This window comes from Ovis canadensis, chromosome 2 (assembly GCF_042477335.2).
Source record: "Ovis canadensis isolate MfBH-ARS-UI-01 breed Bighorn chromosome 2, ARS-UI_OviCan_v2, whole genome shotgun sequence".
NCBI classification, from domain to species: Eukaryota; Metazoa; Chordata; class Mammalia; order Artiodactyla; family Bovidae; genus Ovis; species Ovis canadensis.
The window spans coordinates 167479187-167551275 of NC_091246.1; the positions used below are offsets into that span (position 1 = coordinate 167479187).

General features: G+C 39.4%; 1 protein-coding gene across 1 annotated transcript; it reads left to right on the forward strand.

Annotated features, from left to right (window-relative positions):
* The first annotated feature begins 7304 nt into the window (after window positions 1–7304).
* Window positions 7305–35220, forward strand: LOC138433137 (uncharacterized). Its single transcript, XM_069575183.1, has 3 exons — window positions 7305–7859; window positions 27176–27377; window positions 35092–35220. The coding sequence occupies exons 1-3, from the start codon at window positions 7516–7518 to the stop codon at window positions 35218–35220; spliced, it is 675 nt and encodes a 224-aa protein (XP_069431284.1). The 5' UTR covers window positions 7305–7515.
* The last annotated feature ends 36869 nt before the right edge of the window (window positions 35221–72089 follow it).

A 72089-nucleotide genomic window follows, 5' to 3' on the forward strand; every position in this document is an offset into this window, starting at 1 on the left:
GTTCTGATGTCAATTAGGATTAGAAGGCATTCATTTCCGATGTAGAGAAATGTTTCTCCAAGCTTATTAAGAGAGAGGATTGGGAAGACCCCCAGTAGTCCCTCAGATCTTCATCATAGGGAACTGAGAGGATGTTGGGAAGACTTTTTAGAGGGATGAAGGTACCTGAAGCCAGGGGAGAGGAGCATGAGGCTTTGGAAGCCATTTTATCTTTCTTTGTTTGTTTGCCTTAGTTGTTCTTAAAATTTTATTTTGCAGAGAGGCAATTTTAGGCACTTGATAACATTTAGACACCCCAAAATCCTAATTGATATAGGTATTCCACTTAGTTTAAAACATTTAAAGCTATGATTGTCCAATTTGATTTTAAGAAAATTAAGTTTGGGGGTTTAAATATCCCCATAATTGCCATTGATGTTCTTAAGTTGCCTTTAGGTAGGTTGGTTCCTTTAGGTACAAATGCACATGGAAAATGAATCTTTATTTTAAAATATAGAATTGGCCAAGGTACCTGAAAAGAGGGGTGCCTTCAAAATATGTAGATGACTGGGATTCCATTTCTCAGATGTTTTTCTCTAGATAAGAGTAATTTTCAAACAACCTAACAGCTTGCTTTCTCTAGTCTAATAGCTGAAATAGCTTAAACAGCCTGCAGGCCTATGACTAACCAGTCCTAAAGGAACAGTCTAGACCCAAAGGGACCAGGCCAAAGGCTGGTCAGCACAGCTTTAACTGAATAGCCAGTCCTGAGGAGTCAGGTGAAAGGCTTAACAGCTCAGTTCCAATAGAACAACTCCCATTCTAAAAATAGTCAGACTGAAGGCTAGACTGAAGGCACTGTTCCAATGAAACAGCCATGTTTTTTCAGGAAGAGCCTGATTACTCTGATACCAAACAAGCCCTTAACCAGAAAGGACAAAGCCTTAAAAAAGATCCCAAATAAAATCTAGAGAGCTTCAAAGTGCAAAGAGGTCAGAGACTCAGATCTAGGAGAAAGACTTACCCTCAAACCCCCAGGGTCAATAAGAAAATCAGTGAGCAACTATGAACTCAATATGGGTATTGAACCTGTTTGCCCACCAGCTCTGGGGTCATTAGTGGTCTTCTCTGGATCCCCATATGGGCCAACAAAATGTTGACTAAAACATAGACTGCCAGTTATTTATCCAGCAAAAGTGGGTTTATTTGGTATTAGCGAATGATTACAATTTGGGACCTACAACCATGGCAAGCCACATGTGAGTCTTTACAGAGCATAGAGAGGAGAACTCTTTTAAAGAGAGAAAAAGGAAGTTGGAAGGGCACAGTGAACAAAGAGTCCATTGAAGGAATTGAGATTTTTGAAGTACAGTGGCTTTTTATTAACTGAATTGTAATAGTCTCTTACTGGTTGAGTTCTTGCTAGGCAAGAGGAGAAAATTTTTCTTTTACATGTTGGGCTCTGCTGTCAGTATAGAGCATAAGAGATCCTCCTTCTGGTCTCCTAACTATTTTAATTGAGGTTTCTGTTTTTATACTTGTATATCTATATTTATATTTTTATAATATCAGAGTATTTGAAGGATGAAAGTCTTTTAAAGTATAAATAAATGCTTGGTAGATTGTCAACATTTACCTTAAAATATATGGCTTAAAGCGGCACTTTTACATCTCATGAATTATTGGACTACAGTGTGGAGTGCTAAGGCAATGCTTGCTTTCTCTAGACATTGGTCTTTATTTCTAGTAGTTTGTGTACCATATTCATGTTGTCAGGTCCACAGTTTATTAAACTTTTGATTTAGGAGATATGTCTCCAGGCTCAGGGCCACTGGGCTCTTGTCCTAGATTTTCCATTAATGACCACATGACAGTGTATGGGTGTCTTAACATCCCTGAGCTTTGATTTGCTCATTTGCATTAAGAAGGTTTGGATTTCAATCTTTCTTGTGGGACAGACCCTAAAAATAATTTGATAAAGCTGTGAATTCCTCTCCCATAATTGTGTGTGTAAACAGGCATGGAATGATTCACTGGTCTCTGAAGCCCAGTAGGACTCTGATGTTAAGATCCTCTGGACTGGGTCATTCTTCTCCCTTCCAAAAGTACTGTGGCATCAAATACAAATCGCATATTTGAACCCAAAACAATTTTATTAATTGTTGATTTGTGTCCTGCTGCTTACAATTTCATTTCCAACTAGATTTTCCATTTATTAGTAAAACTGATTGTTTCTTAAATCAAGCAGAAAGCAACAATTCCCAATTACCCGAGGGTCCCAGGGGGCTGATATCTAGGGAGGTTCATTACATATACAATAGATGTATTGCTAATATAATTATGTGGAGGGTGGTGTGCTGATCCCTAATGTTTTATCTCCATACCTCACTATTGGCTGATATTTACAGTAATTGGAATTGCCTTGTTTACACATTTTCTAACAAGTTAATTGTTTAGCAGAGAGTTTAATCCATTGATTATAGATTGATTAATGACCATTGACAAACATACTGCTCTTGAATTTCATTTAATCAGTATTCTTATATGCTTTTTCTACTGTGATGAAAGGTAATGATTTACTTAAAAAATAATCACTAATCTCTAGAATTAGGAGTAAACAAGATAATTGGAAAGCTGACCAATTAACATCACAATGTAATAGGTAAGATCTGGCCTTAGAAGGCATATGAATCTGGGTCCAAATCCCTCCTGTATCTGTAGAATGAGATAACAATAGTCACAACTCAGCATTGTGATGATAATTAAATAAGATAATACACCAAAGAACTTATCACAGTGTTTACTATATAATCTAGTTATTATTATTTTTGTTATTATATTTGCAATAATGAAAGAAAAACCACACTGACAGACTGAAATCTGTCCCCCAAAAGATATACTGAAGTTCTAACTCCCAGTACCTCAGAATTTGACCTCATTGAGAAAAAGGGTCTTCACAGAGGTAATCAACTTAAAATGAGGTCTTTAGGGTGGGCCTTAATCTTCCCTGGTGGCTCAGAGGCTAAAGCATCTGCCTCCAATGCGGGAGACCTGTGTTTGATCCCTGGGTCAGGAAGATTCCCTGGAGAAGGAAATGGCAACCCACTCCAGTATGCTTGCCTGGAGAATCCCATGGACGGAGAAGCCTGGTAGGCTACAGTCCACAGGGTCGCAAAGAGTCGGACACGACTGAGCGACCTAACTTACTTACTTAATCCAGTACAATGGTGTGCTTCTCAAAGAGGAAGTTTGGACGGAGACACAGACACTCACTGAGGTTGGATGGCATCACTGACTTGATGGACATGAGTTTGGGCAAGTTTTGAGAGTTGATGAATAGGGGAGCCTGGTGTGCTGCAGTCCATGGGGTCACAAAGAGTCAGACACGACTGAGCGACTGGACTGAACAGACACTCACATGGGGAAGACAGTGTGAAGAGTCAAGAAGACAGAGAGTGAAGACAGAATTAGAGTGTAACATCTTTAAGCCAGATACCTAGGGCTGCCGGAGCTGAAAGGACTCTCCCCTACAGGTTTCAGAAGCAGCATGGCCCTGCTGACATCTTGATTTCAGACTTCAGGTTATAGCCTCAAGACTGGCAAGGCAATGAATTTCTGTCATTTTAAGCTATTAATATTTATTCTGTGATGTTTGTAATACTTCATTATGGCAACCCTAGAAAACTATTATATACCATATTTTAGAGTCAGGTAGAAATGCAGAATCATAAAATTTTAAGATAATAATATACTTTTATACCTTCCTTCTTTTATGTGTGAATTAAGGGTGATGACACACACATTTTTGGTTTCTGTCAAGAGGCTGAGCAATCAGCAGAGCACTCAATATAAACATATTGATGGGTGGAGTAGAAGCAACACTGGTTGTGAAACAAGTTCTGATTAGAAGCTACTAACTAGCTAAGTGATGAATCTTCTAGTTTTCAGTTTTTTAATTGTCAAAGAAAGGTTAGGTCCCAGATCCCTTTTGAATCACACATTCTGTAATGCCATGTTCTGGGTCAAGCACTTTGAAATTGTAAAGTTTATTTTGAAAGAATTGTATATTCATGTGCAGGTGTCAGAAATAATATAGAGAAATCCTGTGATGCTTTACCCAGTTTTTTCCAAATAATAACATCTTTCAAAGCAGTTTTTAATACAAGCTATATTTATTGGAATGAAATGTTGAAGACATTTTCACAGGCAGCTCTTTTACCTACCTGTGTTAAGATATTGAAACCTGATCTCAGATCATCTCTGTGATAAAATCCTTGGATTCTTGGCTTCATTGACTGTTTCTCCCTTTGTCCTACTTAATTATCTTCGATCAAGGTGGCTCTAGGAATGGAGACATTAGTCACTTTTTTACTGCTTCCTAGAAAAATGCACATGGCAGCCAAAGTATGTATTCTCATCATGGTCTGCTGCTTTTATAGAAATTTGTATAATATTAATAGTAATCATCAGGACTTTTTGAACACTTAGTATATGTCAGATCAGCCTGAAGCTAAGTACTTGAGAATTATTATCTTATTTAAGTTTCAATCCTATGAGGTAGATACCCTTATTACATCCATTTTACAGGTGTAAAAAACAGGCCCAAGGTTTCTAATGAATGGCTATGACTTGGGTTTGACTGACTCCAGAATGTGACTTAACTGCCATGCCATAGTGCCAGTGAGTGAAAATGAACACATTTACAATTGTTAAAATTTAGTTAAGCTTTCAAACTGAGCCTAAGACTTCTCACTAAGTGTTGCTCACTACACACAGAATTTTACATTGTGATTGCACGGGCACAATGGTACTTCTTCCCTGCCAGTGCTCCAGGTGAGGAGAAGAGAAAAACCCCTTTTATGTGGTCAGAGTTTGGGCTCTGCAGTTAAGCCTAGGACTGAGGAAACAGAAAAGGAAGTGAACGTGTTGAGCTGGTAGCCTCCTCCCTCTCCTTTCCTTGGATCCAGGTCTAACCTACTGTGTTACTTTCCTTTTTAGAATGGGAGGAGAATTTCTACCTGACTTCATTCTTGTTGGTAATAAATTATGCCAAGGGGCTACTACTTTCAGAGGTCATGCAAAAAACTCCAAACCATGTGCAGTAGGTTCCTGTCTAAATTATTTATTTGGCATGTGTTGTCTTGTATTAATGACCTTGCTTGTTAAAAACACCATAAAATGACTCATAGGGTGGTGTGCTGTTAAGGATCGACTCATGCTAATTAGCCATTTTTGTTTTATTTATCAACATGGTTCAGAATTGGGGCAAGAGTCAACCCACTTTAAAATGTTTGTTTGTATTTTTAAACCTTTATTCATTTGCTCCCGGGTAATTTGCATGCACTTTCCTCTCTTCTTTCATTTTCTTGATGAATTTTCTCTTGTCTTTCTTGATAACATTTATCCTGGTCATATTTGTGTACATTTAGTACATAGCTTTTCTGTATATTTTATCTTCTTGAGTCTAAGAAGAAACTATAATGACCAGGCTACATTATATTCTGCAGCCCATGTCCAACTCCACCTTAATTTAAAATGCAAATAATGTGACATCAGAGTATGTAGTCCTTGATGATGTGACATTATTGGTCCCCTACTTGGGATCTTTGGGAAGATATCCCCCCCCCCACTAGAATTCCTTTTCTTCTGCCAGTGAAGTGAACCCTAAGAAGCTAGAGGATTATTTCCAAGGTCTAATACATGAAGAATCAATAGCCATTAACTGCACTATGAACTGGTTAATGAATAGCTAGCATTGGTTTAACTGTGTTGGAGAAGATAGGATGAGTGAGAAGTATGTTCTGATGAAAGTGCTGAGGTGTGGGGCCTGGGCATTGTTGCCAGCTGTGTGTTTGCCTCATAATGTGGACACACAGGGAGGAACTGGAAAGACAGGGAAGGGACGCAAAGGCCTCCCACCCGTTTCTCTATTCTGCCAAAAGTGGGTGCTACCACCATAGCTCCAACATGTGTTGCTCAGGTCCCTCTTTTTGTCTTTCCTTCATCCTATGTAACTATAGTATCCTTGGAATTTGACACTCCACTTCACAATGCTGCTGTGGGAAAAAGGAAGCCTGCCTTAACAGAGGCTCCAAAGCTCTCCAGTGCTTTGGAGAGCTAAAGTAAGGCCTGGAATTGTTTGGAGCCTATTGCTTTCTTATTCAGAAGCCTTCTCTTGGTTTTGTACCTGCACCAGGTAAATAGGATTGTTAGTTTGAGATACATTTCTAAGGTAAGAGAGGGCTTTGTTTGAAAGCTCAGGTATCTCCTTAGGGCTTTGATTCAAGCATTTATTACAATTAATGTTCCTGTCAAATATATAAAATATTTATAGGGCCTATGGAATAAAAATTCTTTTTATTTGTTAAGGTGTTAAATAAGACATATGCTCCATTTGTAAATATTAAAGAAAAAGCCCAGATCAGATTTGGAGTGGAATCTAATTCTGTTTGATAACCTGCAGCTTTTGTCAGGATAAGAGATTCAGCATAGAGATAATTAGAACGGACCTCCCCCTGCCCCCAAATATCAGTGCTACTCCCTAGATTATGACAGATCCAAGGTAATTTACAAGTGCAATGCATAAAGCTTTACTAATAGTTATTCACTTAGATGTGCAAAATACAAAAAGGTTCTAGGTTGAAGCAATGACAATGAATCATTTATGAGATATAATCTACTGAGATGGATTGGATCCATCTGTTATAGCTGGAGAGGGGTTTTTTGTTATTGTTTATAGAATTTTATTTAGTTTTGTTTACAGTATTCAAAATGAAGGAAGGATTAAGGCAGATAAGCAAGTAATTTTTCAACTCACAGATAACTGGAGTTTGCTGTTTTCTGTATAAAAGTCAAGTGCTGTCCGTATGTCTTGGGAAAGCACAAAATAATAAAGCCTCAAAGAGCAAGAGCGTGAAGCACAAGTTTGAAGTTGTCCACTGGTATTCTAAGGGTGCAAGTCTTTCTGCTTTTGGTTTTGCATTGAGCTCATCTGGGCTCATACTCCTCCCCCTGATGAGAAAGGACTGTTTTCTGAGATGCGGCTGTGGAAAATGCAAAGTCTGAAAAGGAAGCAGATAAATCTGTGTCCAACACTAAATCCATTACATGAGACACCTGAGGTTTGAACTGACTTTCTGACTGAAGTTCAAGATGTCTGTTTAGAGAGCAATCTGGGAGCTGTTGGATTTTCCCCCCAAGAGTCAATGAGGAGGACAGAATGCCTGAGAGAATAGAAACTGCTGGCACACATGCACAGTCTACAGGTTAGTATCAAAAGTAGAAGGTACAAAAGGTTGAAACAGAATATATTTGCCCTGAGCTGAACTTTGGGGGCAAATAAGTGGGGTAGGCTCGGCTATATCCCTCAGACGAGGCATGGGTGTGACTCCGAGGCTCTACCAGCTAACGATTTCTGTGATTTCCAGCAACAGGGAGGACAGGATGGAGGAGATATGGGACTGATGGTGCTGGTTCCCTGACCTCCGAGAATAGGTGCTCCGGCCTGCTGGGAACGGGACTTCTAAAACGACAAATATGTCTGGAAGGCTGTGGTCCAAGGCAATTTTTGCTGGCTATAAACGGGGTCTATGGAACCAAAGGGAACACACTGCTCTCCTGAAAATTGAAGGTGAATATGCTCGAGATGAAACCGAATTCTATTTAGGCAAGAGATGTGCTTATGTGTACAAAGCAAAGAACAACACAGTAACTCCTGGTGGAAAACCTAACAAAACCAGAGTAATCTGGGGAAAGATCACTCAAGCTCATGGAAACAGTGGCATGGTTCGTGCCAAATTCCGAAGCAACCTTCCTGCTAAGGCCATTGGACACAGAATTCGTGTGATGCTGTACCCTTCGAGAATTGATATACTAGACCAGTTAGACCTAATAGATATCTATAGGACATTTCACCCCAAAACAATGAATTTCACCTTTTTCTCAAGTGCTCATGGAACATTCTCCAGGATAGATCACATCCTGGGCCATAAATCTAAACTTGATAAATTCAAAAAAATTGAAATCATTCCAAGCATCTTTTCTGACCATAATGCATTAAGATTAGATCTCAATTACAGGAGAAAAACTATTAAAAATTCCAACATATGGAGGTTGAACAACACACTTCTGAATAACCAACAAATCACAGAAGAAATAAAAAAAGAAATCAAAATATGCATAGAAACTAATGAAAATGAAAACACAACAACCCAAAACCTGTGGGACACTATAAAAGCAGTGCTAAGAGGAAAGTTCATAGCAATACAGGCATACCTCAAGAAACAAGAAAAAAGTCGAATAAATAACCTAACTCTACACCTAAAGCAACTAGAAAAGGAAGAATTGGAGAACCCCAGAGTTAATAGAAGGAAAGAAATCTTAAAAATTAGGGCAGAAATCAATGCAAAAGAAACAAAAGAGACCATAGCAAAAATCAACAAAGCCAAAAGCTGGTTCTTTGAAAGGATAAATAAAATTGACACACCATTAGCCAGACTCATCAAGAAGCAAAGAGAGAAAAATCAAATCAATAAAATTAGAAATGAAAATGGAGAGATCACAACAGACAACACAGAAATACAAAGGATCATAAGAGACTACTATTAGCAGTTATATGCCAATAAAATGGACAACGTGGAAGAAATGGACAAATTCTTAGAAAAGTACAATTTTCCAAAACTGAACCAGGAAGAAATAGAAAATCTTAACAGACCCATCACAAGCACGGAAATTGAAACTGTAATCAGAAATCTTCTAGCAAACAAAAGCCCAGGTCCAGACGGCTTCACAGCTGAATTCTACCAAAAATTTTGAGAAGAGCTAACACCTATCCTCCTCAAACTCCTCCAGAAAATTGCAGAGGAAGGTAAACTTCCAAAATCATTCTATGAGGCCACCATCACCCTAATACCAAAACCTGACAAAGATACTACTAAAAAAGAAAACTACAGGCCAATATCACTGATGAACATAGATGCAAAAATCCTCAACAAAATTCTAGCAATCAGAATCCAACAACACATTAAAAAGATCATACACCATGACCAAGTGGGCTTTATCCCAGGGATGCAAGGATTCTTCAATATCTGCAAATCAATCAATGTAATTCACCACATTAACAAATTGAAAAATAAAAACCATATGATTATCTCAATAGATGCAGAGAAGGCCTTTGACAAAATTCAACACCCATTTATGATAAAAACTCTCCAGAAAGCAGGAATAGAAGGAACATACCTCAACATAATAAAAGCTATATATGACAGACCCACAGCAAACATTATCCTCAATGGTGAAAAATTGAAAGCATTTCCCCTAAAGTCAGGAACAAGACAAGGGTGCCCACTTTCACCACTACTATTCAACATAGTTTTGGAAGTTTTGGCCACAGAATCAGAGCAGAAAAAGAAATAAAAGGAATCCAAATTGGAAAAGAAGAAGTAAAACTCTCACTGTTTGCAGATGACATGATCCTCTACATAGAAAACCCTAAAGACTCCACCAGAAAATTACTAGAGCTAATCAATGAATATAGTAAAGTTGCAGGATATAAAATCAACACACAGAAATCCCTTGCATTCCTATACACTAATAATGAGAAAGTAGAAAAAGAAATTAAGGAAACAATTCCATTCACCATTGCAACGAAAAGAATAAAATACTTAGGAATATATCTACCTAAAGAAACTAAAGACCTATACATAGAAAACTATAAAACGCTGGTGAAAGAAATCAAAGAGGACACTAATAGATGGAGAAATATACCATGTTCATGGATCAGAAGAATCAATACAGTGAAAATGAGTATACTACCCAAAGCAATTTACAAATTCAATGCAATCCCTATCAAGCTACCAGCCATATTTTTCACAGAACTAGAACAAATAATTTCAAGATTTGTATGGAAATACAAAAAACCTAGAATAGCCAAAGCAATCTTGAGAAAGAAGAATGGAACTGGAGGAATCAACTTGCCTGACTTCAGGCTCTACTACAAAGCCACAGTCATCAAGACAGTATGGTACTGGCACAAAGACAGAAATATAGATCAATGGAACAAAATAGAAAGCCCAGAGATAAATCTGCATACATATGGGCACCTTATCTTTGACAAAGGAGGCAAGAATATATAATGGAGTAAAGACAATCTCTTTAACAAGTGGTGCTGGGAAAACTGGTCAACCACTTGTAAAAGAAGGAAACTAGATCACTTTCTAACACCATACACAAAAATAAACTCAAAATGGATTAAACATCTAAATGTAAGACCAGAAACTATAAAACTCCTAGAGGAGAATATAGGCAAAACACTCTCTGACATAAATCACAGCAGGATCCTCTATGATCCACCTCCCAGAATACTGGAAATAAAAGCAAAAATAAACAAATGGGATCTAATTAAAATTAAAAGCTTCTGCACAACAAAGGAAAATATAAGCAAAGTGAAAAGACAGCCTTCTGAATGGGAGAAAATAATAGCAAATGAAGCAACTGACAACAACTAATCTCAAAAATATACAAGCAACTTATGCAGCTCAATTCCAGAAAAATAAACGACCCAATCAAAAAATGGACCAAAGAACTAAATAGACATTTCTCCAAAGAAGACATACGGATGGCTAACAAACACATGAAAAGATGCTCAACATCACTCATTATTAGAGAAATGCAAATCAAAACCACAATGAGGTACCACTTCACACCAGTCAGAATAGCTGCGATCCAAAAATCTGCAAGCAATAAATGCTGGAGAGGGTGTGGAGAAAAGGGAACCCTCCTACATTGTTGGTGGGAATGCAAACTAGTACAGCCACTTTGGAGAACAGTGTGGAGATTCCTTAAAAAATTGCAAATAGAACTACCTTATGACCCAGGAATCCCACTGCTGGGCATACACACTGAGGAAACCAGAATTGAAAGAGACACGTGTACCCCAATGTTCATCACAGCACTGTTTATAATAGCCAGGACATGGAAACAGCCTAGATGTCCATCAGCAGATGAATGGATAAGAAAGCTGTGGTACATATACACAATGGAGTATTACTCAGCTGTTAAAAAGAATACATTTGAATCAGTTCTGATGAGATGGATGAAACTGGAGCTGATTATACAGAGTGAAGTAGGCCAGAAAGAAAAACACCAATACAGTATACTAACACATATATATGGAATTTAGAAAGATGGCAATGACAACCCTGATGCAAGAGAGCAAAAAAGACACAGATGTGTATAATGGACTTTTGGACTCAGAGGGAGAGGGAGAGGGTGGGATGATTTGGGAGAATGGCATTGTAACGTGTATACTATCATGTAAGAATCGAATTGCCAGTCTATGTCTGACGCAGGATACAGCATGCTTGGGGCTGGTGCACGGTGATGTTATGGGGAGGGAGGTGGGAGGGGGGTTCATGTTTGGGAACGTATGTACACCCGTGGTGGATTCATGTCAATGTATGGCAAAACCAATACAGTATTGTAAAGTAAAATAAAGTAAAAAAAAAAAACAAAAATGAATATATTTGTCCTCATTTGCATTCTTCTTAAACATTCACCATCTCTTCAAATAATTTATAATTACTTAAGTTCAGAAGTCTTATATTTTTCTTTATACTTTGTAGGGTTGACTGGTTATATAATAGATTGTATATAATATTAGCTAGTTCTGTTTTTTAAAGGTGGCAACTTAAATAACCTGTTTCATTAATGTAATTGTGGGATGTCTGGAAGAAGTTGTTTATTGAGTACTTTCTTAGATACGTTCTATTGATCAGCATACCTTGAGATCCAGACATTTCTAGTCTCCCATCTGCATCTTTTCCATGGCCATTCGTTACATGAAGGTGAAAGAGAGAGTATCACTAGATTACAGCAAATGTATCCCAGAACTGGAAAAATAGCCTACAATCCATGTTCAACTGTTTCTCTTTTACATTTAGATTAAACAGTTAATACCTCCTAGGTTGACAGCCTATAGGGGTAATATATGGAGTGACAAAGATCCCAGAAGATATGAACACCACGAAGGAAAAGAACAGACAGCTGTACACTTGAGATAAAGAAAAAGGCACATGTAATTTATCTCTAAGCAACTGAGGAGAAATAGACATGCGTCTCAAGGAACTGGGATTTAATAAGAGCTCAAACCAGGGACTTGAGTGAATGTATGAATGAATGAGCAAATGAATATACCACAGGGAACTGAGTACTAGACAGGCCAAAGGATGCTCACAGTCAGAAGGTGGGGACTCCTGGTATCCAGGTGAGAGGAAAGGCATATGATAAAGGTATCTGAGAGGAGAGGCATATGATAAAGGTATCAAGGAAGTAGGGAGGGTATATGGCAGAGAATAAAAAGTTTGAGTCTGTAGAAATAGAAAACAACAAAGAAAGTAAGAGTGATGGAGTCATGGGATGAATTTAATGAGGAAACGGCAGAGAAACAGCTGGTTTAATGTGCAGAGGGCACATGGCTCTATTAAAACTCACAAATTACATATCAGTAAAGGCATCTAAATCTGAAACCAACTCATGACTGATCTCTTTTTTTTTTGGTTTGTTTTTGAAGTGGGATTATAAAACTTTAGTCCTTGAACAATTGTATCTGTGTTTTGAATTTTTTCAATAAGAGAGAACTATGACCTCAAATAGGAAAAGGAGTATGTCAAGGCTGTATATTGTCACCCTGCTTATTTAACTTATATGCAGAGCACATCATGAGAAATGCTGGACTGGAAGAAACACAAGCTGGAATCAAGATTGCTGGGAGAAATATCAATAACCTCAGATATGAAGATGACACCACCCTTATGGCAAAAAGTGAAGAAGAACTAAATAACCTCTTGATGAAAGTGAAAGAGGAGAGTGAAAAAGTTGGCTTAAAGTTCAACATTCAGAAAACGAAGATCATGGCATCCAGTCCCATCACTTCATGGGAAATAGATGGGAAACAGTGGAAACAGTGTCAGACTTTATTTTGGGGGTCTCCAAAATCACTGCAGATGGTGACTCTAGCCATGAGATTAAAAGACGCTTACTCCTTGGAAGAAAAGTTATGACCAACCTAGATAGTATAATTCAAAAGCAGAGACATTACTTTGCCGACTAAGGTCCGTCTAGTCAAGGCTATGGTTTTTCCTGTGGTCATGTATGGATGTGAGAGTTGGGCTGTGATGAAGGCTGAGCACCGAAAATTGATGCTTTTGAACTGTGGTGTTGGAGAAGACTCTTGAGAGTCCCTTGGACTGCAAGGAGATCCAACCAGTCCATTCTGAAGGAGACCAACCCTGGGATTTCTTTGGAAGGAATGATGCTGAAGCTGAAACTCCAGTACTTTGGCCACCTCATGCGAAGAGTTGACTCATTGGAAAAGACTCTGATGCTGGGAGGGATTGGGGGCAGGAGGAGAAGGGGATGACCGAGGATGAGATGGCTGGATGGCATCAAAGACTCGATGGACGTGAATCTGAGTGAACTCCGGGAGTTGGTGATGGACAGGGAGGCCTGGCGTGCTGCAGTTCATGGGGTCGCAAAGATTCGGACATGACTGAGCGACTGAACTGAACTGAACTGAAATGCATTTAAGATAATGACCTGTTTCTTGAAGTATACCTGTATTGCTATGACTTTTCCCCTTAGCACTGCTTTTACAGTGTCCCACAGGTTTCGGGTTGTTGTGTTGTCATTTTCATTCATTTCAATGCATATTTTGATTTCTTTTTTGATTTCTTCTCTGATTTGTTAGTTATTCAGCAGCGTGTTGGTATACCTGTGGTGGATTCATGTTGATGTATGGCAAAACGAATACAATATTGTAAAGTAATTAGCCTTCAATTAAAATGAATGAATTTGTATATATATATAAAAGGTAATGACCTGGAATACTCAGTCCTAAAACCAAGGTTCATGCTCTACTAGGGTAACTAGAAATCACTGTTCTGGGTGACCATTGGAAGAAATTTTAAACAGATGGTTTCCGCCCATTCAGAAACTGTCTCTTCTCACTAGGCTCACCCCATGATAAACACACAGTTTTTACATTCAGTTCAGTTCAATTGCCAAGTACTGTCTGACTCTTTGTGACCCCATGGACTGCAGCACGCCTGGCTTCCCTGTTCATTACCAACTCCCAGAGTTTGCTCAAACTCGTGTCCATTGAATCAGTGATACCATCCAACCGTCTCATCCTCTGTCATCCCCTTCTCCTCCTGCCTTCAATCTTTCCCAGCATCAGGGTCTTTTTCAATGAGTCAGTTAGTTCCATCAGGTGGCCAAAGTATTGAAACTTCAGCTTCAGCATCAGTGCTTTCAATGGAATCAGTCCATTGTTCCATGTTCGGTTCTAACTGTTGCTTCTTGACTGGCATACAGATTTCTCAGAAGGCAGGTAAGGTGGTCTGGTATTCTGATCTCTTGAAGAATTCCCCACAGTTTGTTGTGATCCACACAGTCAAAGGCTTTGGTGTAGTCAATAAAGCAGAAGTAGATGTTTTTCTGGAACTCTCTTGCTTTTGCTAAGATCCAATGGATGTTGGCATGTTGATCTCTGGTTCTTCTGTCTTTTCTAAATCCAGCTTGAACATCTGGAAGTTCTTGGTTCACATACTGTTGAAGCCTCACTTAGAGAATTTTGAGCATTACTTTGCTAGTGTGTGAGAGGAATGCAATTGTGTGGTAGTTTGAACATTCTTTGGCATTGCCTTTCTTTGGGATTGGAATGAAAACTGACCTTTTCTAGTCCTGTGGCCACTGCTGAGTTTTCCAAATTTCCTGGCATATTGAGTTTTCGCATTAGCCTTTCAAAAATTGAGGTATCTATTAGTTTAAGGGAGATTTTCAGTCTATACCACTTAAAACTCAACAAGGAGCCAGCAGTCTAGATGTCAAAAATACCAAGGTAAATTTGTAAAAGATAATGAGGCATTTTGGTCTCTCTGGAACTGTTTACTTTTGATGAATAAGGTATTTGTCTTTTGATGGTGGGATTGGTGTTGCTGCTGGAATATGTTCCATTCAGTTTTATATCAGATTTGTTTTGGGAATAGGCAGAGCTTTATTGGGGGGAAATTAGCATATATTTCTCCCCAGTAGCTCAGGTAGTAAAGAATCTGCCTGCAATGCAGGAGACCTGTGTTTGATCCCAGGGTTGGTAAGATCCCCTGGAGAATGGAACAGTGATCCACTCCAGTATTTTTGTCTAGAGTGAGAATTCCTTGGGCAGAGGAACCTGGTGGGCTACAGTCCATGGGGTTGCAAAGAGTTGGACATAACTGAGTGAATAATACTTTCAGTTTTCACTTCAGCATATATGTCCCTTGAAGGCTCTGCTGAAGATGTGTTTCCTCTTCTAGCTTTAAAACAAACAAATCTTAGGCAGAGCTTAGGGAAAGGAGTACAGGGACACTTGTACTAAGCACTTTAGATGATGTCTTTACTCAAAAAAATTTTTGTAAGGCCTCCCCAGACAGCCATTTTGCTTTTGTGCATTTCTTTTCCATGGGGATGGTCTTGATCCCTGTCTCCTGTACAATGTCACGAACCTCATTCCATAGTTCATCAGGTACTCTATCTATCAGATCTAGGCCCTTAAATCTACTTCTCATTTCCACTGTATGATCATAAGGGATTTGATTTAGGTCATACCTGAATGGTCTAGCAGTTTTCCCTACTTTCTTCAATTTCAGTCTGAATTTGGTAATAAGAAGTTCATGATCTGAGCCACAGTCAGGTCCTGGTCTTGTTTTTGTGACAAGGAGATCCAACCAGTCCATTCTGAAGGAGATCAGCCCTGGGATTTCTTTGGAAGGAATGATGCTGAAGCTGAAACTCTAGTACTTTGACCACCTCATGCAAAGAGTTGACTCATTGGAAAAGACTCTGATGCTGGGAGGGATTGGGGGCAGGAGGAGAAGGGGACAACAGAGGATGAGATGGCTGGATGGCATCACTGACTCAATGGACGTGAGTCTGAGTGAACTCTGGGGGATGGTGATGGACAGGGAGGCCTGGTGTGCTGCGATTCATGGGGTCACAAAGAGTTGGACACAACTGAGCAACTGAACTGAACTGAACTTACTCAAAAAATACCTCTTAGGCTCCAGAATCCTATAATGAATGTCCTTAGTCAGTCTTTTGGGTTGACGCATTGAAACCTATGTTAAAATGCTTGTGTTACCTGAAAGGATGTATCAGTTAGGGTGCATTAGTCTGTAAGATGAATCAAAAAGCCCTCCAACCAAAGAATATCTATGGTATACAAGGATTTGGAATTCAGGTCACCTTTCTGGGTTATCAGTCTTGTGGTATTGGCTTTTTAATCTTGATAACAGTCATCTTATTGTTGCAAAATAGTAAGCGTGACTTCAAGCATTTAGTTCTCATACCGTGTCAAAGCCAAGAAACCAAACAGTGAGAGCCAAAGGAATTTCCTTTTAACAAAAGGGCCCTATCCCTCCTGGGGGTAAGATCAGTCACATACAAGGGAGTCTGGGAAGTTGAGCCTATAAAATAAGAAAATGATCTGATACAATTACAATTCATCTAACAAACAGGAAGAAGGGAGAAGGGCTGTTGGATAAATCTCCCCAGAGGGGTAATGTGTTATCCTCCTTTATTCATTGGCAGGATCTTTCTTGTTGATGGTGACGTTAGTCTAGAAAATGAACATAAGAGAAGTGAGAATGATGGAATGCTGCCAATGTCTCTGAGGGACCATGGGCCTCAGGATATGAGAATGAGGGAACCTATGGACAGGCAAGATAGGGAATGTGGAAAACAAGACTAGAGGTTGAATTCTAGAGACAGTAGAAACTAGAGTATTTTTTAGATCCCTTCTAGTTTTAACACTGTGGTTCAACAAAGTGGAGGGACATCAAATATTCTTATTCTACTTTCTCATTTTGCCAGTGCCTTGCTGTTGATATGAATTTGTAACTTATATAGTTATTTAGAAGTAATTATAGAGGGGCCTTTTAATTTCATGGCTACAGTCACCAGGTATGGTTTTTCCAGTAGTTATGTATGGATGTGAGAGTTGGACCATAGAGAAAGCTGAGCACCAAAAAATTGATGCTTTTGAACCACAGTGTTAGAGAAGATCCAACCAGTCCATCCAAAAGAAAATCAGTCCTGAATATTCATTGGAAGGACTGATGCTTAAGCTGAAACTCCAATACTTTGGCCACCTGATGGGAAGAACTGACTCCTAGGAAAATATCGTGATGCTGGGAAAGATTGAAGGTGGGAGAAGAGGGGATGACAGAGGATGAGATGGTTGGATGGCATCACCAACTCAATGGACATGAGTTTGAGTGAACTCTGGGGGTTGGTGATGGACAGGGAGGCCTGGCATGCTGCAGTCCATGGGGTCGCAAAGAGTTGTACACGACTGAGTGACTGAGCTGAACTGATAGAGAGGCCTGCTTCACAGCTTATTTTTGGACCCTGTTTTCAGGAGCTGGGAGAATATATTCTTAGAAGAGTGCATTCTGTGTATTTTATTTATGAATCTTAAGAGCCAAGAAAACTAGAAAGTATAGTTTCAGACTTTCTTTACTTAAAACATCCAGGGCTTCAAGTTTCATGTGGCTATGGACTCCGCATTCCAGCCAGATGTTGTGCTCTGAAGACCCTCCCTTGAGACAGGAAGATGATCTGACTTTAGGGTGCTCATCCTGTTTGACTAATTTCTGTTTAGGGCAACCAACTTATACAGAGAAGTGTATACCAAGGTTGGGTCATCTCACGTCTTTGTTTCTTTATCTGTCCAGTGGGAAATCTTGCTGTGATTACCTCAAGGGGTTACTGTGAGAAGAAAATGAGATAATGTATGAGACAGTTCCTTTGAATGGCTGTATGGATGGCCTAATGATCAGATTGCTGCTGATGATTCCGAGTGTCTGCAGAACTGTACAGTGATGGGTTTGAAGTACCACTGTCTATTAGTGTAACTTCAGTGTCAGCTCTATTTTGGTTCACTCTTAGCTCTCATTTTTTGTTTTCAATTTTATCTCCAATGCTTCCCCTCTGTTTTCAGGTGTTTTGGCCACTGGAAAAAGCTATGTGGACAAACTTACTTATTGCTAATTTTTTCCATAAGGACATTTAAATCTATTTATAGTAGCAATTTTGCATACAGTCATGGGAAGGAATCAGTGATACCGTCTAATGCAAAAGCATTGTGAGGAAGCTTAAATAATTGCAAAATAAAAGAAAACCATGATATTAACATGAAAGAGTTATATCCTAGGAATGAGTGAGGCAGGTCTGCAGATATTTAAATGCTCTCCTCAGGTGATTCATTGGAGCACTGAACACAGCACTAGCCCAGGAATCACCAGGTAGAGGAAGAGTGCTGGCTTCAGAAGTAATGTTCTGTTTGTGACTTAGCAAGTCACAGGGTCTCCATGAGCCTCAGCTTCCTCATATGAATGGTGAGGAAGAACAGAATGCGTTATAAACCAGATGATCTCTAAGACCTCGTTCTTCCAAACTAAAGATTCATAATCTCCCCACTGTCTTCATCTTTACAATTGTGACCCTAGTCTGAATCATTTGTGGAGCGTATCAAACTTTTAGGGGACTTAAAATCAACTGTTTAACCTCTTCTAGGAAAGATTCATAGTTATGGAGACTACAACAAAATCTGGGCCTTGATCCATAGACTTCTGATATTAAATTTATTGTACCTTCCATTGCACAAGACTTGGAACCTTTTTCAAAGGAAAGATTGCTGTAAACCTAATGCTTTTGTCTTATAGAACATATGTAAAGTCTAAAAATTGCCCTCTAACAAAGCTAGTAGAGAAATGGAAAGGAAGTCACCATATGTATAATGGTATGTGTGAATATGTGCATTGGAAAGGTCATTTGAAAGGGCATGCCAAATGTTCAATAATATGAGAAAAATAAAGCAAATTGCAGCACATCTCCTTAATATAATATTATGCAACTTTTAAAGATGATGTTTATAAAGTTTATTTAGCAAAATGGAAAATGCTTATTCTATAATATTAATTGAAAAAAATTACATGAAATTTTCTAAATATTTTAGTTACAGCGATGTTAAATTGCAGCGATGTTAAATACAGCTACAAGAAATATATCAACATTACAATGGTATGATGGGATTATGGATAATTTTTTCTTCATTTTTTCAGCATAGTTTTGTTATATTTATCATAAATGTGGTTTTTTTTTTGGAAATTTTTACAGATTTATTTTTTAAAAGGAAAGGCAGTACTAGTAAGCAGGTGGATATTTCAGTCAGGGTTCTAGCAGAAGACAGATGGCGTACTGAGGTTAGAAGGAAGTCTTAATGAAGGAACTGTATTCAGAGTTACATGAAAGTTAGTGATATGCCCTGGAGCTGGTGACATGGGGACCAAGAGTACCACAGACTAGAGTCTTCTGAAGGTGTTGCCATGAAAGAAGCTGTGATATTTAGTCGAAGAATGAAAGCAATATAGAGAGATGACATCACAGAGAGGAACTAAGGGAATGCCAACCTCTCTCTCTTTCCTTTCTCCAATATCCTGCCAGCGGTCCTCAATAGGCAAGCCCAACTAAATGCTGGAGGGCATGGGAAACCCTTGATGTCAACCATGCAGATCTCAAAGAGAGTTGCTTGGAGACTGTCCCAAGACAGGTAAATCCAGTGTAGCAGGACACAGAGGGCTGCCTCACTGGCTTTATTGTCACAGAGTTGACCTCAAAGCCTGGATCTTAACCTTGTTCTCCTAAAAGAGATGACCGTAAGGGTCTTCTGGCTCTTTGGACTGATAACCCATAGTCTGACCTATTTACAGACCATTTCTAGGACTTCTGATATATATTCTCAGGAATTGGACACACATGGTGTCATGGCTTGGTTTCTTTAGTAGGATGTGACGGTAATCAGATAGAAATAAAGATGTGAAGAAAGATCAGGACTGAAGAGTCACTGACATATTGAGAGATGACCGATGCTATGGAAGGGGTTGTGATAATTCAGATGGAGTAAAAATGAGCTAAGAACAGAGCAGATCCCTTTGGATTACCAACTTTTCAGGGACTAGTAGTGGAGAAAGATGACAACAAAAGACACTAAGCACCACTAAGAAGCATTAAAATAATAGTTAACATTGACCAAGTACTTATTCTGCACCTAGTCATTTATATGCATTATTTCATCAGATTATCACTGTATTCCTTGTATATTATGTGTCATCATTATTGCTGTTTTACAGATGTAGAAACTGAAACGAGATGACTCAGCTTGTGAAAGTCATACCAGCTAGTTGAGGGGCTGACTGAGGGTACGAATCTAGTTGGTCTAGATTCTAGAAACTATTTCAAAAAAAAAAACAACAAAAAACAAAAAACTGCTTCACAAGAAGCAAGAAAAGAAGCAGGGATGGCATATTGTAAGAATCCAAGGGAAAAAGAAGTTTTGGGGCAGGGGCAGGAGCATGTTAGATGTTAGATGGTCACCAGTTTTAAATATGTCAGAGGTTAGGTAGGATGATGGCTAAATGGAAGTCATCTTAATATGATAACCCCTCAATCTGTTTTTAAACAGTTAATGCACTATAACTAGGTCTAACACAGATATTTGGTATATTTGCTTTTTGTTTGTTTTTATCCTGAAATTAAAAGACACTTACTCCTTGGAAGGAAAGTTATGGCCAACCTAGATAGCATATTCAAAAGCAGAGACATTACTTTGCCGACTAAGGTCCGTCTAGTCAAGGCTATGGTTTTTCCTGTGGTCATATATGGATTTGAGAGTTGGACTGTGAAGAAGGCTGAGCACCGAAGAATTGATGCTTTTGAACTGTGGTGTTGGAGAAGACTCTTGAGAGTCCCTTGGACTGCAACGAGATCCAACCAGTCCATTCTTAAGGAGACCAACCCTGGGATTTCTTTGGAAGGAATGATGCTAAAGCTGAAGCTCCAGTACTTTGGCCACCTCATGCGAAGAGTTGACTCATTGGAAAAGACTCTGATGCTGGGAGGGATTGGGGGCAGGAAGAGAAGGGGACGACAGAGGATGAGATGGCTGGATGGCATCAAAGACTCGATGGACGTGAGTTTGAGTGAACTCCGGGAGTTGGTGACAGACAGGGAGGCCTGGCGTGCTGCGATTCATGGGGTTGCAAAGAGTCGGACACGACTGAGCAACTGAATTGAACTGAACTGAACTGATCCTGAGCCTAGAATTTAAGCTCCACAGATGCTGTATTAACATTTTATTATTTTTATTTTGAGTACAGTCTCAATTTTCTGTCATAAGCTTGTTTTTTTGTTCAGCTTCCTTTGGAGATTTTTGCCTTGAAAAGTTTGTCTCTGATAAAGCTTGATAAGTTAAATGTTGGCTTTGTGAATGTGTCTATTACTTAAGGTTATAGATATGATTTTGGTGTTTTTGAGGGAATGAGACCCAAGCTTCTGAGAATCATTCCATTCACATATGTAGACAGGAAACAGCATGTGTATTAACAAACGGGTTGGAATAGGAGTTATATCTCATAGTCTGAAACATTTGACTCGGGAGCCATCAGGCATTAAGCTGTTGCCACATTAGAGTGCAATAAAAAGGCAAATTTGGGAAATTCCTGAAAAGATGATTTCTCCTATGATCTGATGATGGTACAGTAAATTCTTAGTTTCAGAGTATAGATGCCATTTCAAGTTAAGTATATGCAATTTAAATTAAAGATGCTCAGATGTTAGCTGGCTGCCACAGCATATTGGCAACAGCATGTGTTTGAACTAGAGCAGATAATTCAAATGGCTCGTTATCCACTTACATTCTAATCATCTTTGAGGTGGCTTCTCTCTGGGCAGACTCAGCATGCTCTCAGGGGAGGTTTTATAGCTTCTGAATTTGTAGAAAGGGAAAAGGAGTTGTTCTGGCTGCTGTGACCCAGTCAGTCCCACCTAGTTTCTGGATTACTTCAGTTTTCCCTCTTTACTAAGAAAACCTAACTCTTCTTTGGGCTTTAACCCTCCTGTTAACATAAAGTGGCTCCTAAGCCTGTTTCAGGCTGGGCATTTCAATTGCTAGAGAGTGTGTGCGTGTGTGCGTGTGTGTGTGCTCAGCTGCTCAGTCATGTCCGACTCTTTCAGATCCTGTGGACTGTAGCCCACCAGACTCCTCTGTCCATGCGATTTCCCAGGCAAGATTATTGGAGAGGGCTGCCATTTCCTCCTCCAGTGGATCTTCCTGACCCGGGGATCAAACTTGTATCTCTTGTGTCTCCTGAATTAGCAGGCAGATTCTTTACTACTACACCACCTAGGAAGCCCCTTCAATTACTAGTGCTGCATAACAAATCACCCCAGAATTTAATGACCTAAGGATAGCAATCGGTTTATTATTATTTTTCGTGGTTCTGAGGGTTCACTGGGCTCAGGGAGCTGTTTCTCTCTTGGGTGTCTTCTGGATTGGAGTCGGATGGTGGCTGGAGCTGGAACCATCTCTAAGACTTCCTCATGCACATGTTTGGTGTTGATGCTGGCTGTCTGCTGGGACCTCATCTGGACTGTTGGCTGAAACACCTGTCCATGCTATCTCCATGTGACTCCTTGGCTCACAGCCTAGTTCCAAGTGTGAATGTCCCAGGGAGATCAGACAGAAGTTGTATGACCTTAACTGACCTAGCCTTGGAAGTCATATAGTAGTCTCATACCTGCCCAGATTAAAGGGGAGGGAACACGGGCTCGCCTTTTGATGAGGAGTGTCAGTGTCACACTGTAAGAAGAGCGTGTGGAACGAGAGATTGTGTTGTGCTATCTTGGGAAATACAATCTGCCTCACTGGGGACTTTTCTATAGACATATCCTTAGGCACATCTGTGAAGTTGCAAAGTCATTTTCCCATTTCCCATTTTAGATCCCTCTTTGCTTTCAAAAAGCTTTCCTTTCTTAACTTGCAGGTTCCCCTGAGGAGCCAGGATTCCATGTTGCCCTAAACTTACAGCTTGGTTCACCAAAGCTGCCCCATGATAAAACCTTCCTCTAGGCTTCCTCTCACCAAAACGTGCCTTTTCTTGACACTCAGGGCCCAGGTTCCTTCTCTGTTCCTTATGAATGGCTGGAATGTGGCTGTTATATAGGAATCTTCCTATATAACATGTGTGGCCTACTTTTATTAAAAGAAAAAGGAGATTCTTAGCTAACATGTCCCATTTTAGAGGTATTTTAGTAGTTTGTGCCCAAAGGAGCTATGAGAGATCATATTAGGTAGGCCAGCTAGCCTTTTATGGAAGAAGTTGGCCTGTGTGAGATGGTTACAGGAGCATCCTGGCCTGCATTTACAGTCCAACAAACTTACATTAGGATTCAGTTCTGTCCCAGACATTGTGCTGTTGGTGCTGAGAATACATATATAAATGAGATATGCATTCTGCCCCAATAGTGCTTAGCATGGACATCAGTGGTCAGAATCCTACAGTGATTATTACTTTGAGTTAAGCATTAATAGTGTGTGATTAAGTGAAAACCATTATCTTTAAGAGATAACATGCTATATTTTCTGTGATTATTATTAAAGACTTGCTTTTTGGGGGCTTATCACAAATGATTATTTTTAAAATAATTTTATTTTTTGTTTCTTCTTGGCTGTGCTAGGTCTTCATTGCTGCGCAGGCTTCTCTCTAGTTGCAGCAAGCAGGGGCTGCTCTCTAGTCACAGTGCACAAGCTTCTGATTGTGGTGGCTTCTCTTGTTGTGGAGCCTGGGCTCTAGGGGGTACAGACTTCAGTAGTTGTGGCACGTGGCCTCTGTAGTTGCAGCTCCCAGGCTCTGGAACATAGGCTCAATAGTTGTGGTGTAGTTGCTCCACAGCATTTGGAATCTTCCTGGATCAGCGATAGAACCTGTGTCTCCTGCATTGGCAGGCGGATATTTTACCACTAAGCTTGCAGCGAAGCCAGATAACATGCTATTTTTATTAGCTGACCCTTAGTATGGATTCTATGAAGCAATAAAAATCAAGATCCTGAGGAATTAAATGTCAGATGCATGAGCTTTGATAGGAGAAAGGGGAGGTATGAAAATGTCCTACCTTGGTGAAAGGAAGGAATGAAATGAGATATTGGGAGAAGTCATAGAAAAACTTTTTCTGCCATACAGCTTTTTGGTAACAGATGAGAGACTATAGATGGTGGGGGTTAACCTCATGAACCCTAGGGCCAGAGTGCTGCTTTGCATTCTTGCTTTCTTGCTTACTAATTATATGGTCTTTGGTATGTAACTTTTCTATGCCTCATTTTTATCACTTGCAAAGCAGGGATGGTGATGGTGGTGGTATTGTTTAGTCGCGAAGTTGTGTCTGACTCTTTTGTGACTGTAGCCCATCAGGCTTCTCTGTCTGTGGGATTTCCCAGGCAAGAATAGTGGAGTGGGTTGCCATTTCTTTCTCCAGGGGATCGTCCTGACTCACAGATCAAACCCAGGTTTCCTGCATTGGCAGGCAGGTTCTTTACCTCTGAGCCACCAGGGAAGCCCAAAGGTAGGGATACAATTAGCAAATCTACCATAGAGTTGCTATGAACATTAATTAAATGAACTAATACTGGCTATTTACTTTGCCCAAGGCCCAGTACATGGGAGAGACTCTTCTTAATTTGTTAAATAAGCAAGATTGTTTTGTCTCAAATATTTTGTACTCTTTTGTCAAATTCACTGAAGAATTGACTTATTCTCACATTGATGTTAGAGAGTGTAGAATCTCTTCCCTTTTCTTGTCTATTTACAACATAGCTCAGTATAACTCTTTATCACCCTGTGGACATATATTTGGGAAATTTGATTCTTTTATTTGAAGATTTTTCTTCTTCAAACTTTCTTTAATATGATTGGGAAATTGTGAGGGGTGCAGTAGGCTTTCTGTTCTGCGAACTCATCAATTTAATGTGATTCCATTTGACAGTTTTATATTCTTCTGTTCTTCTATTCTCTGCCAGTTAACCTATCTGCAAGGTGAAAATATTGAACAAATTGTCTACCCAAAGCACTGCTCTGTAAAATAGATGATGTGCCTGGAGTGGATGTATTCTATTGTCATTTGGATGGCCAAGGTTAGAGAGAACACTGGGAGTTCCTATTTAAAAGAATAATAAAATATAGGAAACTGGGGAAAATATTTAGATAATCTTTGTGGATATATCTCAAAATTATTTAGATCACCTGTGTAGTGCCTTCTTTTGGGGTGTAGATAATATTTTTGCCATGAAAACTTAACCTTGGCCTCATCTTTCTGTTTGAACCTTGGAAAAATGGAAAACCCATTTGCTTCTCATATTACAGAAGACTTACTTCCTGAAAGCCAGACTAGACATGATTCTAAGCCTTGTTTGGGCATCAGAATCACTTATGTGGCTTTAAAAATTTCCCAAGTACTCATGACATTCTGAAGTTCTGTTTTATTAGAACTTGAGTGAAACCAGAGCTCTTTTTATAAAATTTTTATTTTTAAAGTACCTCCCTAGATATTCAAAGAACAATTAATTATTTTTTTATTAATTGTAAAGAACAATTAATCCATATGACATCAACTTAATATCACATGAATACAATAATATAAATACAGGTATCTTTGGTCACATAATTATCATACTTTAGAATCTGCATGCTCTTTGAAAACCTGTCTATTAATTTGGATTTGTTGCCATTTTCTGACTGGAGTTGATGCATCTGGAGATCTTGGTCCACAGTAATGGAGGGTTATTTCTTTCATCTCTAAGTTATGACTTAGATTCAAAATGGTGAAAGTGCCTCTTCAGTATCATTACGACTTGCAAGTGGACCAAAGAAATTTAGGGTTCACAGGAAGACATCTTTACTCCTTAATTAAAAAGAAGCCCTTTGGGATCCAAGGAAATAAGAAAACAAAACTCACATCCTGGAAAGTATAATGTGAGAATGTTAAATGATATCTGCCAAAACCTCTTCTTGCATTATTCCAGTTGTGGTGCCAAAGGCCAATTGCAACTTGTTTTGTGGTAGGAGATGTGTCTGATTTAGACAATAGCAAGATTATAGTTGAATACTGAGAATTTTCGCAGTCAAGAAAAACAGATCAATCTTTCAAGATATTTGTAATGCAACAGAATCTTTCTTCCAAAGGTTTAAACTTGCACACTTGTACAGTGTTGCCATTGTTTCATTCCTTCCACTTTCTCTCTCTCTCTCCTCTTAATTCCCTTGCTTGGCTATTCTTTATCATTGATGACTGATAGGGAAATAGAACATAGAAAAAGTTTTCAATTCTGGTTAGAAAAAATGTTGCTGGAGTAGTTGTTTTACCAAACAATACTGTCATATTGCAAAAGATTCACTTTGGTCTTTCGTCTACTTGTGGGCCCTTCCCAGTACAAATGAAAATAAACACACTCTTCTTAAATGTTAATCCTTTCATTGAAAATATGTCTGAATAAAAGAGAGGATTGTGATTAATTTATAGTCTTTCTCAGCATCATTTTGTGAGATGAAAATGTTCCCTCTCACAAGAAGATGCAAAGAGCGTAACAAGCCATTTGGCTCCAGATCAGGCCAGCCAAGTTCTTGGTTCCAGGATAAGTTACTAACTTATAAGTTACTAGCTGTCTCTGTGGCATACATGGTCTTCCTCCATGCCTCTGGTCTTGTAATAACTTCTCTCTTAGCATTCTACCCCAATCTCTATTATCTACTGAAAGAGAGAGAATATACCAAGTTGCCAAATTTCGCCCATTTTCTGACTACTTCCTCTTCTTTCAAGCTCATTTCCAGGATTGAAGTTGGAAAAGGACTAGGAGTTGATTTTATGTCTCTAATCCATATTTAAATGGCTCTTGAGTGATGGTCTGATTTTCCTTCTCAACCATAAAATGAGATTACCCCTTAGCTCCTTTCTCTTTGTCTGCTGGATACAGTTCTAATGAAGTTCTCCAATAAACAGTCAACAAATTTATATTAAATTACCTGTATATAGTGACCTCCTTCAAATGAATTACCTTCATTCTTCTTGATTTCTGTATTTCTCCAACATTCTTGTCTCCTTGAGGATCAGGAATACGTCTTATCCATATCTGTATAATGTTTTACACAATAATGTTCAAGAAATATTTATTATAATAAGAACTTCATAAGGTCCCACAAGGTCAGTTGCTTTTCAGAGTCCTGATAATTCTACACTTGCTTCTTGATTTTTTTTTTCCTTTTTTTTCCCCCAGCGGGCCTGTGGGGAGGGGTGGTGGTTGTATCATGAAAGAAGTGGGAGGGGTGTTGCCAGGAGATTTCACCCAAAAGTTCATTGACAGTGTACCTGGAGCAGCCTATTTAAAATTCACCTTGAGAGCAAATGGTAATTCTGTGCCCCCTGGGCAAATATTAGACCCAGATGAGGAAAGGATGGTTAAAGTTGTTGCTGGACAGGTAAAACTTGAAGTCATTTGCAAAACAATTTTTTCTTTTCAGCCTACAGCCTGATACAGAAGCCCACTTAAAGTCATTAGTGTATTATAGACATGCTTTTTCTCAAGCACTTTAAACTGTAATAACGTTCCAGTGGAAAAAGTGGGAATTTGACTCATGGCTCATCAGTTGTCTCATTACAACATGCACATTGCCATAATCTGCTTTTGCCAAGTGTGTTGTTTGATTTTTTTGTCCCGAATTTCTCTCTTGTCCTGCTGTGTCACTGGTGGGATATAACTACTGTTTGCTGGGTTTTGCTAAGAGGGTAAACAAACCTGCGCTACCATACAGATGGGTTGGTAAATAGGGCATGTGAAGCTGTCTAGGGTTGTTGAAGGATTTAAAAGAGGTTTGGAAGACCTGGCTTTTAGTATTGTCACTGCTACTTTACTGATGACTTAATGAGTTCAGTGTTGTAACTCCTCTGTGATTTTTATTTTTTTTCTCTAATCTTTACTTCTTAAAGGAAAAATAAGTAGGAAACTTCTTTTTTTCTAAAGATGGGCTGTGTTGCATGCACTAGAATCATGCAAGTGGATAGAATTTCTGCCTAGATTTCTTGAATGTAAGCTTCTTTTCCTACTGATGCAAAAACTGTTGGCCTTTTCTGCTGTGGGCTGTAAGTGAGGAGTGCTTTTTCACTGAAGGAAGAATAATGCCTTGAGCTCCCTTGTTTTGCAGAATTCCAGAGGCTACATCATCATAACACATTCTAAAGTTTTCTGACCATCTTCTTCAGGGAGAAAGGCTGAGAGAGAGCTGACTCTAGCCTAGGATGTAGATTGAGTTCCTGAGATTTATAATAATCAAAATATTAATGAAGGAGTCGATACAAATGCTGTTTGTGTAGAATGCCTAAGTAACCGGTTGTGTAATATATCAGGAAGAGATCCAGAGATGAGCAGAGGCAGAGCATAATAAATCAGGTCATTTGTTTTGCAATAATGGAATGATAATTGTGATAATTTCAGAAGTCACTATCATCCTGCAGCGTGAAAGAATCTTTTTGCTGGCTTCCCATTGTTTAAATATTCATGTGATGTCTATGAGTGACTTCCTGCTGAGAAAATCTTTGCATACCTCCGGCTGGCACAAGAACTAGAAATTATACTTTTCTTTAAGCCTGGCAGGTTTTGCAGGAGGCTGGGTGCTCTCTTGGTTTAGAGGGGAGACTGTTCCTCAAAGAACAGTTCTTTCAGGGAAATAAAGGTCCATGTTGTTGAGTTACTTTCCAAATGCTTTCTCCCAGGCAGCAGCTGTGTGAATTTATAGGCACTCACCTCTGCCCTTTTGCACTGAGTGATGAGGCAGAGGCAAAAATAACCATGCTAGTTTATCACACAGTTATACTATAGAAATATAAACATAGCTAATGACCCCAGAGAAGAAAATCTGCAGTTGTCACCCATGTGTGCCCTCCTCTGCCCCAGCTCCCAACATTTTTTCTTGGTGTGGGTGAATGGGGCTGTTTTAATTGAGTTATCTAAATCTGGCAGGCCATACAACCCATTGTCTCATATCCTAGGACTTAGGTCCACCTGTTGTCATACCCCTCAACCAGTGCAGTAGGAGATAGACAACACATGCTTTCAAATTCCTTTTCTCTACAAACCCCTAAAAGAATTGCAGCAACCGTTTTGGAATTATTTGGGTGCTGCAGTGAATGGGGATGTGGGTTCTGGCAACAGGGGTTATTTTGGAATGAGCAATATTGTGTTACTGCTAATATTGTGTTACTCCTTCGAGCAAATTGTATTTTTAGTATGTATATTAAATTATACATTAGATACTGTGTATTACAGTGTACTAGAGTTTGGTATTCTGTTGGTATTTAAACTTTTGGCTTTAGAAGTGATTTCTAAATGACTGGCTGAGGGGAAAATAGAAACAGTAAAGAAGTAATGGCCCTTTTCTAAGAACTCAGGTACTATATGTTGACTGTTTTGTTAAGCTTGTGAATTCTTATCCAGCTTTAAGAAAGAATCAGAGTTCTCTTTTTAAGGTGAAAAAACAAACAAAAGAAACAGAAAGAAGCAACTCTTTTGCATAAAGAACAAAAGAGCATAAACCCAGAGTGCTACAGAAATTAAAGGTAGATCTGGGATCTCTTCATCTCTGTGATAGAATTCTGACTGCCAACTGAGTTTCCTTCCTTCAAGAGTTAATGGCCTCTAATGATGGTTTGATTTGGAGGTGATTATGCATCTAAACTACCTGATTAAGAAATACATTTCCAAATGTGGCTGATTACCTATTTACATATTGCTAGGGTTTAGGTGAAATCGTGAAGTTTACTTGGGTGGTGATTTTCTGAGAAACCATGGAATGTACAGAAGCAAATGCTGTTTTTAGCCTCATGATTAGATTGGACACCAGTTAACGTTTAAATTGATAGTCATTTTTCCACCGAGTTAAAAAGAACCAGTCCTGCATATATATTTTCAATCAGGATGAAAGCAATGACAGTAATTTGTGAATGAGGTGGAGGCTGGTTGGCTGAGGCTGCAGGAGAGGAGGGTTCTGGTAAAAATCACTGAGACCAAGGCGAAATCTACAGCATTTGTTTAGCACAGATTGGGGGATGGCAGTGGGCCCTGCAGTGAGGTTTATATCCACTTAATTGACTGCCCTCTGGTATTTTGGAACCTAAAGCAAATCACTCTAGGGTGGGATAATCTTAAAGACGATAAGGACACTTAAAATGGCAAATAAATTGAATAACAATGCAGGAATAGAGTAACCTTACATATACAAAGAAGTGTTGCTAGGCAACAAGTGAGGGGGTGTCAGGGTTTCAGATCAAAGAGGGCTGGTTAGAAAATAAAATGACATCCTCTCTTCTAATTAGTCCTTCCCAATCACATGCATCGTGATAATTTTGTGGTTTGGGGCTGTAGCCTAGTTTACAAAGCATGATGCTTTAATCTCTTTCTTAATAGAGCCATTTCACTTTCTGTGTTTTAGACTTGGCCCATCGGCTGCTGTTTCATCCTGGCAGGCTACAGCAAAGCCAGTTAACTACAAGACAGAAGTGTTTGGTAGTGATAGTCAACTCTCCAGATTCATTCTCTAAGCAAATGTTTCCAATTTGTTGAAAGACAAAGATGATGTATTTGCCTATATAGATAGACAGAAAAACAGAGTTAGCCGTGCAGTTAAAACATTAATTAAGAAGAATTCAGTGGATCAATTCTGTAAATTAATTGGGTTTTCCCCTGCACATAATTTTTAGAGGAAAACATATTTTAATATGGAAATTTAGTAAAAAAACAAACATGTAATACTTTGTTATATTCAAAGAGTTACCCAATTTTCTAATGCAGTGAACCTAAGGATCACCAGAAGAATTTTCCTAGACCACACACATTCCTGAATCTTAAATGGGGATAGACATATGTAATTAAAAACAAAAAAATCTTCATCGTGATTTTTACATCTTTACCCCTAATCCTATTGAGAGCAGCTGTCCTATATCTTTGCTATATCTCTATCACCTATATTGATATGAAATGTTCTGTCTTGAAGCCCCGAAAGACCATACATTTTTAAAGAAAGGATCGATTCTCTTTAATAATATGTATTTACTACAATAGGAAAATATTAATTCACCTTATAAAATTGTAAAAAAAATTTAAAGACAAAATATGGACAAATTGTTTTGTAATAAATCTTAAGATAATAAGGAACACTGATTCTTTTTAAATTGACCAGAGTAAGTTAAATAGCTTCCCTGGTGGTTCAGACGGTAAAGAATCTGCCTGCAATGCCAGAGACCTGTGTTCGATTCCTGGGTTGGGAAGATCCCCTGGAGTAAACGAATGGCAACCCACTCCAGTATTCTTGCCTGGAGAATTCCATGGACAGAGGAGCCTGGCAGGTCCATGGGGTCGCAAAGAATCGAACCCCATGGGAGGAGGTGTTCTTCCCATCAGAGGACAATCCTTCCTCATTTGGGGGACTTCCCAGATGGTGCTAATGGTGAAGAACCTGCCTGCCAATGCAGGAGATGCAAGTTCAGTCTGTGGGTCTGGAAGATCCCCTGGAGGAGGCCATGGCAACCTACTTCAGTATTCTTGCCTGGAGAATCCCATGGATAGAAGAACCTGACAGGCTACAGTTCATAGGGTCGCATAGATTCAGACACAGCTGAAGCGACTTAGCACACTTCTTTTTTAAATTGACAAGAAAAGTGAGTTAGTAAGCTTTAAATAGACTACATTTTTGTCTTCTGATGAATTGAGAGTTTATTATTTGGGGTTGAAAAGAAGCAAAAATAAATATACCAATTTCCAACCATCTTGTTAACTCATGAGCATGCATGTTCATTGTATTTGTCTTAGAATTTTACAACCAGAAAGATTATGATGAAAGTACTGTGTTTTTCAGTGCATATTTTGATAATTTAAAAAATTGCAATACAGTAAATGAGAATCAGAAACATTTGAAAAATTATTTCTCAATAGGAAAAGACTGAAAAATAATAGGCAATGTTTGCATAGCTGAAAGCCAAGCTCTTTCTTTTCTTTGGTTTATGGGCCTATGCTTATTTTTGATTATTGAAGGTAAATAAAATCATTTTATGTTGATATTGTGTTTATTCCTTATAACTTCCATTAGTGCATATGCCTACAGTGGAGATGAATTTTGTGGAGATAGCTGTCCTTTACGACAAATCATTTATAAACATTTCAACAAAAGTAAAAAAAATAAGAAATCATGAAAAAGGGAGTCTTTTGATTCTTTATTGTAAAGGAAAAATAATTTGTTAAGAAATAATTGATGTGAAGTTTATTTTCTACTAGAATTGATTTGACACCAGCCTGTCTTAACCTGTAAGTCTGTTCAGTGTAGGGACTTACTGATACGGTTTGATGTAGGTCTGGGAAACTTCCTTTAAAGTGAGGTCTTATTCAGTTCCTAGAGGAAATCAGTTCTGAATATTCATTGGAAGGACTGGTGCTGAAGCTGAAACTCCAATACTTTGGCTACCTGATGCGAAGAATGGACTCATCTGAAAAGACTCTGATGCTGGGAAAGATTGAAGGCAGGAGGAGAAGGGGATGACAGAGGATGAGATGGTTAGATGGCATCACTGACTTGATGGACATGAGTTTGAATAAGCTCCGGGAGTTGGTGATGAACAGGGAGGCCTGGCATGCTGCAGTCCATTGGGTTGCAAAGAATTGGACACGATTGAATGACTGAACTGAACTGAATTGATTCAGTTCAGCACCAGCAATCCTTCTGGACATGGAAAGAAATGAACATAATGTTCCGTTCTCTGCTCAGATCTATCTTTGTCATGTTCCTTTGACTTTTACAGGCTGTTTCTAATCCAGGTTCTCTGCTGTCCATCCACCTGCGTTGAAGAATGGTGGCGTTTCTGTTCTTGGGCTTTCCTCTCGTATCTGGCAGCACTTTAAGTTTAGGAGAAGTTTTTTTGCTAGATTAAGGACCTACAATTATATTTCTTCCAAGATGTTTCCAAAACATGGGAAATGACATGGAGTTTGAAATGGCTAATCTATTCCCTACTTTGTGAAGATACTTCCCTCATATTTAGTTGTTACTGGCTTAGAGTGCAGAGAAAGGCCATAATTTCCAGACTATGCAAGCCACCACCATAAGTTAGTGACTTTATATGAATAGATTATATTTTTGCATTAAGATGCCAATAGCTGGATATGGTTTTGTTCAGGAAAGGTGAGGCAATGTTTGCATATGTGTACATTCTTCAATATTTAATTCCTTTAGCTAAAAGTGCGTATCTTAAAAATGCTTTTAGATCAATCTAGTTATTTCTACAGCTTCCACTTCACAGGATTATTAGGTTTATAAACCTGCTTTGAATTGGCTGGGTTTTATTTGGTGTTAAAAATCACTGAGAGCTTAGCTGCAGGGTATTGGAGATGATAAAAAATCATGACAATAATTTTATTTTTTTCATGTCTATCTCTGACAAGTTTACAGCTGTTATATACTCATAAACATTATTCACTAATAGTAATTTCTGAAAAATATCTATGATGAAGGCAAAAGTATTTTTTCCAAGATTTCCTTTTAGACCCAATGTCCTATAAATATATAGAACGTTCTGTTTAGATGAAACTGCAACTGGTTAACTCCACGCCCAGCAGAAGAGCATAAGAACTCTTTGTGAACAGAAACTACTCTTTGAAAAATCTAATTATTTATTTAAGCATTAGGAATGTTTGCAAAATTGTACTATAACCAACAGTATCTGATAGCCTTAAACTAATTATAATCAGTAATAACAACAATGTATCAGTCAAGTTAGGCTAAGTTGTGCTGCAATAAGAAGAACCCCTTCTGCCTTAATGTCTTAAAACAACAAAGTTATCTCTTGCTTAAAACACATGTTCACTATGGGCAGTTGGGGCCTCTGATCCAGGTTTCCTCAATCCAGACCCAGGCTGATGAAGCCTCCGAAGTTCAGAGATTTGTTGGTCACGTTGATGGGAGGATGCTGCTGCTACGGCTTAGTCGCTTCAGTCTGTCTGCCTCTATGCGACCCTATGGACTGAAGCCTGCCAGGCTCTTCTGTCCATGAGATTCTCTAGACAAGAGAACTGGAGTGGGTTGCCATGCCCTCCTCCGGGGGATCTTCCTGACCCAGGGATCGAACCGTGTGCCACTGTGGAAGCCCTGGGAAGATGGAAATCTGTTTTAAAAAAAAAAAAAAAAGCCTCTCAGTCAGTGGTTTCACCGCAAAGAAATACACATTATTTTTATTCACATTCCATTAACAAAACATCACCATCTCTGCTCCATTTCAAGGGAACAAGGAAGTGCAGTCTCACCCTGGGTCTCACAGGAGATCTGGAATATTGGTGAACAGCCTTAGTATCTATCAGACAAAACAGTGAAAAAGTCAATACACTGTTTACTATTGCCTCACTGAAGGAACAAGATAGGATACAGAACAGAGGATTATAGTGGATAGAAAAATGAAAACAGAAAGTCTAAAAGTAAAAATAGACTTAATACCAAACAAACACTTTCTCAATCTTTCTTCTTTAAGCAGCAAAATGGCCTAATCCCTTTTCCCCAGGTTCCTCTTATTTTTCCCTCTTTCTTTCTCTATCTTTCCTATTTCTCTCTTTTCTATTTCCTATCTCCCCATGCCATATCTTCCCTCCCCCCTCTTTTTCTCCCTCCCTTCCTCTTTCTCTGCCTCACTTTGTCTTATGAATTTGCCTGATCCTCTGCCTCGGGATGGTTCCCTGCTAATGGGCCTCAGCTGAAGATGTAGCTTCAGGAATTTATTCTTGTCCAGGCGTTAGCAGTCTGCCTCTGTCCTGGACAGTTATTTCTCAGATACACATCACTGGTCATGGCATGAGAAGACTATATCACAAAGTGTGCATTTTAGTGGTATTTGTGAGTAATTCCATCCTTTCACGGAAAGGAGAGCTAGTTCCATTATGACTCAGGGCCTCTTGAAAACACAATTGGGCTCCTCAGTTCAAGTAACTAAGCTCCTACTATATATTAAAGCGCATAGAATCCTATTTCATTGTGAACCATTCTACCCCCCTGGTGAAAATCAGATAAAAGATTAATGAAGGGAAAAATGACCTCCCAGAGGTGCTCAGTAGCTAGGGCACCTGCATGCACTCACCTCCCTTTTGTTTCCTCTTTCCCTCCCTAGCCACACCATCTGTGGTGCCTTAGTGAGGAATCATGGAAAAGGGCTGAAGGGGAGGTGAGAGATGTTAGTCTGGTTCTTAACTGTACAGATGAGGACCCTGAGTCTCAGGAAGATTTGGATCTTGCATAGGGACTGTGCTGTGATGTGCTTATTTCCTCAGTCATATCTGACTCTTTGCACTCCTGTGGACTGTAGCCTGCCAGGCTCCCCTGTGCATTGGGACTCTCCAGGCAAGAATACTGGAGTGGGTTGCCATGCCCTCCTCCAGGGGATCTTCCCAACCCAGGGATTGAGCCCAGGCCTCCCGCATTGCAGGCAGATTCTTTACCATCTGAGCCACCAGGGAAGCCTATGAATACTGGAGTGGGTAGCTTATCCCTTCTCCAGGGGATCTTCCTGACCCAGGAATGAAACCAGGATCTCCTGCACGGCAAGGTGGATTCTTTACCAGCTGAGCTACCAAGGAAGCCCTGAAGAGGGGCACCAGGCCTCAAACTCAGATCTTGCAGCAATATGTTCAGTGTTTCTTTTTCTCACTGATATAGCAGACTTCTGGAAACTGGTGTGCAGGTCATCCTAGAAATGTGTGCAAAAAGTGAGTGTCAGGGAATCGAGACAACCTTCCCAAAGCAAAATGACATGTTCTATGATGCCAGGTCAATGTGGCTGCTTCTTAGGGAGGGCAGGTCACTCTGGGTCTCTTTATTTCCTGTAAAGTTCACAAAGTAGAAGTTACCCCCCAGTTACCAGGCAAAGTGAGCTCAGTGTTGGGGGAACTCAGGAGATCCTAATAGGTGCCTTAAGGAAGAAATAGAAGTATCCAGCAGACTTATGTTTTTAAATTGGAAAACTGTTTTCCATGTTTATACTCATTAAACAATTCTGCCCTTTCAAAACTTTCTCCTGATACTGGATTGTTTTCTGAAACCGTTAGCGGAAAGAAAGGAAGAGATGGTTGAATAGTGAGCTAAAACACTAGCAATTAACTGTTGATCGCTTTTTAAAAGTAGGACTCAAATGGCACCTGGGAATAAACTGCCACTAACAGTACAGGTAAAATGTTGATTTTTCTTTACCAATGAAAGCCAAATCCCATAAGAACATTTCCTTTCCTCTCTTAATGATTTTTTTTTTTCCTTTGGGGAGATTTTATATTTTTCTGTGAAGAAACAAAGAAACCTCAGTGATAGTACCTCCCTTTTTTTTGTAAAATGTGGGCAAACTAATGCCCTGGCAGCAAACACCATTGCTGTAAAAATCTCACCCTCTTATATCCAAATGCAGATTTCAGAGTATTTAATAGACTAATTCCAGATCAATCAAGGAGTCACTTAATCCTCAAGTCTTTACTGAGTGCTCTTTGGTGATTGGAATAGTTTCTGAAATAAGTAAGCCATGGCCTGGGCTCTGTATTGTGTTACCTAGAGAACATTGTCTTAACGGTGTTTGTCCTAACTGCTTTTTGGCTTATAGAAAGTTTTCTGTAGGCAGTGTATATATAGACTTGTTGATGATGGTACTTGAGCAAATGATGTAACCCCTGCCAAGGAGAGCAGAGGGTAGAATAAAGCCATTCCTCTTTGGTGTGTTGGATGCTACATCAGCCAGATCCCCTGGAGGAAAATCCCATCCACAATGGCAAGGCATCCTAGTTTCCTGGGAGGCCAATGAATACAACTGTTGTTTCCCTGACAGGCACAGAAGCAATCTCCCTCCTCATCCCTACCCCTCACTCTCTTAACACCAGTCAGTGATAGCGCTGAGTGTTAAAATGGATACTCCACAGTGGTTTGAGCCTAGGAGCTGCATTAGTCAGCTGCTTGAGGTAATTAGGAACTGGAAAGTAACTTTCTAAAGGCATCCAACAAGAGAATAGAACATCCATAGGAGGAAATGGTTCTTGGGGATGACAGAAGAGCAGGCTGAAAGAAAGGCTGGGGCTCCTGGGGGAATTGCTGCTGGTGTGTAAAAATAGACACTTGTAGCTTATGTCTGACTGCTTATGGTTGAGTTACAAGTTGTCAGATGATTTTAACATCAACACCAGGCTTCAGCTCATTGACAAGAGTTGGAAAAGCTGGGGCTAAAGGCTAGGTTACATTCTGGGGAAGCATTTCCCTGACTCATTCTTTTCCTCAGCCTCTGCTAATTGAGCACCTGAGCTCTCTAAGTTATGCATTTCTTCAGTATTTGGTTTTTAAATAAGTGCCAACACTCTGAATTCTGAAAAAGTGCCTGAAGGGGCATTGAATATTCTTTTGATGGCAGTATTATTTTTATCCTGACATTCCTGATAAGATTATCTTGAATGGAAGCAAAACAAAAGAAGTTCTGTTTTTCTTGTGTGATCTGTAATTAAAAATGCTGGGGTGGTCTATATATGGCTCAATAATCATTTTTCATTGCCCTTCAATTGATCCATGCAGTGATTGGGATGGTAATAGGTGAGGAGAATATTTGCATAAACCCCTCTTGAGGTGGAGGTGGGGGTCTCTTGTTGCAATGAAATGCAGTGGAGGGGTGGGTTCAAGGACTTTGGTATGCAGGCAGTGGATGTGAGGCCTGAATAGGAAGCCTGTTAATATGGCTTCTTCTGACGTAGAACCCTCTTGCTGTTCAGGCCCCTGGTCCCCTTGAGCCTTGAGTAAAAACTGTTGATGGTAATAAATGCAGCTCCACTTTATGACATGAATAAATTCCCAGAAGAGATTCTAATTTTCCTGAGCATAAAATCTCACTGGAGCAGGTACTCCAGAGTTAAGGTGCAGGTCGTGAATTCACTGAGCTGCCTCAACCCAAGTGGAGTTGAAGCTGGTTCGACTCACATTTTTATTCAAATAAAACCACCCTCCTGAAAAAATGGCAACCCACTCCAGTGTTCTTGCCTGCAGAATCCCAGGGATGGTGGAGCCTGATGGGCTGCCGTCTATGGGGTTGCAGAGTCAGACACGACTGAAGTGACTTAGCAGTAGCAGTAGGAGAAACAGTTTAGCAGAGGAATACGAGGCCTCAGAAATTAGAGGTTTTCTAGCAACTCCGAAAAGGGCTTGCACCCCAGTTAACAATGATGAAGAGTCAGGTGCTGGGCTAGCAACCTCCTAGGTGTTCCACTTTGTCCTCACAGTAGCCCCTGAGAGGCAGGTACTACTCTTATTTGCCTTTAGAGCTGAGGACCCTGAGGCTCTGTTGAAGCCATAAGTGATTCGTCTCAGGTTAGTCAACCTGAATAACCTGAGTCAGGTTTTGACCCAAGGTCAGAGGAGCCTGGCAGGCTACAGTCCGTGAGGTCACAGAGTCAGATGACGCAGCGACTGAGCGCACACACTGCTCTTGTTTTGGTGTAGTCCACTTCGAGACTGCTCTGCACAGACAATTTTTAACACAGCAACATAGTGCAAGCCAATGGGATTGAAGTCCCTCTGGCTTGCACAAAGCAATTAGCTCCTTATATCATAATTGCTGGTCAGTAGGCCCACCTTCCCATCTTCCCTCCCCAGATGGGAATCACCTTGAGAAGGGACTGGATCTCATTTTTCTTGTCTTCATAACACCTAAATCAGAGCCTGGCTGTTGAAATACACTCAGCAAGTCCATATTCGAGGGAACAAATGGGATCCAAATGTCTGAGCATAAAGCTTAGAAGGAAAGGGGAAGAGAGAACTGCATATGTTGTTCAGAATATCCCCCATTCTGTGTCAATGAAATGACCGATTACAACCATCTGTGAACTAGCTTAGACTGGGCGAATACCAGTCACAGCCCTGGGACCTTGAGGAAGGAGAGGCAAAGGGAGCAATCAATAGGTATCTCCTGTGGCTGCTGCTGTACGGGTCCTCCGTGTCAGGCTCCAGGGTAAGATTATAGAGAGCAGCCATCTTGTCATTATCAAAAGCAAAGTGAAACTGGAGCTTAATGACATGAGTGTTCAAAGGGCAGTGGGAGAGGGAACAATGTCATTAGAACAGGTAAGGAGGGGGCCTGTGAAAGGGGCACTTTTAAAAGCTGATGGTGTACTGAGACTAATAGATTTACTGGGCATGGTAAATAGGGTGAGACAAGGTCTATTGTGCAGGGCTCAGCCAACAGTGTCTCACAAAGAATGATGGATTAAGAAGAGAGGGGGAAAGGATGAAATCAGAGACCCAGGGAAACAATGAGGATATGAGAAGCAGTGGTAACGCAGAAGTGCAGCTGAAATGGCAGGCAGAGTTCTTTAGTCAAGTCTGTGAAAAAAAGGAATTGACTAACAAGTGCGAGAATAACTCATGATGACAATAATCATTGGTGAGATGGGAGCAGAATGTGTCTTTTGGATATAGCTTATCACAGATTAATAGGGTTGGAGAATAACTTGCCTATCTCTACTACAAGGCTGTATTTAAGTATTGCCCCTTTCATTTTACATGCATGTGGAAACAATCTCTCCACATACACATACGCATATAATATATACACACATATATAATAAAGATACATATACACGCACGTATATATACACCAACACACATAGTTTGATGAGAAAAAGTCTCCAGGGAAGATTTTTAGAAAGTCCTTCCATAGCATGTTTTTATTCTTGCAAACTGTACTGTGGGGCATTTTGTTCCCAGATATAATCCTACTGCCTATCATTAGTGGAAAGGAACAGCTGCTAATGACAACCGTGTACTCACCCCTGATAAATGGAGGCTGTTGTTAGTCTCTGCTTTTTCTTCATTTTTATTTAGTGGCTCTGAGAAGCTCCTGTACTTCACCCTCCATGGTTGTGCTCTCTCAGGCAACAGCTACTCTTGCTGATGCTCAGCAGGATCCATGGGATACACACCTAGTGGCTCATGGGCAGCCCATCTAACCCTCCTGCTATCTGACTGAGCTGTTTTCCGGGTATCACCAATTCTGTGAAAGCTTACTGACAGCTAGTCAGGGGTGGCACTTTATGTTTGTGTCTAGGATGAGACAAGGTGCATTTCAGCAAGGACATAGATTCTCAGGAGACGTATGAGTTCAGGGGCCATTCCCCACCCCCAGGATTGCAACTGAATCTGAGGTCCCACTAACAACATTCTGGGGATATCTGCAAGAGATTTAACACGAGCAGCTTGAAGGGGGCTAGTAGCCAGTCAAGAGAAGTAGAATGTATGTGGGAAGGAAGAGTCAGTAACTGGATGGTCAGGACCTGAAGATTCTCCCAGTTCCTCAGTTCCTCCCCTTTCTTTGTACAGCCCACTAGCAGGATCTGTTGGTTCCACAACCGCAGATTCAACTAACCTTGGATTTCATTTTGCTGTTGGTTGAACCCTTGATCCATGGATGTGGGATCCTGACTATACTAAGCCATTTTATTAAGGGATCTGAGCATTCTCAGGGCATCCTGGCACCAACCCCTGGCAGATAAGGAGGGACAACTGTACTAATTTGCTGTTTCTCCTTCTCCCTGTAGTCATATGCCTTTAGGAGGAACCATAGGATCAAGAAAGTTGGACTATCTCTGTTATCTTGGGCTTCTTAGTCTTAACCAACACTAAGTCTTCTGGGGTTAGGATATCAGTTAAGATGTACTCAGCTTCAGAAGACCGAACTCAAAATGGTTTAAACAATGTGTAAATGAAGTAACTGGAGCTTCCTTGATGGCTCAGTGGTAAAGAATCCACCTGTCAGTACAGGAGACACTAGCTTGATCCTTGGGTAGGGAAGATCCCCTGGAGAATGGAATGGCAACCCACTCCATTATTCTTGTGTGGGAAATACTATGGATACAGGAGCCTAGTGGGCTATAGTCCTTGGGGTCACATAAAGTCAGATATGACTTTGTTACTAAGCAACAACAAATTAAGTAACCTACTAACAGGAAGTCTGGAAGGTTTCTTTTTAGGATACATTCTGGGTTTATTATCTTTAGTGTTTCATCAAAGACTCATGTTCTATCTTCTCCTCTGACATTCTCACCATATTGATTTATCTTCTAGATTTCCCTGTATGAGTTCAAGCTAGCCACTGTAGTTGCAAGTGTAACATGCAAATGCAAAAAGGGAGATTTCTCCTTGAATGTTTATTTTCAAAAGTGAAAAGCTTTTTCTCCAGGTCCCTTGTTAGACTGCCTATGAAGAATGGGAATACCATCATTAGCTTCAGTCAATCATGATTTCCCACTTGGGGCTAGAAGTGTCCTCACCTCTTTGAAGCCTATGGCTATGGGTCCCCTGAATAAAATCTGGGTTCTCTTAGCAAAGAAGGAGGAGATGGGGAGGGGAAGAGTGTGGGGAGTTGGTAGTTGCTGTAGAGTAGGCAACAACAGTAGAGAAGGGCATGGCAACACATTCCAGTATTCTCTTCTGGAGAATCCCATGGACAGAGGAGCCTGGTGAGCTACAGTCCATAGGGTTGCAAAGAGTTGGACACAACTGAAGCAACTTAGCATGCATGCACGCATGCACACATGCAACAACAGGGCCTCTCACAGGAAATTTGGTCCAAAAGCCAGCCAATTCACTCATATTTCCATTGAGTGATACATAGTTTCAGTGTTAATATAAGCCACTCTTTTTGCTTACAACAGTCCCCCCTTATTCATAGTTTTGCGTTCAGCAGTTTCAGTTATCCACAGTCAAAAATATCGCATGAAATATTCCAGAAATAAACAATTCAGAAGTTTTAAAAAGCACTCTGTTCTGAGTATCATGATGAAATTTCATGCCATTTCCCTCCTGCCACATCCTGCCCCAGATGTGAATCATCTTTTGTCCAGAGTATCTCGCCTGTTGGTCACTTAGCAGCCGTCTTGGTTATCAGATCAACTTTCAGAGTACCGCAGTGCTCCTGTACAAGTAACCCTTATTTTACTCAACAATGGTCCCAAAGTACAAAGAGTGGTGATGCTGACAATCCAGATATGCCCAAGAGAAGTCATAAAGTGCTTCCTTTAAATGAAAAGGTGGAAGTTTTCAACTTAATAATGAAAGTGAAAAAACTGATGAGGTTGCTAGATTTATAGTAAGAAAAATTTTCTATCCATGATATTGTGATGGAAAAAGAAATTCCTGCTAATTTTGCTGTTGCGCCTATGACTACAAAAATTATGGCCACAGTAAGTGATTAGTGCTTATTAGTAAAGATGAAAAAAGCATTAAATTTGTAGAGTATTTTGACAAGGAGAGACTACATTCACATAGCATTTATTACAGTATATGGTTATAATTGTTCTAGTTTTAGTTATTGTTGTTAATCTTATGAAGTGAAGTAAAGTGAAGTTGTTCAGCCGTGTCCGACTATATGCGACCCCATGGACTGTAGCCTACCAGGCTGCTCGGTCCATGGGATTTTCAAGGCAAGAATACTGGAGTGGGGTGCCATTTCCTTCTCCAGCGGATCTTTCTGACCCAGGGGTTGAACCTGGATCTCCCGCATTGTAGGCAGATGCTTTACCATCTGAGCTACCAGGAAATCCCCTGTTAATATTATACTGTGACTAATTAATAAATTAAATTTTATCATAGGTATGTATGTATAGGAAAAAAGTATATATAGTATATGTAGGGTTTGGTTCTACATGTGGTTTCAGGCATGCATTAGGGATCTGAAAATTTATTTTCTACAGATAAGGGAGGATTACTCTATTTGGATTACAAGACTGAGATCTCGGTTCATTTCGTATTCATTTGGTAGCCCAGCACTGATTAGTTGAGCATTTGACTTTGTTCTCAAAATACATAGGCAATAGAAATTAAATGGCAATTGTGATTCTTCTGGGCTTCTCTGGTGGCTCAGATGGTAAAGAATCTGCCTGCAATACAGATTTTAATTTTCCCCACCCCATGGACTATACAGTCCATGTAATTCTCCAGGCCAGAATACTGGAGTGGGTAGCCTTTCCCGTCTCAGGGGATCTTCTCAACCCAGGGATTGAACCCAGGTCTCCTGCATTGCAGGCGGATTCTTTACCAGCTGAGCCACAAGGGAAGCCCAATAGTGATTCTTCTATTAATGAGAAGCTAATATGGAATAACTTTATTCTTACTGATAAAAATGTACCTATATAATTTAAGAAGTAATCATTTTATCAGGGAAGTCTTAGAGATTATGAAACAATCATTATCAAATACAATAATAGTTACTATTAAATGATTACTTATTATAGGCCAGAACTACATGTATTATCTCATTTAATTTTCTTGTCAATTCTGCAAGATAGGTAGTATATCCTCCATATTATTGATGAAGAAACTGAGGCCCAGAAAAACTAAGTTGCTCAGAGTCTAAATCCAAGAGAGAAGAGATCACATGACATAAGGATTAAGGGGCATGACATAGATATAGGACCGACCCTGATTCCATTACTTATTGTAACCTTGACAACATTACTAAATTTTCTGTTTCAATTCTCATCTGTAAAATGAGGACAAGAATAATACTTACCTCACAGAGTTACTGTGACATAATATTGGTAAAGCAATTTCACCAGGACTAGTTTTCAGAACTCCATAATTAATAAAAATTAATCCTTACAACTAAGTGACAGAGCGAGGATTTGGCTGAAGGGCTGGGTAGTTGCTTCCTCTCCCTTTTTCCATGCTGCCTCCAGGGACTAGCTGTGCAAACAATGGGCCAAGTGGCCACAGGAAGTTTTGTGTTATTAAACAACCGGAAAACATACTTTTCCAAGAAACATTATTTTGGGTTAAGGGTGAGAGAAAACATGTAAACATGTTGCTACCAGATATGCCTTGGTTATTTTTATTTCTTTTCATATTTCTGTTTAGAATATTATCATTTTGATAAACCAGATAACCCAAAGATACAGTTAGTTATTGTTAAGTAAAAATGAATCACCTATATACATCCTGAGCAAGGACTAATCTTTTAGCTAATTGGGACTCAGGAGAACAAGTTATCACAGTTTCTAGGCATGATATGTTAGCTCTATAATTTATTGCCGTATTATTGCTCAATCTTTCTTCAAGATCTGACTATAGAACTGGATATTTCCTTTTGCTAAACAAATACTATCTTAATATAGGTTTTATTCTTATTCCATTTTGAAAGTTCTTCTTCAGAAGCAATTATGAAAGTTATTCATGCTTATATATAATTACATTGTTGGCCCCCATGAGCAGGATCTCTGAGAGTTGACTCCGTTTATCATGTCTACCTTCAGGGCACAGAGAGGAGTCATGGGGCACAGATTGTTCTATTATTTACTCCCAAGACTTCTTTGTAGCTTGGTGTCAGATTTCTGCATCCGTATTTTTCCCTTGAGAAGGAAAAGATGTCCCCATCATATGGGGAACAAATGCAGGTAAAAGCAAGCTTTTATGGAGCCCTTATCTGACATTGTCATGTCTGGTCTGAGAAAAAATGAAACTCCTTCCTTCCTGCTCCCACTTTATTCACGTCTTTCTTATCCTTGTTTAACTCCCTGAGTTTTTAGATAACATCTCTTAGATAACTTCTCATTCCTACCTCCATTTGTTTCCCTCTTGGTTTCTTTTCGGAGCTGTCTACTCTGGTTTGCCTATCATCTTTAGCCCCCACAACACATAATATCTTATTGCAAGGCTCTTCTCTTTTTTCTGCTTCTTTGGGAGTACGCATCATTTTCTTCCTCACTGTTCTCATCTTTGGCCTTCAACTGGCTCTGCTCAAGTTTGCCCATGGCATTCTTGGCATCCATCCAAGGATCCCATCCTGGCCACACATGCTTGCCTTTCAACTAAGATTTAACCCGTAGGATGAGGTTCAGTTACTCCACTGCATATTATAGTTCATTTTTTTAATGTGTCTGCCACATAATAGGTGCTCATGTACTCCACGTTTTAGAATTCAAATTCCTACTCTCTGTTCTGTATTCTTCTTTCTTCCCCCTTCTTCTTATAATAAGAGTAAACCATAAACCTGTCTTAAATAATGAAATGTAAGACTCAGATATGGAAACAGATTTTAAATTTCTACAAAGGAAGAGCCTCATAGTCCACTGTAAGTTACTACAATGCCCTTCTTGGAACTTCTCTGAATGCCATAATTATTACTGCTTCACTAACTTATTTGGTGCTTTAATTATTCTAGGTGTATAATTATAGAGCCATTTGTGTACATGTTTCGGCTCTAATTTGATTATCAACCCCAAGATAGAGGTCTCCAACATAGTGTCCAACTCAATTCCCAGCACATTCCTACACAGTAAGTGTTGGTGCTGATAATGAGCAGAAAGGCTATTGAAGAGGGAAAATGAGTGAAGCCCTGCAAGACTGGAACCTCTGAGAAAGACCCATCGAACTCATTCAGGACACCCCTTCATTTTCTCAGTGGATATCTAGAAGATTATGTATTCTCTTATGGGGTTAGTGTAAGTTACCAGTTTAGTAATTTGTCATGAATCAAGGCCAAGTGAAAAACAGAGAATGGTACTGCTTTAGTGCCTACCAGATCTGCTATTACGATCTAGTTTTCAGATATTACTAACTGGCCTCAGTTCTTAGTTACTTGTTTTTGGTTTTTAGTTGCTGAGTGACCCTATGGACTGTAGCCTACCAGGCGCCTCTGTCCATGGGATTTCCCAGGCATAATTACTGGAGTGGCTTGCCATTCCTTTTCCAGGCAATCTTTACAACCCAGGGATCAAACCCACATCGCCTGCAGGTGAATTCTTTACCACTGAGCCATCAGGGAAGCCCTCTTAGTTCCTATTGAATTCAATAGGAATTCCCTCTAATCAGGTGCAGAGATGGACACCCACTGGTACAACTTCAGCAAGGCCTCATGATGGCTACTTTGGCTTCTGATCACCTTATTTGAACACTATTGACCAAAGTGAACTGGTTTGGCATCATATTAAGCCAAACTTGAATTTGCTGCCCGTAATTTTGACTTGATGGTATAAAGTAATCATGCAGTAACCGTCTTGACCAGCGCAGCCTTTTAATGTTTAAATTCTTTAATTAAAAAAAAATTCTTAGAAGAAAAAAGAAGAGAGCCTAACACATTTTAAGAAACCACAAGCACCTTGTGAAAAGTCGACTTGTAAAATCCCAGCTGTTGAAGTAGTATATTTAGTAACTCTTCATACCTACAGTAGGTATGAATGCAGGGTATACATGTGTGCACACATATGTTTTGGACTTATTTCAGTAGAAAAAAGTACTCAGGGACAAGTTGATCAAGGTCTGTCTATACTGCTTTTTCTTTCTGTGATAATCCTGTAGCTGTTGGATATTCTGGGACAACCATTTTACTTTTTTCAATCTTAGTCTCTCATCTCCAAAATATGAGGATGTGACCATATGCTTCCTAAGGCTCTCTCAAGCTCTCACTTTATGATTAATTGTCAATAATATGGAAGAGTCATGAAGATTCTTTCTTTCAGAAGATGCTGTCCGGACCAAAAATAATGATGACTAGTAGCTACATTTTAACCTGAGAAGGGTAGATATTTATTTAATGTTATAGACTGAATGTTTGTGTCCCTGTAGCATGCATACATTGAAACTCTAACCCCTAATGTAATAGCGTTAGGATGTGAAGGTGATTAAATCATGAGAATGCAGCCCTCATGATGGGATTGGAAGTGAAAGTGTTAGTCACTCAGTCAACTCTTTATTACCCCATGGACTGTAACCCTCCAGGCTTCTCTGTCCATGGAATTGTCCAGGCAAGAATACTAGAATGGGTTGCTGTTCCCCTCCCAGGGATCAAACCTGAGTCTCTTGCATTGTAGGCAGATTCTTTACCATCTGTGCCACCAGGGAAACCTGATGATGGGATTAGTGCCCTTATAAAAGAAACTCCAGAGTACTCCCTCACCCATTTTACTATGTGGGAGCACAGCAAGAAGATGACAATCTATGAACAAGAAAACATGTCTTCAGCAGACACTGAATCTGCCAGCACCTTGATCTTGGTCTTCCCAGCCTCCAGAACGGTGAAAAATCAATTTCTGTCCTTTATAAGTTACCCAGTCTATTGTATTTGGTTATAGCAGTTCAAGAGGACTGAGGCACATAGTGACAGAGATTATTTTTAATCACTTATTCTTCCTCTGGCTTTACTTTGTGCTCCACAGGTGTACATATTTATTCTCCCAATTCCATTTCTGAGTTTCTCTATTTCATTCCTTCATCTATTCATTCATGTATCTGTAAATATTTTTGGTTGTAACTTGCAGAAGAGACATTCATCTGCCTAGCCTCAGTCTCCTAGCATGTAAAATCAGGGATTTGGGGGTAGGTGGAATTTCAGTTCTTCAGCAGCACTAATGTTCTTCAACTCCATGAAGGCATTTCCTACATAATCCTGTTAGGAGGAAGAGGCCATCCAATCCTTCACCCTCTGTGCATTTGTTCTCCCTACAGGTGCTCCGTTTTTTGTTTTTTTTGTTTTTTTTTTTCTCTCCTGGTATGTTCTCTCAGATGGCAGCAGAGCAAAGAATGAGGTAACTGTTGAGGATTGGCTGCCAAAACCTTATGTGGGAAAACAGAGTTTTCCAGAATTGATATTTCTAGGAATGATTGAAGAAAAAAAAAAATAGACACAGTTCAACTTGGCAGGGTTAACAACACAAGGCAGCAGGCTCTTGGGCTCAGCTGCCAGCATGACCTCAAATAAACCAGCTTTGCCTGACAGGACACCTGACAGGAATGCAGGGTGTGGAGTGGCCCGCAGGCTGCAGGGATGGCATGGAGAAAGTAGAAAGCTGAAGAACTCCTGGGCAGTGATGTAGGATGTCTCTAGAGGCTTCCAAGTCAGCACTAGCCAGAGACGACTGCTACAGACTTCAGATGTGAAGTGTGTGGGGCCAGCTCCTGAGTGCTGAGGGAATATGGTCAATTGTTAGCTGTTCTTTCTGATTTCCTTCAAATCTCATTTCAAGTCTCTTTGAGAGGAATGGCTCTTCCTCCTGGTTTCTCTGGAAACTGGTCTGTAATAGAAAGAGTCGTCTCTCTGAGGAGTTGTCTTTTAGTATTTTAGTACTATTTGTATATATGTGGTACACTTTCTGATCTCTAGCTGTGATTGTGTTTTATGCAGATGGATTAGGCGGAGAATTGGAATTCAGGAGTTCCATACCTTTTCTACTTGGTGGTTGATCTCTCCTTGCTCAGTTCAGTTCAGTTCAGTTGCTCAGTCGTGTCCGACTCTTTGCGACCCCATGAATCGCAGCACGCCAGGCCTCCCTGTCCATCACCAACTCCCGGAGTTCACTCAGATTCACGTCCTTCGAGTTGGTGATGCCATCCAACCATCTCATCCTCTGTCGTCCCCTTCTTCTCCTGCCCCCAATCCCTCCCAGCATCAGAGTCTTTTCCAATGAATCAACTCTTCGCATGAGGTGGCCAAAGTACTGGAGTTTCAGCTTTAGCATCATTCCTTCCAAAGAATACCCAGGACTGATCTCCTTTAGAATGGATTGGTTGGATCTCCTTGCAGTCCAAGGGACTCTCAAGAGTCTTCTCCAACACCACATTTCAAAAGCATCGATTCTTTGGCGCTCAGCCTTCTTCACAGTCCAACTCTCACATCCATACCTGACCACTGGAAAAACCATAGCCTTGACTAGACGGACCTTTGTTGGCAAAGTAGTGTCTCTGCTTTTGAATATGCTATCTAGGTTGGTCATAATCCTTCCAAGGAGTAAGCGTCTTTTAATTTCATGGCTGCAGTCACCATCTGCAGTGATTTTGGAGCCCAGAAATCTCCTTGCTAAAAGACATCTAATGCATGAGAGCTTGTGTGAAGGCCTGAGAAGTTGAGAGAGACCAGCAAATAGAGCTGGCAAGAACCTCAGTGACAACCTACCCTGGCCCCTCTCTTTAGATATGAGGGAAACATCCTGCATCTTTGTAGGATGCACCATCACCAGTCAGGGCTTCTGATTTCCACTTCACTCTTCCTGCCATCTTCATTCCCTCCATTTAAAAAAGGGCAAATGTGCTTTTCATAAGCATGTAGCATAAGCAGATGACCTCTGGGGCCAGCAGAGTAAAATAGGATATATGTCAGAGAATTCCCCAAAGTAAGGTTAGAGCCAGATTTAGAAGAAGCTGAATTTTGAAACCTGCTGTAGGGTGTAGATATTTAGAGCTGGACTAGGCTTTAACAATCCTGTCATCCATAACCCTCCCTTTAAGTGATTTTTGTACTCTGTTGAAAAGCAGCTTTATCAATACAATACTGTGAACTCTTTTTCCATTTTGTAATTTGGCTTTCTGACCCCAGTCTTCCTTCCCTTTCCCTCTTTTTGACTGTGACTTGCCAATTAAAAAAAAATTTTATGGGGGTCCCATCAGTTTTGCTTACATACCATTTACTGAATTTCTTTTATGTCTCTGTTTTTTTTTGTTTTTAATGCAAATCCATAAATATTACCTTAGGTCTGCTCTCACACACCCTTCCTGGAGAAGGTAAAGCAAGTCTTTGCCTGATTCACGTGATGTGCATGGCTTGCAGGTACAGCATGTTGTTGCTCTGTCACAGACATTCCTGTCGCTTTGGCCCCCCTTCCTGACTCTCCTGGCAATAGTGCTTTTTCAGACCTTCCACCACTTTGTAATGTTTATTCCCCTAGGTATATTTGTCTCAACTATTTTTTGATGCCAAATTTCAGTTGGTTTCCTCTCCTTGTTTTCAAGGTCCTTTTGCCTCCAGCTGCTGGAGACAAACACCATTGTAATCACAATAGCAAGACTGATTTAACTGATAATTGACAAAACAGCCTGGAGTAATCACCACCTCTCATTCATGACTTCTCTATTCAAAATTTCCTCCGTAGAAATCATGGATTTGACTAAGGTTTTCTGGTCCAGAAGTTTGTCAATATCTGGATCCTAAGCCAGCAGAGAGTATGCAGTTATCTAAAGGCATTTCTGGGCCTTCTCACTCTTACCCTTCTGCTTTCTCTGAAACAATGCTTCTCTTCTTAGGCTTCCTCCTCCTCATCTAATGGATTGATGCTAAGTGGCCCAGCCCTTCAGTATTTCATATTCAAAAGCTCCCCTGGTTTTAGGAGCAGCTTTAAAGTCCTTTCTTCAGGCCTGTCTGCAATATCATCTGGGCCATTGAATCTAACAGATGGAAGGAAGGAGTTCATCCTACGGTTTCCGTGACTCTCGATTAGTATGGCTGGAGATTAGAATGACCCAGGTAGCCCCATTCTCAGCACAGTTTTCTTGGGTTTATGCACTTGAGGACTGCAAAATCCTCTGCACTTTCCCACTTTCACTCAGTCCTGTGGCATCCTGTGTACCTCTCCCACCCATGCCAACTCTGTGTGATCTTCTCTACCTCTTCCATCCACAGCCACCCCTGCAGAACCCTCTACATTTTCCCACCCATGTCAGTTCTACAGGACTCCTCTTTCCCACCGTGGCCAGTCATCAACTCAGGCTCCATCCAGCTGCTTGGAATGACTTTTCAGAATGTAGATTGCCTAAAGTGGCATATGATGATGAATGCATATTTTTTCATTTATTCTAACTAGTAATTTTTTCCTCAGGCTGGGGACTTAAAAGTAAATTTTTCATGGCTTTCTCTCTGTTCCAAGCTATAAAAAGACCTAGATCAGATAAAGTAGGCATCAGTCAACACTGTTTCACTCCATGCAAAGGCATTATGAAATCTCTAGGTCCTTCCAATGGTTTTTTTGGAAGTTCATTAACAGAGGGCAAAACATATCAGTAGCAGCTTTGTACTGTGAAATCAGTCAATTTTATCTATCCCAAATCATCTTCAAAACACAAAATACATTTTCAGTAAGGTTCTCTGTTTCCCAAAAGGCTTATTTCAGCAACTCGACTTCCAGGTGGTTTGTTTTCTCTATCTTCAAGGATTTCATTCTGACCTGAGTAATTAGGATGTTTTGTTGGCATGGATCTCCTCAAGCTGCCCAGAGCCATTTGTCCAATGAAAATGTTTTCCTTAAATTTATTATCAAGGGAAACTGAAATACGTTAGTGCTTAGTTGTTCACTTGTCAGTTGTGTCTGACTCTTTGCGACCCCATGGACTGTAGCCTGACAGGCTCCTCTGTCCATGGGGATTCTCCAGGCAAGAACGTTGGAGTGGTTGCCATGCCCTCCTTCAGAGTCTCTTCGTGACCCAGGGATCGAACCCAGGTCTCCTGCATTGCCGGTGGATTCTTTACCATCTGAGCCACCAGGGAAGCCCAAATCCTCCCTAAGCATCTCCTTAAGTCATACCTAGTTTTACTTAACTGGTAATATTAACTTCTAATATTTCTAAACATTTTTATTTACTGTTGCCTAGAGAGCTCTTCTAACAGATGTTTTTAAAAAATTTCTAGAAAATAAATTAGGGCCAAAAGTGCATCTGATCTGCTTAAGATCTGATTTTGATAGGACCTGAAATTCTTGCATAAGAAGGGAACATACAGATAGAAGAAGAGGATGAGAGAAATTTTGAGACCATTGACTTTCTGTCTGCTTGACGCTGGTACATTAGCCCTTATCAAAGTTAGGAGAGCTGATACAACACAGCCTTTGTACGTATTGGATCAATACCTGGCAAACAGCCTGAAGGTCAGATAAAGTACTTAGGCAGGCAGTTTGCCAGACTAAAGAGATGTCAAGAAAATCAATTAGACTCTAAAGAAAGAGTAGCAAGCTAACTAAAAATCACATCTTGAAAGGCTCTCTGTATTTCAAAGGTGTTTTATATACTTGCACAATATCTTTGTCTCATTCATAAAATTACATTTGATAAGCAATTAAAACTATCCTTGGGTTACCTGAGGTCATCTCACAAATGATTGTAAACACCTGCACTGCCCTAGATTAGAAATAGCTACAAAGGATAGAGATTTAATCAGATTCTTTCCAGGGAATAAGATTATATAACTTTTGATTAATTTATTCTTTTTCCACATTGATAACTTTACATGCATTTGGAATGCCAAAGATGCCCTTGTTATTTGAGTGGTCATAGACAACATGGACTTTGAGTACTCAAGGATACCAGGTAATTTACTTAATTATAGCTGTTTCAAGTCAAAAAATAGAAGGGGAAAAGCAGGACTGATTGCTTTGTAAATTTTTTCATCAGCAAGCAAAAGAAGCCTACTGTTTACTATGTGGAAGGCAGAAATATTCTTGGTATTTGTTTATCAGCAAAATCTTTTTGTTATATATATAGTCCCTTCTCTGTCCCAGGGAACTTGTGGGCACATTTTGGTATAAATAACGTGATGATACTCTATTTATCCTGTGTCATATGATTTTCCTGGTGTTGTTACATAAGACTACTGACAGTTTGTATTTGTAGTACATATTTCTCAGCTTCAGGAAGTTTTTGTTCAGTCTGGGGGAGAATTAATTTAGGCATTTCAATACCCTGTCAATAGAGATTTATTCATAATGGATAATTGCCAAGGACAAATTTATGAAACTGTGCTAAGTCCTGGGTGGAGACACCATAATGAGCTAAGCAGATGTGGTCTCTGCTTTCATGGAGCTTACAGTCTAGTGAGGGAAACAGGCAAGGCACGTCACTCTAAAACTGTGTATAATTAAAAAGTAAGATAAATGTGACAGAGCAAAAAATAAAACAAAATGTGAAAAATGTAGTAAGTTCAGTCACAAAGATGGCAAAGAAACAGGGGGTGGTGAGCGCTTCAGGGAAAGGAAACAGCCTGCCCAAGAGTCTCAGGTTGAGGGACCATTAGGGGCCGGATCACACAGATCCTTGTAGGCCATTTCGATTTATTACAGTTGAAACAGAGTTTGCCTGCAATGCAGGAGACCTGAGTTTGATCCCTGGGTCAGGAAGATGCCCTGGAGAGGGGAATGGCAACCCGCTCCAGTATTCTTGGCTGAAGAGTTCCATGGACAGAGGAGCCTGGAAGACTTGTAAAGAGTCTGACAGGACTAAAAGACTAACACTTTCACTCTCACCACAGAAGACTACAGTTTATTTTTTTCCTTTTCTTTTAACCTTTATTATCTGTGGTTGATAATAGCTTAATCCCAATAACAATAAATAGTGATATTTGTTGTTTTGGATTTAAAGAACTTTAAGACTCATGTCAAAGCAGTGTTGCTGGAGAGTATGCCATGGGGACAAGACTGAAGTGGTTGGCTGTGTGGGTGTCTGCGCAAGGGAATAAGGGAACACATGGACATGCCATAGGATTCTGGAGTGGGTTGCCATGACCTCCTCCAGGGGTTCTTTCCAACCCAGGGATCAAACCCACATGTTTTATATCTCCTGCAATGGCATAAGGGTTCTTACCACTAGCACCATCTGGGAAGCCCCTGAATTATCTTTGGAAGGACTGATGTTGAAGCTGAAGCTCCAATAGTTTGGCCACCTGATGTGAACAACTGACTCATTGGAAAAGACCCTGATGTTGGGAAAGATTGAAGACAAAAGAAGAAGAGGGCAACAGAGGATGATATGGTTGGATGGCAGTGCTGATTCAATGGATATGAACTTGGGCAAACTCTGGGAGATGTTAAGGGACAGGAAGCCTGGCGTGCTGCAGTCTATTGGATTGTGACGAGTTGGACACGACTTGGAAACTGAACAACAAAAAGATTCATTTATTTGAAAGGTCTTCCTGGGTCCCTGTCTTATAGATCTTGAACTCTAGTAGGTTGATCTAACAGAACTTGACTTTTCAGATGAGTCTCACTTTTTACCCTGATCACAGTACAGACCAAGGATCTGCAAAGATCTACCTATACTGATGCAATAGTTGTGCAGCTCAGGACTGAGTCAGTCACATCACTCTCAGTATGGACATAGGGGAATCATATTTCCCAGGGCTTTGCCTCTATACCAGGCACCCTGATGTTTTAAGCTGCAGTCCTGATACAAATTGCCTGCGCATTAGGATGCCTATCAATTATCCCCTACTTAGTTGTCCTCCTGTTCATACCTTGAATTCCATCTAGCACCTTATGTTCCTTTGACCCTGGTTAACTGAACTCAAATCTAGTGTGTCTTTTTGCCTTTGACCAATCACCCTGTCTAGGTTCTGCTTTACATCCTTATGAACCTGTAGAATCATACATAATGGCATCTTCTAGAAGCTACATGTCTTAGTCCCAGTTACAACAGCCTGAGGTACTAACTCCTTTTCTTGCAAGGGCCAAAGGATCATTGAAAATAAATGCAAAGCTTCCTTTTGTATAAATGTGCAATCCAATTACTTATCCTGTTCAGGTAGTTTATCCCAACTTCAATAATATTAACATAATGTTATAAAACATGGGCTTTGTAGCTAGAGGGCCTGGGCTATACCACTTACTGTTGTGTGTGTGAATAACTTGAATAACTCAAGTTATTCAACTACTCTGGTTTCCTTATCTGTAGAATGGGGCAATAATTTTTGGGAGAATTAAATAAGTAAATACATGTATAACACCTAGAATGTTGCCTGGTAGATGTTTTACAACGTCTTCATAAATGTTAGCTAGTAAGTGGTAGAATTAGGATTTAATTCTGGACCAATGTCCAGAGCACATACTTAAGCATATATTTCCCCCCAACTTCTTAAGACAGGCATCTTCAAACCACCATCTTTGGACCAAATCCAGCCAAGGAGTTAAAAATAGTTTTAATGTTTTTAAAGGGCTATGAAAACAAACCAACCAGCAAAGAAAGAAAAATATGTGACAGAGAACTTATGTGACTCACAAAGCCTAAAATATTTGTTGTATCTTCATAGAAAACATTTTTTGATGGCTGGTTTAATGTCTTGCTCTGCATCGTCCATGTTCTGTGATTTGGGGCAAGCCTCTATTTTCTCATCTGCAAAAGGGAGATTATAAGACCCATGTTGCAAGGTTATATAAAGACTAAAAACAATAGCATACAGGCAAGTACCACCAAAAAGCTCTAATGGTAATAGATGCCTGCTAAATGTAAGATTCTTTTCTTCCTTTCCTTTGTGAGTTTTATGTTTACTTCTCTTAAAATCCCATTAAAGCTATTTTTAATATTATAAAATTATAATTATATCAGTCTAGATAAGCAGCCTACAGAGGGGCTGCTGAGTGATGGTTTACCAAAGAGAACCAGAGTATGTGGAAGGGGCTGGTAACCTGAAGCCATAGTAATTTAGAAGGGCTCAGTAGTGTCTGTAAATGAGCAGTGTATGGGAGGTGGCCCTTCTAGGAAATGGTGGAAACAAAAACAAAGCATTATTTGCTATCAAGGTCAAGTAGATGTTTGGGTGAATTTAAAACAATATGTGTTGGCTTAATCTCCTGAGAAAGGAGAGCTAGAAATTCTCAAATATTTTTGCACTGGATGGTTATTATTATTATTATTAAGCTTTTTATTTTGTATTGGGGTATAGCTGATTATACCGTGGTGGCTTAGAAAGTAAAGAGTCTTACCTGCAATAAGAGAGACCCAGGTTTGATCCCTGGGCAGGAAGATCCCCCAGAGAAGGAAATGGCAACCCACTCCAGTGTTCTTGCCTGGAAAATCCATGGACAGAGGAGCCTGGTAGGCTACAGTCCATGGGGTCACAAAGAGTCAATCAGGATTGAAGCAACTTCATTTCATAGCTGATTAACAATGTTGTGATAGTTTCTGGTGAACAGTGAAGGAACTCAGCCATATATATACATGTATCAATTTTCCCCCAAACTCCCCTCCCATCCAGGCTGCAACATAACAGTGAGCAGAGTTCCATGTGCCATACAGTAGGTCTTTGTTGGTTATCCATTTTAAATCCAGCAGTGTGTACATGTCCATTCCAAACTCCCTAACTATCCCTCCCCCACATCCTTCCCCGGGAAACCATAATTTGGTTAAATTTGTGAGACTGTTTCTGTTTTATCAGTAAGTTAATTTGTATTATTTTAGATTCTATACACATAAGGGATATCATATGATATTTCTTCTTCTCTGATTTCACTCAGTCATGTATATTATTACATTTTCTTTTTGCAGGTATGAAGTGTTCACAAAAGTATGTTTGAGTCTTGTAATACTGTACTTGTAATACTATAAACAGTATCCATTTTGATATTTACCTTCAGGCCTATGTAAGGCCAGCTTCTAGATGCTTTCCAGTAGTGAGGGAGCTAAGAATGGTAAAGAATAGATCATTCAAAGACAAAGTTTAATGAGAATATAAAATTAGGTACCGTGGATGAATCACAAGCTGGAATCAAGATTGGCGGGAGAAATACCAACAACCTCATATATGCAGATGAACCACCCTAAAGGCAGAAAGCAAACAGGATGAAGGTGAAAAAGAAGAGTGAAAAAGCTGGCTTAAAACTCAACATTCAAAAAACTAAAATCATGGCCTCTGGTCCCATTACTTCATGGGAAATAGATGGGGAAAAAATAGAAACAGTGTCAGATTTTATTTTCTTGGGCTCCAAAGTCACTGAGGATGGTGACTGCAGCCATGAACTTGATAGATACTTGCTCCTTGAAAGAATAGTTATAACAAACCTAGACAGCATATTAAAAAGCAGAAGCATCACTGTACCAACAGAGATTCATATAGTTAAAGCTATGGATTTTCCAGTAGTCATGTATGGATGTGAGAGTTGGACCATAAAGAAGGCTGAGTGCTAAAGAATTGATGCTTTTGAACTATGGTGTTGGAGAAGACTCTTGAGAGTCCCTTGGACTGCAAGGAGATCCAACCAGTCAATCCTAAAGGAAATCAATCCTGAATATTCATTAGAAGGACTGATGATGAAGCTGAAGCTCTACCTGATGCAAAGATCTGACTCATTGGAAAACATCCTGATGCTGGGAAAGATTGAGGGCAGGAGGAAAGGGGGTGACAGAGGATGAGATGATTCAATGGCATCACTGACTCAATGACATGAGTTTGAGCAAACTCTAGGAGATAGTGAAGGACAGGGAAGCCTAGTGTGCTGTAGTCCATAGGGTTGCAAAGAGTTGGACACTACTGAATGACTGAGCAGCAACAACATTGTTAATAAAATTTCTATGATAATGAATGATTTAAACTTGAACAACATTTATAGATTATAAATGGAATAAGAAGTATTTTAAAATAAAATTCATGTATCATACATAAAGGCCAAAAAATAATTTTTTTGTGAGACAGACTGACTTCATTACTCTTAATTGGCACAGGAGGCAAGCTAAAGACATCAGAGAGAGGCCATTGTGAGGGTGATTCCCTAGAGTGCTCTGGGTAGAGATGAAGATAAGCAGTGCATAAGCAGTGCAGGATGTTTAGGGGGCAGGAGAAGAATATGGGAGGGCTAGTTGAAAAGTGCCTTTCTTTCAAGGCTCACAGATGAGATCATGTCCTTCAAGAGTGAGAATAGAATTTTACCAGAAATGGAACATTATTTATGATCCAAAGGAATGGGCTGGAAACTACAGCCAGAATATGGACTAGGGCAATGTGTAGGGAGACATGGGAATCTCATTTCTAGAAGTGAAAGGGATCCAGGTCTATCTGGGCAATGATCTTTAAGTTCATATTGTTTAAAATGCAGGTCCTTACACAGCAATTTTTCTACCCCATAGGTAATATTTCATATGGTCCATTTTAATCTCTCAAAAATTAGCTATTTAAAATTTCAAGCCTGTAGGGGCTTTGAAAACTTTTTATTGAAGTATAATACATATATAGAAAAGTAAGTCAATTAATTTTCACAAAACAGCTTACATTTGATAAATTGACATCCCAATTAAGAAAGAGAATATTATCAGCATCTTAGATGCCTTCCTCATGTTGCCTTCCTGTTATCACCCCCTTAAAAGTAACAAGTATCCAAACTTTCAATAGAATATGTTAATTTTTCTACCTTTTATTCTTTACATATATAGAATCATATATTATGTGTGTGTGTGTTTTATTCTCCACTGTGCTTGTGAGATACATCCCTATTGTTGCATGTAGTGGTGGTTATTCATCCCAATGGCTGTAAAGTATTCTTTTGTGTGAATAGAGCAATTTATTCATTCTACTGTAGTTGGACATTTGGAGAGTTTCTGCTTTTGGACATCACAAATTGCACAACTATAAATATTCTGGTGCATGTCTTTGGGTGAACACATGTAGGCATTTCTAAGTTAAGCTTTAGTAAATATTGGTTTTTCTAATATGGTTATGCCAATTTAAATTCCGTACTGGTAGGTTTTTGAGGAGAAGGAGTAGATGTTTCTAGGAATCTATCAGCATATGATCTGCTAAAGAAATCATGAGTGGTTGATATGGATCATCCTGTGAGCCAAGGGAAATTTGAGGAATGGGCAGATCAAGATGAAGATGCCCTTCAAATACAGAATCAAGTACAGGACAAGCTACTGCCATTGGTGCACCTTAACTCTGAGGGGCTTTTCAGAGTGACCTATTGCAGGAATTAGCTTAAACGCTGCATTTGTTGGATGGACGATATTTTAACAGGTGTTGAACGTAGAATTTCAGGTATTATCTATTGAACAGTTCTGTGTGCCAAATTGATTGCTTGGATTGTTTCCTTTTCCTATTTGAATACATATTAAATATTAGCTACCTGCTTGTGACAGGAAACTACTATCAGTGAGCCATCTGAATGATACTCAAGTTACTTCTGATATTGTTGAGGGCTTTCTACTGTTATTAACTGTAGAATATTTTCTGCAGAAGACGAAAGTGCCCAAAGGTGGAAAAATATGGTGTCTTTTTTTAAAATTGAAAGAAATATTGGCCCTTGAAATTATGAATGCATTATTATATTTTTGTATCCTAGAAAGATAACTAGCAAGTCATCAGGTAATTGGTTTCCTGAATTCGCAGTGTGAGGAAGTTACCAGAACAGTTTGGGATAAGCTTATGTCAGATTAGTTTGTTGTCATATTTTGACTGAATGCCACATAAAAAGGAAGCAGTTGACATTATCTAGATTTCTGAAAGTTTAGATTTCATCCCACATGCATTTCTGTTAATAAACCAGAAACCTAGAGACTATTTGAAAAGCAGCATGGCCATTCATGAACTTTGGAGTCATGCAGACCTGGATTGGAAATCCAGTTCTGTTACTTATTAGCCAGAAGTGTGTGACCTTTGGATAAGTTACCTACCCTATTAAATGCTGAGTTTCTTCATCTTTAACTCTGGGCTAACCATGCTTGCCATACAGGGTTGCTGTGAGGATTAAAGCAGTTAGCTTATATGTTTGTGCAGATTCTCAGGTTTTTAGCCTCTCACTCTTCTGAATTCTTTTGTTTGGAGGTCAGGTGGTACTACAAAATGCACTCACAGCTTCTAGACCAGTAATTCTCCCTGTGCTCACTCTCATTTTGTCCTGTCCCTGCCTGCCCTTCCTATCAAAGCACTTATCGTAGAGGGCTGTCATTTTCTATTTTCTTATCTCTATCATTGATAGACTGCAATCTATCAGGAAGCAAGAATCATGTTTGTTTTACCCCCTAATCCTTAGCAGAGAGCCTTGCACACAAGTTAAAAGAATTATTGAGTTTTGCCCCAACCTTTCATATCCTTTGATTATTTGAAACTTAGAAAAGAAAATCTTCATTTTGGCAACACTATTGATTTATGAACTTCAGGACAACAGTTCAGTGGACCCTTGAAACCTGAGAAAAATGGTCAAGCTAAACAGGATGAGATTAAGGAAAAAAGAAACCAGGCTGACACAAGAAAGGGAATAATTATGTAGGTACGAAGGAAGTAGAAACATGCCCGAATATGAGTCAGCAGCCTAGTGCAGTTATTAAAAGTGTGAACATGATCCTAGGATGTATTAATAGATGTATGACATGCAGAAACCATGGAGTAATCTGCCTATTTTGACTTGGCATTTCCTGGGCACTTATTGAAGAGTTGTGTACTTTTTGGCGCTCCATATTTATTAGAAGTTGCAGAGAAATTGGGAAGGATGTGGCAGGTGGACAAAAAATGGTCAAAGGCATCAAACTTAGCTTCTGTGAAGGAAGTTTAAACCTATTGTGATATTCTGCTCCATAGAGGAGTAAATGGGTAAATATGGAGTGTATTGTATTTTTCACGATGTTATGTAAATACATGATGAATATAAGATAATGTTATTAACTCACAAAACTGGAAGTATTCATGGCAGAGGATGTAGTGCATCTTCCTTCCTGCGGAAAGCTGAATGTCTAAGCCTTTCAAAACAGACAATTTTCAGTCCTTCCTGGAAGTTTTCATAACCTTTCTCCTTGGTCATCTATTGGTTCACCATTCACAAAGTCAAGAGATCCTTTCTCCTAAGCCCAATGTCTTTTTCTTTGATTTTGATAGTAGTCTCTGTTTGTTTTTTTAAAATAACTTCATTAATTTATTTAGACTATGCTGGGTCTTCACTGTTGTGCGCAGAGAGCAGATGAGCTTCAGTAGTTGTGGTGACAAGCTTAGTTGCCCCATGGCATGTGGAATCTTCCCAGACCAGGGTTTGAACCTGTGTCCCCTGCATTGGCAGGTAGATTGTTAACCACTAGACTACCAGGGAAGTCTCATATTTCTGTTTTTGATCCATCACTGACAGGGAGAGTTTGGGCTCCTTATATGTTAACATCTTAATATATCTGAAATTATTAGTCAGCCCTTTGCTGTGATTTTGGCATCTCTTCCCTAGCCTAAAATTCTCTGACTTTCCCTTCTGCTTAGTATTCTTTGTAATTCCTCTCTGAACCTTCTCCTTGATATCGACATTCGTTAAGAGTGACCCTCATGACTTAAACTGGACATCATGATCTGAAGGCTTTTAACCTGCTAAAACAAACAAATAAGGAAAAACCTCCTCACCTTAGTTATTGCTTCTCATTTTTTCCCTTTAAAAAGAGGTTTTTAACTATTTTTTCTTATTGTATTGATTTTTACCACCAGATTTTTACTCCTTAAGAAATTATCTATCATTTTTACATTTTTTTTTCTATTTTCATACAGTAAAGGAATGTTTTCATACAGTAAAGGTAAGTCTGAATCTTACTCTGCCCATCACAGTATCAGCATACATTTTGTGAACAGGGCATTGGCTCCTTGGTTTAGCTCTAACTCAGACAACTTGTGAGGACAAACCCTAGGACTAATTCTTACGGAGCTTCCTGGAGACAGCACTCTTGACTGGTACAGAGACAGTGATAACAATTCCTTCAGCAGTCTTTAAACCAGGTGTTCCTTTACCTAATAGTGATAAGGTAAATTAGAAAATGAGTGGAATGGATTGAAAACTTTTGTTATCATGTGATAAGTCATCTTTTGTTTATTTCTTGTCTGTGTGGTCCAATTTAGGATCTGGCTCAATCTGTTCCTCCCAAGGTTATATGGGATGCAGTTTAATATAATAGTTATTGCCTATAGGATACTTACTATTTTTAGATTTCCTTTTATCTGCACACTTGAAAAAACATAGGTTAAGATTAGAGATTTTTGGCAATAATGATTTTCAATTTGGTATTAGGGCATTGTAAAAGTGAAAGTATTAGTCACTCAGTCACGTCCAACTCTTAGATATCCCATGGACTGTAGCCTGCTAGGCTCCTCTGTCCATGGAATCTCCAGCAAGAATATTTGCTGGAGTGGGTTGCCATTCTCTTTTCCAGGGGATTTTCCTGACTCAGGGATCAAACCCAGATCTGTCACATTGCAGGTAGATACTTTACTAGCTGAACTACCTGGGAAGACATTCTATGCATATTAAAAAAATTTCTTGGAAACTCATTTAGCATCCATTCACTTAACATATGCTTATTGTTTGCTGTATATGGTAGGTGATTACACTAGAAGTGAATAGCATTGAATAACATAGAATGCATGATTTTTTAATTAGTGAAGGGGAAAACATAGAAAAGAAATTAAAACAAAAAATCTAATAATATCAATTTGTTGTTGTTGTTGTTTAGTCGCTCAGTTGTGCCCATCTCTTGCAATCCCATGGACTGTAGTACTCTAGGCTTCCCTGTCCTTTACCATCTCCCAGAGCTTGCTCAAACTCATGTCCATTGAGTCGGTGATGCCATTCAACATCTCTTCCTCTGTTGTCCCCTTCTCCTCCTGCCTTCAATCTTTCTTAGCATTAGGATCTTTTCTAATAAGTCATTTCTTTGCATCAGGTGGCCAAAGTATTAGAGCTTCAGTTTCAGCATCAATCCTTCCAATGAATATTCAGGACTGATTTGCTTTAGGATTGACTGGTTGGATCTCCTTGCAGTCCAAGGGACTATCAAGAGTCTTCTCTAGCACCACAGTTAAAAGCATCAATTCTTCGATGCTCAGCTTTTTTAATTGTCCAGTTCTCACATCCGTACATGAGTACTGGAAAAACCATAGCTTTGACTATACAGACCTTTGTAGGCAAAATGATGTCTCTGCTTTTTAATACTCTGTCTAGGTTTGTCATTAATTTTCTTCTAAGGAGCAAGCTTTCTTTCATTTCATGGCTGTAGTCACCATCCACAGTGATTTCGGAGCCCAAGAAAATAAAGTTGCTCACTGTTTTCCCGTCTATTTACCATGGTGTGATAGGACCAGATGCCATGATCTTAGTTTTTTGAATGTTGAGCTTTCAGCCAGCTTTTTCACTCTTCTTTTTCACTTTCCTCAAGAGGCTCTTTAGTCCCTCTTCACTTTCTGCCATTAGGGTGGTATCATCTGCATATCTGAGGTTATTGATATTTCTCCTAGAAATCTTGATTTCAGCTTGTGCTTCATCTAACCCAGCATTTTGCATGCTATACTCTGCACATAATTTAAATAAGCAAGGTGACAATATGCAGCCTTGATGTACTCCATTCCCAATTGGGAACCAGTCCATTGTTCCGTGTCCAGTTCTAACTGTTGCTTCTTGACCTGCATACAGATTTCTCAGGAGGCAGGTAAGGTGGTCTGGTATTTCCATCTCTTGAATTTTCCACAGTTCGTTGTGATCCACACAGTCAAAAGCTTTAGTGTAATCAATGAAGCAGAGATGGATGGTTTTCTGGAATTCTCTAGCTTTTTCTATGATTCAACAGATGTTGGCAATTTGATTTGTGATTCCTCTGCCTTTTCTAAATTCAACTTGTATGTCTGGAATTTCTCAGTTCACATACTGTTTAAGCCTAGCTTGAAGTATTTTGAGCATTACTTTGATAGCATGTGATATGAGTACAGTTTTGTCCTTTACAGGATGTGTCAGGGTGTGTCAGGATGAAAACTGACCTTTTCCAGTCCTGTGGCCATTGCTGAGTTTTCCAAATTTGCTGGCATATTCAATGCAGCACTTTCACAGCATTATCCTTTATGATTTGAAATAGCTCAGCTGGAATTCCATCACCTCCACTAGCTTTGTTCGCAGTGATACTTCCTAAGGCCCACTTGACATCACACTCCAGGATATCTGGCTCTAATGTTATCAAGAGTAATACTAATTCAGTAAAAGTAACTAAGGCATAGAAGAAGGGCAGCTACCTATGTTAGAATGTGAGAATGGAGGTTTCACAGAGAAGGTAGTGTTTAAACTCTATTTTGTAACATACTTAGAGGGAGACACACAGGAGTGGCAAAAGAATGTTTCATGCAGAACAAACAAAAATATGAAATATATGGAGAATTAAACTGATTATAGCATTTGAAAAGGCTGTAAGAAGTTAGGTGTGGCTGGAGTTATGTTTCAGTAGACTGCTTTGGAAAATGAGACAGGGACTAGATCATAAAGCTACCGCCTTACATACCATGCTTAGGAGCCTAGGATTTTATCCTTTGGGTCAGCAAAGAAGCTCCTGCAAAGGTATTATTTACAGTTCTCAAGATATGGAAGCAATCAAAGTGTCCATCAACAGATGAATGGATAAAGAAGATGTGGTATAGACAAACAATGGAAAACTACTCAGCTATAAAAAAAAGAACATTTTGCCATTTGCAGCAACATGGATGGACTTCAAGGGCATTCAGTTCAGTTCAGTTCAGTCGCTCAGTCTTGTCTGACTCTTTGCGATCCCATGAACCGCAGCACGCCAGGTGCCCCTGTCCATCACCAACTCTCGGAATCCACACACACCCATGTCCATTGAGTTGATGATGCCATCCAACCATCTCATCCTCTGTCATCTCCTTCTCCTCCTGCCTGCAATCTTTCCCAGCATCAGGGGTCTTTTCCAGTGAGTCAGCTCTTTGCATCAGGTGGCCAAGTATTGGAGTTTCAGCTTCAACATCAGTCCTTCCAATGAACACCCAGGACTGATTTGCTTTAGGCTGGACTGGTTGGATCTCCTTGCAATTGAAGGGACTCTCAAGAGTCTTTTCCAACACCACAGTTCAAAAGCATCAATTCTTCTGTGCTCAGCTTTCTTTATAGTCCAACTCTCACATTCATACATGACCTATAACCTTAACTAGACGGACCTTTGTTGACAAAGTAATGTCTCTGCTTTTTAACATGCTGTCTAGGTTGGTCATAACTTTCCTTCCAAGAAGTAAGTGTCTTTTAATTTCATGGCTGCAATCACCATCTGCAGTGATTTTGGAGCCCAGAAAAGTAAAGTCAGCCACTGTTTCTACTGTTTCCCCATCTGTTTGCCATGAAGTGATGGGACTGGATGCCATGATCTTCGTTTTCTGAATGTTGAGCTTTAAGCCAACTTTTTCACTCTTCTCTTTCACTTTCATCAAGAGGCTCTTTAGTTCTTCTTCACTTTCTGCCATAAGGGTGGTGTCATCTTCATATCTGAGGTTATTGATATTTTTCCCGGCAATCTTGATTCCAGCTTGTGCTTCTTCCAGCCCAGTGTTTCTCATGATGTACTGTGCATAGAAGTTAAACAAGCAGGGTGACAATATACAGCCTTGACATCCTCCTTTTCCTATTTGGAACCGTCTGTTGTTCCATGTCCAGTTCTGACTTGCTTCCTGACCTGCATATAGGTTTCTCAAGAGGCATGTCAGGTGATCTGGTATGCCCATCTCTTTCAGATTTTTCCACAGTTTGTTGTTATCCACACAGTCAAAGGATTTGGCATAGTCAATGAAGCAGAAATAGATGTTTTTCTGGAACTCTCTTGCTTTTTTGATGATCCAGCGGATGTTGGCAATTTGATCTCTGGTTCCTCTGCCTTTTCTAAAACCAGCTTTATGCTAAGTGAAATAAGACAGATGGAGAAAGATAAATATTATGTGCTATCACGTATATGTAGAATTTGAAAAATGCAACAAACTAATGAATACAATAAAAAGAAGCAGACTCATAGGTGTGGAGAACAAACTAGTTGTTACAATTTAAAATTTTTATTAAAATAATTTAAAAAAATAATGAAGAGGTTCAGAAATAGAAAAAAAAAAGAAAAGTGCTCCTCAGAGATTCCAGACCTTCATTACTTCTCACATGGAGAGAAATAACTCCAGTGAGGCTAGAGAAAAGGGCATTTATTTGTGGCATATCATGGAGGTAAAATCAAAGAGATTAAGTGACGGATGGCTGAGAGAGAGAAAAGGAACTGTTCAGGGAACAAGGCTGATAGCTTGGGAGATTGCATAATACTTTTTTCATTTATTGAGAGAGGGGATTTTATAATATATTCAGTTTGAGGAAGAGAGTGAGATTAGTTTTAAAAGATTGTAGTATAGATACTCTAAGAACACAGAGGCAGAGCTGCCTAGTGAAAAACATAGGTACACTTAAAGTTTGTAATAGATGGCTCTCTGCCATGGAATGTTGCTTCTACATAGATCCACACTCAAGGGCAACAACTGTTGTAAATAATAGAGAAACCGAGGTTTGGATGCTGAAATACTCCTAAAGAGGAGCATGACCTTGAAAAACAGTTGTCTGATAAAAAATAGCTCTTGTATGGAGAACTTCTTCATGTTTCTTCAGATTCGTTTTATAGATGCCTATGGATGCCTTCCAACAATGCAGGACTGCATGGATGTGTTCTACGTCTCATGTTGGCTCTGTTCTCTTTCCTGGAGTTTTCTTGTCTAAGCTTTCACACCAGGCTGCACTGACTGTACAATGCTCTTTGGATGCTTATATTTTTATTCTTGTTATTTAAAGGGAGAAGAAATAGATACAGGTCTTTTGAAATCATAGGAAATTCAGAAATTTCTTGACTTGTTTGGAAGGCAAAACATTTGCAATCAGGCACGCATGCGCACACACATCTTATGCCTTCTGTTCTGACAGTATTCCTTGTCCAGCTCGGTCTCGTTGCCAGCAGCCTAGGATTCGGCTGATGAGTGGAGTCAAGGACGCTGTTTTTCAAGCAAATCTACAACTTGGCTCCCCCAGGTTTTTTTTTTTTTTCTTTCTATTTTTAATCTTTTACCTACCATACCAGGTTATTGTAAGAATCAAAGGAAATAATGCTTGCAAAAGTTCTTTTTTAAACTATAAAGGGTTATACAAATGTAAGAAGGTAAAGAAAAACAGAGAGCTCTTCGTTTCCATTTCCACTTTATAAGTGTACCTGTTTGTAATTTTCTTCGCGCTAAGGATGTTTAGTCATAAGTGGGGCTGTGGGAAGACTTTTGATCATGCATAATTTCTCAGGCACACACTGCTTAAAGATACATTTATCTTTCTCTGACCTAATCCCTTTGTGTATTTCATTTCATTTGACGTTTCTCACAGGCTTGTACTGTTTTCACTAAGTTTTTTCCATAATACTTTTTACCCACATCCCTATAGACTGTAATAATGTATCAGATAATTCTGGGACAACAAAGCACTAAGAATCTACTTCAGGGAGAATTGTTTTCCATGAATATGCTCTAGTGCCACTTCTCCAAGAGTGTTTAACTTAGTGTTTATTTACTTTCATGATTTATTTTGTTGGCTCTCTATCAAATTGCCTTGTAAAATCCCAGATCTCTAGATTGTTTCTGTACACACCATGTTATCTCCAGCTGATATTTGTAGGGGAGCTGCCAAATGGCCACAGAGCAGGTGTTTTCAGGCTCCCTTCTGAAAATGCCTGGCCAGATGAGGGTCAGGAAAGCTTATTCAGGAGCCACTAAAGCCTAGGAGTTTGGCTGCCTACCCAGAAGGGATGATGGCATGTCCTAGATGATTTTTAGACTTGGTAACTTTGGGAGGTAAACTGAGCAAGAGTCACAGTTCCTAAGTAGCTGTCAAACTGGTTATACCCATGGATCCAGGTTAAAAGGTCAGGGCAGATTTTAAATATTCTAAAATTAATTCACAATGATAAACAGTTTTTTTCTAACTTACAACTACACTGTCCTTACACCTCACACTTACATTTTTCTTCTCAATTAGATAACGAATGCAGATGCTATATACACTTGAACCTGACCCCAACTGTCTAAGGAAGTATTCATACTCATCTAGAGGAGAAATCTTATTAAGCAATCCTAAGTCAAAATAATTACAGTAAGAAAGCAGAGAAATGCACAAGCTTTGCATTTCTGTGAGACAATAAGCATTTGAACAAAAATTTCATTGAATCTTACTTAGTTTTTATAGAAAAAAAAGAAATATACTGAATATTACAAGGAAAAACAATGTATGCTTTTCCATGCATTTGCAGTGATCAGAAAATGACACGTAATATGTTCATATAGTCATATGCATGGGAATTACATTAATTCATTTAAAAAATTTTTAAACTCAGCATACTCATTTTTATGCCTCCATTTCAGTGAGTCAGAGACACATTCCAAGGGACTCAACCCAAGAAATGCCGGAATTTGAAAATGAGTTTAGCTTATAAAATTACATGTTAACAAAATAGAAATAGCTCAGAGGGAAAAATAATCAGTGATGAAAGCACCCTTCAGTATGTTTAGCTTATCAAAATGTTCTTAAATGACTCAAAATGTGGTTCTTATATATGATAAATATTTTCTATACTGCAACTATATGTTGACAAATGAACAACATGTACTGTTGGTGAAGAGGCTGTAAGTGTCAGATACTAATTATCATGATGATGATTTGAACTTGTCAGAACTAACATCTTGAAATCATGAAGAGGGTTTGCAGAAGGGTGGGAACAGAGCATATTACAAGTTATTTTTCACTTGGTTATTATTAAACTACTGAGAGTATACAAGCAGTATACATGATGCCAGTGCTGTGTCATAAGCTACTATACCTTCACTAAAGAACGTTTTGTATAACACTGCCAGGTTCCTCCTCTCTTCCTCCACACTTGTTTTGAGAATTTTTACATGAATTTTTCTAGATTTCTTACCTTTTTTAACTTAAAAAGAAAAGTGATTTATTATCAGGCAAAAGAATTCTGACCATCTTTTTTTTTTTTTTCTACCCACAGGAAACTGATTTAACATTAGAAAACCTCCTCAGATGAATACCTCCTGAGTACTCATCAGGACAGAGCATAGATTGAAATATCTTTTCAAGTTGAAAGCAAGTGTAATTAGACTTTCCTCGGTGTTTACTCAGAAGAGAATTACTTCCTTTTTTTTTTTTTGGACTCTTTTCTCTTCCACTCAGTCGTCTACCCTAACTCACATAATCTCCCTAAAACTTAGATCCCGTCATTTTACTCTCCAACTCAAAAGCCCATGACTCGTGGCCTTCTTCATGTAATATTTCTGTACAACTCCCTCTGTGCACTGTAGAATCCTCACTCCTTTATCACGTTGCTTCTCAGATGGCTGCTATGACACTCACAACACTTTGTGACACTTCTTTGTCTGAATATTCAGATATCTTGTGCTCTGCTGTACATTTCCTGAACACAGAAACAAGAGATGTCATTTCTACATCCCCAGCATTTAGCAGAGAGTCTGGCCTGGAGTAGGTTTTTAACAAGCGTTTCTTGATGGTATTAAACAACATCGCTTTCATTACATTCAGGACCCCTTGAAATCTGGCTCACTCTGTTTTCCCAGCCTCATCTCCTTCTCCTGGTACTCAGCTCAGCTTCCAGATGGCAGCCACCCAGGATCATTTGCTGTTCCTTGAATATGCTGAGCACTTCTAAGCATTCAAGTTCTTGCCGTATGCTGGTCTCCATGTCTTTTCTTGCTGAAATCTCATTTATCTGTTTCAGCCTAATTTAAATACTTATGTGTATGTCCAAATGTCTGTAATGTGTGAGAAAACTCTGTCCCTTCCCTAACCCCAGCTAGAATTAATCTTGTCTCCCGTGTGCTATCCTGTAATTTGTTTAATCACAGTTGGCTTGCATTATAGCTAGCTATGTTCATGCTGATTTCTACTACTGGCTGGTGAATTCCTTGAAGATAGGAACTGTATTTTTATATTCACTCATTTAAAATACGTATTGGGCATTTTCTCTATGCCAAGCATTTTGATAAGTTCTGGGCACAGTGTGGTAATTTTAATAAACACAATTCCTGTCCTCAAAGAGTTCACATTCTAGTCAGGGAATAAAGGCAACAAAAACACAAACAAATGATACACATATATTGGATGATTAAGAACTCTAATAAGAAATAAAGCAAGCGCAGAGGAACACATACGAATCCCAAAAGAGTTTTTCTGAGGAGGTGAACCATGGTCAGTGATCTGAAGAAAACGAGGGGCGTCTTGGTGGCAGTGGAAGCAGGTTAGGGACTGGCGAGTAGGTCAGGAGGCTGGTGCATCTGTTCAAGCAAGAGGTGTTGATGGCCTGAACCAAGGTGGTGGCTGTGAAAGCTGGAGAGGTGGTTGGACAGAATGCAGAGGAAGTGCTAACACTTTTGCTGAAGTGCTAAACACTTTTACTGATAAAAAGAGGGAGATAAAACATGATTGCAAGGATTTTTAGTGTGAGTATGTGGCAAGATAAAGATACCTGCCACTGAAATAAGACTGCAGGACAGGTGGAAGGGAAAATCAAACAATCAGTCTTGACTATGATAAAGCTGAGATGCCTATGGGACATCAAAGTGGAGAAATTAAGACATCAAGCAGATAGGTTTGTAGTTAAGTCCAGAGCACTGGGCCAAAAATAAAATTTTGCAATTTTTACCCCCTGTAAATAGATAATAATTAGAACTCTGGAACTGGATAAAACATCTAATTGAGTTAAGTGTAGATTGTGAAGAAATCTATTCACTGCTTTGAATTAAAAAAAAAATGATAAGGGGAATTCACTAAGGAAACTGAGATGGAGAACCTAGTGAGGGTTGATGGTTCAGTAAGGACTCCTTGATTTTAGGGGCAAATTCTCTTTTTTACTTTAGATGATTTTTATGACTAAAAGAGGGCTTCCCAGGTGGCGCTAGTGGTAAAGAACCTGCCTGTCAATGCAGGAGACATATGAGACCCTGGTTTGATCCCTGGGTTGGGAAGATTCCCTGGAGGAGGGCATGGCCACCCACTCCAGGATCCTTGCCTGGAGAATCCAATGGACAGAGGAGCCTGGCAGGCTACAGTCCATGGGGTCACAAAGAGTTGGACATGACCGAAGCAACTTAGTTCGCACATATGACTATGGAAGCAGTAGTAGAGTGCTTTTGCCATCTGATCCTAATGTCAGAGTTTTACATGTAGATGTCAGCCTGGAAACGTGGTTCCTTCCCTACCAGATGTGCTCTCCTTGGATCCCCGCTTCATCCGTAAGGAAAGGGAATAATCCTGCTCTTCTCCCTTTTCATATTCAGAGGGGAGATTTTTGTGGTTTATCACCTTTACCAGGTTCCTTTTGATATTTATTTTAATTGATTTCACTTTTATTGGGAATGTATTACAGTTTGGCCAGGGGTCAATTCTATGATGCGGTGGTTGGTTTTGGGGCTGTCTTAGGACAGTGAGGTTTTTCAGTGCAGGAACTCATATTATCTGCATCATATTACCTAAGTCAGGGCAACATCTTTAACAAATCCCTCACTCCCTCAGGATTTTCACATTGGGGTGTGTTGCTGTCAAATATTCAAAACTGCAAATGTTTCTGGGAATATAAATGAAGCCTGACTCATCGTGAACCTGTGAACTCACCCTAGTCACTAGACCAGATGGAATGTGAACAAAGGTCAAAATAGATTCATCTCAGTAGTATGTCTGCTGACATTGTAATACGTACTTAACTGCCTCTGTTCCCTTGCCACAACAAACTATGAAAATTACTCATGATAGTTTAAAGTAGCATCTTACTCCATCCCAATGGCATTTCTTAGCTTCAAGGTGGAGGCTGCCATCTTGCTACAATAATGGTCAATTTATATATACATATATCTAGCTTACAATGGGTCTTCCCAACTAAATTTGTCATGGAAGTCATTGGAGATGGGCTAAGAAAGCATTTTATAACCCTCATGCTGGCAATGTCATAAGTGACCTTTTAAAATGGTGGCCTCCATTCTAGAATTTAGAAGGGTCAATAAGCAGTTTAATTAAAACCAAGTTTATTTTTTACAACTTGTTCATCATGGCAAGTTTTTCTTGCTCTTTGCTATGTGAACTTTCGTTAGAATCTGTTAAGCACAATGGGAATAGTATTTTTTAGTGATAACAAATCAAGCTAGAATCAAAATAATTGGGGAATTTTAATTATTAACATGATGAACAGTTATATAGCACATTTGATTAATGTCATTTATCCATGATTGAAACCTCTAAGGCAGGCACTTTTATGCTTTGCAGAAAAATAAATGGAGGCTTATAGAAGGTGAATGATATGGCATAGAGTCATTAAAAATATTCAGTAAAAATACAACATTGTAAGTCAACTATTAAAACTTTTGAAAATAACGCAATCAATTCAGAAGACTAAAAGGTAAAAAAAAAAAAAAAAAATCAGTAGAGCTGAGTCTGAAACTCAGATCTCATTCCAAGGCTGTATTTTTCCCTCTACACTATACTACAGTACGATCCAGTGAATAATCAAAGATTGTTTTCCATGTATTTATTACAGGAAAAATCTCTAAAAATGGTTGAAATGTAGGGAATTTTCTATTGAATCTATTTTGCCTTTCTTTTAGAAGCTTAACTAAAAAGATCACTAAAAGAGGGCACAATGTTATATCTTAGAAATGTAATTCTATAACTCTTTGGAAACAATATATGTGAAACAGAACAGAATAGGGAATGGTATAAGCTCATTTCACAGAGCTGTCTAATTTCTGAGGAGATACAATTTTATTGTTCCTAGGTCTTTGAGGGAATATGTATCCAA

What these genes read in the sequence shown, in the direction of transcription:
- LOC138433137 (XM_069575183.1), top strand. Translation starts at nt 7,516, where the DNA reads ATGTCTGGAAGGCTGTGGTCCAAGGCAATTTTTGCTGGCTATAAACGG. An exon ending in AGAATTGATATACTAGACCA is followed by an intron (nt 7,860 to 27,175) that starts GTTAGACCTAAT and finishes TTTTTCCCCCAG; the next exon opens with CGGGCCTGTGGGGAGGGGTG. An exon ending in TTAAAGTTGTTGCTGGACAG is followed by an intron (nt 27,378 to 35,091) that starts GTAAAACTTGAA and finishes TTCCCTCCCTAG; the next exon opens with CCACACCATCTGTGGTGCCT.